At 44.0% G+C, this 71,650-nt stretch overlaps 1 long non-coding RNA gene across 2 annotated transcripts; it reads left to right on the top strand.

Moving 5' to 3' along the window:
* Positions 1-29,226: 29,226 nt before the first annotated feature.
* On the top strand, positions 29,227-62,042 carry LOC120755925 (uncharacterized). 2 transcript variants are annotated; one of them, XR_009208084.1, is made up of 4 exons: positions 29,227-29,497; positions 52,525-52,574; positions 57,268-57,294; positions 59,473-62,042. It is a non-coding gene; the product is annotated as an uncharacterized LOC120755925 (long non-coding RNA). The 2 variants fall into 2 exon arrangements; XR_005701937.2 differs by lacking the exon at positions 57,268-57,294.
* The last annotated feature ends 9,608 nt before the right edge of the window (positions 62,043-71,650 follow it).

The following is a 71,650-nucleotide window of genomic DNA, read 5'->3' as shown; positions in this document are numbered from 1 at the left end:
GTAGCTTGAGCCTTGCCAGAAAAAGTGTTTTTTATGATTGCTGATGCTGGTGAGGACATTTTATTTAATCAATTGTGTGGGATTTTTTTTTTTTTTTTTTTCTTCATAGGATGAGTAGGATTGGCTCGTGCCTCTCCAATATTTTCATAATGTCAGTGCATTATTTTCTTGCTGCATTCAGAAGCGTGCTAGGTACATGTCACAATCAAATATTATTTATTTGGAGACTCGGTGGGATGCCCGGGCATCTGAATGCCTCTGAAAGAAACACCGCTGCTCTGAGTGATTATGCAGTGGCACTTCTCCTCCCAGCTGTGCCTCACAATCTCGGGCTGCCAGCAGACCTGTGGTGAGCAGAGACCTTGCCCTGCTCTGCTGCTTCTCCTCTGACATCTCTTCTTCCCTCAGGCTGGATCTTTTTTTTTCCCCCACTGACTGCTCACAGCCAAAAGCTTTTCACTTGGGTGAAAGTTTTGAAATCAGGTGAGGGGAGGGAGAGGAACCTGCCAGAAAAGTGCCCTCGATGATCTGGTGTTGTAACTCGTGTGCAGAGGGTTCTCAAGAGCTGGCGGGGGCTCCGAGCTCCCCTGCAGCACTAAGAAGGCACTAAAGACGTGGGCAGGAGTAAAGGCTTGGGAAAAACTTTTTAATGAAGCGTCTCTTTGGAGCTGTGCCAGCCTCTGAACATCAAGCTGTGCCTGGCCTGTGAGAAGCAGGCTGCTGTGTGTCAGCAGGGAGGCCCCCAGCAGAAAGCCCCTCCAGTCCCTGGGCGATGAGACCAAAATCTGTGTGTGTTTGTGTGCTTGTTTAGACACGCAGGGCTGGTCCAGCTCCCCAGTGTCTCTGCTAGCAGGGTGCCTCCTGAGCCCCAGGGAGCAGAGAAATCCATTGGCACGGCTGCAGCACGGCTCCAGCCTCACGCACCCTCGGCTCAGTGTGCTGCAGATGGAAATGATTTAAAGAGCATTATTTGCCAGCTTCCCCCTTTAATAGGGATTAGTGTATCTTCTAGCTATTCCTTCTGCTGAGGTCATTGCTTCGTAGCTGCAAGGCTACAACCTCATGACTCCATCTCTTAATTGTTTTAAGACTGCTTCCCTTATCCATAATGGATTTGCAGTGCAGATGGAAATGAAAAGCGACGTTCATAGAAATATTAGGTTGAGGGTAGCACAAAATCCCCCTCTCACCAGTCTCACAGCTCCATTGACAAAAGAGATAAAGGCACGTGTCAAAAATGTCAGTATGGTTTTGTAATGGAAAGGATGTCCAACCATTGATCTTCCTTTAGAAGTTTTACCTTTTATAATTCGTTCTCAAAAGCCTCACCGTGTTTTTCCCAAAGGCAAAGAGACATTTTTAAAGCAGGTCATTGTGTGCTGGGGTCTTGCCTGTCCTGTATATTCAGGTTCTTCAAACAGCAGCAGATATTTCAAAGGGCCTTTTAGAGAAGAGGGTGGTTAGGTGCTGTGATCAGTCTCGAGCTTCTGCTCTGCCCCAGGCAGCCTCTATAAACCGAAAAAAATGCTGATAATCCTCAGTGAGAGACACTGGAGGAGTGTTTGGTGCTTTTCACAGGTATGGGCTGGGGGAATTTAGTACCAAAAACATCTAAGAAAAAGCCTGGTGTGGGTACAAAGCCCATCCAAGTCTTGCAAGACTTTGGACAAGACTCGGTCCTTCCCCTGCATTGTGTGCCTGGGACTCTCTCCAGCAGAGCCTGGCACCTGCCTGGCTCATGGCATCTGGGGCTTTCCTGACTCCATTATTAACTGCTGGTTACCAGGGAGGGCACACAAGGGCCCTTGTTTTACAGCCCTGGTCACTGCCCCAAAGTGGACAAGTTTTTATGCAGTCACATGCAGGAAACTGCTGTAAATCTGCATAAATGTGTATTTCTTACCTCTCCTTGGGGGCTGCCTCTTCCTGTTTATGCATTACATCCTGGAGCAGGTATGAAGGAACTTGTTCTCCTCGATGGAGACGAGCACCTACAGGTGAAAACCATCTCCTGATGGAAGCCAAGGAACCATATTCAGGGTTTCTGACTTGCCTTCCCTTTGACTATTCAGTACCTTGTTTTAAAAATTATTATTTTAATTCTCCTGCTGCAAAGTGGTTGCAGTGCCTGAGCTAGAGCAGGGCAGCAACTCCTGGTGCTTCGCAGAGGCATGCTCAGGTAACACACACCAAGGTACCTGATGTGACTGTTTGTGAGTGTGAGGAGTCCTGAGCTGAATCACCGAGCATTTGCCAACGTGAATCTGTTAAATCTGGGAAGTGTTTAGCGTGCATGCTCCAGCTCTCAAACTTCCAACTTTGTGCTGAAGAAAGGCTTGATTGGACTCATTGCTCATCTGCAAGAGGTGCTTGCTTGCCTTGTCCAGCTGGCAGCTTTCCCAGGTGCTGCATCCCAGTCCCAGGCAGCAGTCTCACACCACATCACCCCGGGAGAAGGAGCTGCGCCCATGACAGCAAGGGTGGAGATTGGAAAGAAGCTTTCGAGGAAGAGGAAGGAGGTAAGCGACCTTGAATTGAAAGAGTCTTTATCCTTTTTCTTATCTGAACCTCGCTGGATCAAGACTGGCTGAAAATGATTCTCCTCTGCCGCTTGCTCAATGGGCTGTGCGAAACGTCACTGGCAGATTTGGCTGCGATGTTGCCAAGCCTCAGGCTCCCTGTGAGTAACTCAGCTCTGGCCCCTGCTGTGTAGAGCCTCTCGTGCCGTAACGTGAGGCACTGCTTGCTTTCCATGATACTTTGGGGGAGGAAGGCAGTTTCCTACCCCACACAATGACTCACAGCTGAGAGAAACACAAAGGCAGGAGCCCACGCACTAAGCTTAGTCTGTTGTTGTGCGTCTCACGAGACCACTTCCATACAAGCTGCGTTCAGCCCCATCCTTCCTTAGGATGGCACTGGGGGTTGGCAGAGTGGAAGGGTATTTCAGATGGCGTTAGGAGTGGGCTGCAGGAGCTAGGATCATCACACCTAGCTGTAGGTGTTCAGAAGAGGTGTGTCTCAGCTTCTCGTCATCAGAGGAAAGAGGCATTTGTGCTTTGAATTCCTGGAACTGTTCAAGGACAGGTTGGATGAGTATCTGAGCAACACAGTGAGGTGGTAGCAGTCCCTGTGCATGGCAGGGGGTTTGGAATAGATGACATTTGAGGTCCCTTCCAACCCAAATAATTCTGAATTCTGTGATTTGAGAGGGTGACTCTGTTGGTACTTCCAAGTGGGTTTGGGCAAGATGTTGGCTTCCTCCTGTTGCTGGCCCAGTGTTTGGGGATTGGCTCTTCATGCTCTGCTGGAATCTCTCAGAGTGAGAACCCAAGCTCAGTTCCTGCAGGTGATTCATGTGATCTTGTTGCTGCATCTCACTGGTGCTTAAGTCCCAGTCAGCTCCAGCTTTTGTGAGTAGGGGGTTCTTTGGGGTGGTTCCTGCAAATGGCTGACTCACTCCGGAAAGATTTCTCCAGAACTGACTTTAATATATAAAGTTGGGTGTTTGTGTACTTCAGACTTTCAATTTATTGGTGACTTTTCAAGGTCTTTCACAAAGAGAACACAAAGGACTGTGGCACCATTGGTGGGATGCACATCCAGCATCCCATCAGGGCAGCATGGAATGGGAAGCCCTGATCCAGCCCCTGGAACTCATCAGGATCCAGCTGCAGGGAAGCTGGGATATTGAGATAGGAAGCTGGATATTGTGCCAGCGCTCTTTTAGTGCAGTGCTTTCCATATTTAATGTGGCTAAATGAGGCTGACTCTCTAGGAGTGTCTCTGCAGGAAAGATGCTTCCTGTGTGCCTAGAAACTGCCTTGCTCTGCTTGGGGAAGGTCTGAACAGGTAATTCCAAAAAAGGAACTGTTTTTTGAGGCAGGAGGTGCTTTCTACAAGGTGTGAAGGTTTCACTTGGAAATGGGGCACATCTTGGACATTGCCAGGGAGCTCGGTAGTATTTAAGGCTGGTTCTCCAGTTTGAGCCTTGCCTGGTTCAGTTATGTCTAGAAATTCCCATTCAGTGGGTGTTTAATAAAAAGTGAATTTGCATCTCATTTTCAATTCTTTTTCTGGTGCTTCTGTCTGTCATATTCCCCTGAGACATCCACCTCACCTCTAAATTGATCCAGAGCCTTTTTTCAGAGGTGAAACCTTGCTGCTTTTCACCAGGCATCAAGCAGGTCAGCACTCTTCCAACATTTATTGCAGCTGAGATTTGATGTGATTTGATCAAAGGTTTGTCCCATGATGTGAAAATCCTGCTTTTGTGCTCCTGCCCCAGGACAACACCCTGGGCTCTGCTTTCTCCCTGCACTCCGGGTTTTGAACTGGCACAGGAGGTGAAACGTGTGCAGGTGGCAAAACCCACCAAAGCAGCAGAGAGAGCAACAGGTACTAAGAGGGGGAAAAACATTCACTTTGCCAAGCCTTGAAAAATTTTGGGGTGCCAGAACATGTGAGTGAGGTCCTGAAAGGCCCTGAAGATCAGGCACTGAAGTCAAGCCCTGTGGAGCATCTCAGTGAAACCCTTCATTACCACCTCCTCATTGTCATCCTCTTCTCCCTCTGCCCAAGGCAGCTTGACACAAGGAAAGTTGAAGGGGCAGCGTTTTTCCACAGATGCTGCTGCTCTGACTGCTTAATTTAGCAGCCACTCTGGCAATTCCTCAGCCCCAAGCTGCTGAAAGAGTCCTCGGTGTGGTGAGGGGAGAAAAATAAACAAGTCAAAGGCTTCATTAGGGAGCGAGTGCGTCAGTGGTGGCTGGGGGTGAGGGATGAAGCCCTTTGCTTTGCTGGGGCTCTGTCACAAGTTTTCCTGTCTCGTATTCTCTGCATTGGCCTCACCTTGGAGTTGTTGCTGGTGACCCTGGTGTAGCTGCCACACAAGCATAAATTGGATGAGAGCTAATTAACTGTCAAAACCCAGGGCAAAAGACAATAAACCCCTGCTTCACCTCCTGGTGGGTTTCAGTCTTTTCTCTTTGATGTGACAGCTTGTCCTCCATTCCTTTTGCAAACAACTCACCATTGCAGGGGAAAATGCAATACAGCAAGGCAATCACTTATCGCCAGTGACAGCAAATAAACATGAAAAATGGGCTTTGAAATACTAAAGGACAATGATCAGAAAGGTTTCTTCTTTCATCCTAAATCATGATGTTTAGCACTCGGCTGTGGTATTGTAAGTTATTTACAAACGTCTTGGCGTGTTAGGAAATATGTGTTTTTATATAAAGATAAATAACGTTTTTAATCAGATGATATGTGTGCATGCTGTGCATGGGGAGGGGGGAATGTGGAGAAACCAAGGCAGACTCGGTGTAATATCCTCATCCTAATGAGGAGGCACCTAAGCAAGCAAAATATTGCCCGGTGACATTTTTCTCGTAGGCATGAGTAACACAGACGTGTTTGTATTGAAGGGAAGCTCATTAAAATTTCTGATGGAACAATATTCTGTCAGAAAATGAAATTTCATCTAAATCAGAATGTCTTCCTGAGAGGTGTCAATCGCACAGATATTTGCAGCCGAGGAACATTTTTGTTTTGCTTTGGAAAGGTAAAATCCTTGTTTCTGTGTTTGTTTGGATTCTTCACACAAAATGTTGATATACGTTGGCAGGATTTAATTTGTTACGTTGCTTTGATGTTCTCAAAACAAAACTTTATAAAATGTATCAATATGGATAGGTTCAAAACTGGATTTTTTTGGATTGGCACTTCATGAGAAATTTTAATTTATTTTTGGTTTGCATTCAATGGAAAAACATGCCAGAATGTCAGTTTCTCATATGACACAAGTTCTGTTTTTCACTCAACTCCAAATATAGCATTTGAATTTTGAAATTCAAAGAAGCAGAGAAAAACAGGAGGCAGGAACAAGATGTGTCAAAACCACCTTTTGTTGCCCCCCTCCCTCAGACACATGAATCAGCTTTGGCAGCCTCAGCATTTTTCAGTGTTGTTATTGGAATTAGAACATCGGTGTATTATTATTTCCATGCTATTGTAGGCACATTCCTAGCTGGGCTTTGTGGGGATATACTTTTTTATGGAAAAGCTCAGCCCCTACACCTGAATATGAGATACAACCTCCTCTTCCCACTGAAGGCGAGGTTTTGGGCATTCTTTGCCTGTTTTTTTTTTTGTTTGTTTGTTTTTTCATTCTAATTTCTGCTGCTTGTGAGGGATTTGGGTCATTTTGCCCATTGAGTGTTCAGAAGTAATGGAAGCTGCTGCTCTCTGCAGGCTCTGGGGCATCCTGCTGGCTTGGGGGACTGAGCTATGGACTTTCAGGGTCCTCTGTGCAGTGAGAGCTGTTAACAACAGCTCAGGAGCTGTGGAGGCAGCAGAAGGCAGCTGTACCCAAAATGAACAACCCCACCCCCCTCAACAGCAGCTGCTGTGCTAGCAGCTTTTATTTAAAAACAACTCCCAAATCTTCCCTGGACTGTTTCACAGTGTGAGCATGCCTCTGAGTGATTTGTTCTCTTTGCAAAGAAGTTGTGACCCACTTTGGAGCGGCCGGTGAGCAGCTACAGGTGCAACCGTTTAAGGGTTGTTTTATCTTGCTCCAAGGTGTAACACCTTTGGAAGAGCACTCACCTTTTGTGGACACACAGGCAGAACAGGAATGCAGAAAGAGCCAGGCTGGAAGCAAGAGTGCAGTCTTGCCCCAGCAACCCCTTACTGCTGCCAACACTTTGGGATTATTTCGGTCGTTTCAAGGTTAAGGCAGCCCAGCTCAGGAAGTCTTCCAAGGGGGACGGTAAATCGTGCTGGAAATGAGACTTTTGGAAAACAAGAAGAACACAGAATTGCTTCATATAGGATGTTTTTGGTGTTTGAAAATAAATTCTGTTCAGCAAAGGCATTCTCTGCTTAATTACATGATTTTGACAGGTTTTATTCCGAGAAGAAAATGTCACCATTTGTCACAAGCCAGCCTGAATAGGACCTTGTTCGTACATTCCTTTCCCACACTACTTTGAATTATACTGTAGTAAATTTGGAGCAGCTCTACTGAGTTCACTGGAAAGTGACTTTGGTTTTATACAGGTGGAATTAAAAGCAGTTTTGGCCTGCTGCACTTGGATTAGTGGCTAATCTAAGATTTACTATAGAAAGTCTTTGGCCATCTTGGCATCATTCAACTCATTGTCCTCACCTTCCCCACCTCATAAAAGGTTCTGATTAGCTTTTGGTTCCAGGGTTTGCTTTGCTTTTGAGGGAGGGAAGGAAGGAAGGAAGGAAGGAAGGAAGGAAGGAAGACTTTCACTGTGGTGAAAGAAGAAGGGGGAAACTGTGACCTTCACATGTGATTTTGTTTGGCTTCTGTGCGGTTCTCAGATGGATGGGGAAAACGAACTTGGATTGCAAATGGTTCTTAGTGTGATAAACTGCCTTACTGGGAACCCCTCCTGAAATAAACCCTCCAACCTGAAACAGTTTCTGGTGGAAGAGAGGAGAAAACAATCCTGCATCAGCAAAAGCTCTGCAAGCTTTGCGCTGTCCTGTAAGGAGCAGGAGCTGTGAGAACCTTGGGCAGTGATGGACAGAGGTGTGAATCTCCATGGGGTGTGCAGCTGCCTGATGAGATTTGCAGGCTGCAGTCCCGCTCCAGAGAGTGAAGTCGCTAGAAATCAGCCCTGTCCAGGTTTTAGTGGCTCTGTTGGCTCCTTCAGGGTGACTTTTGGTAGAGCACAGCTGTTAAATGCAGAGCAGCTGTGACTCCCAAGGAGCAGAGTGAGGAGAAGGCACAGTAAGTGAGGGCAAAGACGTGCCCTGGTGAAAGATTCCTTTAGCTGAATTGGAGTTGTGTTAAGCTCTTCCCTCAGGGCAAATACTTGATTTTATTTACGGCTCCCGAGTTAGGAGAAAGCTTTCATTTTCGAAAGGTTTCGGAATTATTTCCCCTCTCTCTCCCACTTGTTATATTTGACTAGCTGTGGCACTCACTGCCGTTTCACATGATAAAAACACTCTGCTCTAGAAATCAGAAAAGAAATGAGCCTCATAATAAACTAATCTTCCTATTTCTTGGTTTCCAAATCAGGTTGCCGTGTAAATGCTTATACCTCGGGCCTTTTAAAATTCCCATCACTCCAATATTTCTCTTCACTCAGACTCTATATTACATTTTTAAACCACATTTGTTTTCTGAAGATAACAGTGGACTTTTTTGTGCCCAAAACTTTTACGCTCCAACGCTGCTTACACCTTCAATAATGGTATAACCTATCAAGGTGGGGTGACCCATTTAACTGTTTCCAGCCTTGCTGAAATGCAGAAAATCTAAATCTGCTCTTTCCTTCTCCTGGCAGCTCCCATTTCCCAACTGACCCTGCTGTTGTTCCCTGTTTAGAAATAAGCAGGATAACCGTGTCCTCGGTTGGAATCTATGCCCACATTGCGCACTGAGAGCCACGTCTGTACTTAGAAATATGCGGAGAAATCTTAAAAGGGGCATAACAGAGATTAGGGCAGCTAGAGAAATCTTGTTTTGCATTCTTCCCTCACCAGCATCAGAAAGATGGGAAGCCCAGGGGAGCCAGCAGCCGGGCAGGTTTTGCATCCTCAGGACACCGATTTGAGCTCAGCTTTGCCAGGCTCCTGCAAGGGGCTGCGCCAGCCTCAGCCCGCTGTGTCCATCCGCCTTGGGCACGGCCAGAACCCGGGAGTGCTGGGTGCCGGTGTCTGGTAATGCTCAGCCTGCTGAGGACTGCTGGCGTTCCCGGAGCTGATGGAATCGCTGCAGGGCAGGGCTGGAGGGGGCTGATGGTCCAGCACGGTGTGTGCAGTCAGTGAGCTGATGGACACAGCAGGCAGCAGAGCTTTGGGGTCTGCCCTGCACACTGACGCACCTGCGATAGAGGAACAGACCCCTCTGATGATCCCTCTGTGTAAAACTCCTGGGAAATGGTTCTTTTTGTCTTTTCAAGACCAGCTCTGAACCAGCTCTTGTGGCTCTCTGAGGTTTAGATTTCTGCGCCATTCGTTTGTTGTCTGTTCTTGCTTAAATTGCCAGTCTTGATGCCATATGGCTCACTTAATAGACAAATAAGCCAGTGTGTGTGGTGTAAATATTTTCTTACAAGTTAGATTGCAAATAAGAAAGTTTTTTCATGAGAATAAATTGAGTTTTCAAAGTGAGATTAACAACAAAAACAAAAAAGTCTATTTCAATACTGCTCCAGAGGGTTTCACCCTGAAGGTCTTGAATGCCTGATACATCCTTCCTTCTTTTTTTTTAAATAATCTGACTAGATTTTAATTACTCTTTAACCTCCCCTTTGGTAAAACTCACTAAGATCTATTGGCATGTTATAAATAGCAACAAAAGACCCTTTTTTTTTTTTTTTTTTCCCCCCCAAGCAGTGGATAAAGTGTAAGAACAAGAAATGTCAGGTGTAAGATTACATGATATAAACGTTGTAATGGAAAATATTAAGCAACTCACAGTGCATTTACTGCTGTTCAACCCAATACCCTCAGTTCAAAGCTTAGCAAAGCTGCAAAGGTTAAAACAACAACAACTCCTCTCTCCCATGAACGTGCTCTGGGAGCAGCTTATTAAATTATTGCAGATACTATAAAAGGCTGTATCTCAAAGCTCATCTCTCAGATGTGCTCTCCCGTTGTGTACATTGAGCTGCATATGGGAGGGAGAGGAGAGCCCTGATATTTACTGCCCTAAAAACACTTCGAGGATAACACAGCCCCATCCATCTCTTGAACTCTGCCTTTTTTTCACACGCTGCTTTAACCTGATCTTGTAAACAGGGCTGAGGTGTTGAGAACAGAGATGCCAAGGAGTCAGTGGGGAATGAAGGGGTGGATGGGCTTCAAACCCATCCTCTCTGCAGAGCTCTGGAGTGAGGCTGCTTGTTCAGGATGCAAGTCAGAGATATGAACATATTTGAACGCTGTTTTAAAAGCAAGGGTTTAATGCTATGCCACCACCCAGAGCTCAGCATTACACGAGTCTTTTGGAGGGTTTTTTGGGGGGGTTGTTTTGTTTGGGCAATTTTTTCAGCTATTCTTGTCTAAGCAGGGCTCCAGCCTGATCTCAGCACCACTGGGTGGGCAGAGATGGTGAGCAGCGGGGACTGTGGCAGGTCCTCCAAGGAGACTGCAACCCCAGGGCTTCCCCCTGCACCACAGCACCGCCCTGCAGAGAGGGAAAATGCGGCAAGTGCTATTCAGAGCAACCCAAGAGGAGATCAAAGTTGAAACATGATGTAGCCTTAGGTGACTTGTTAACATCTCAGTGCATGTAGGTGGTGCTTGGAAAAGTTCTAGCCCTTATCTAACGGAATAAATTATTCCGGGCAATAAGTGTTAATGGCCTTGGGAGTGAGACGCTACTGAAGCCCAGCGATATGAGGAGCATCCGTTGAGTGTCTTGCGAAGTTTGGAATTTAGGCTTCTAGCTCATCCATTGTCTTCTGAAGATAAACCGTCAGGTTGAGGCAGCCAGAAAATATTTCAAGGGAGAAGGGGCTGAAACAGCAGAGCTGCGAGTGATTTTATCTAACCTGCCTTTGAGGAGCCGGGTTATGGCTGCCAGGTCTGCTACGAAAGCGCGCTTGGAGCTCGCTCCTGGCAGAAGCGGAGCGTTTGAGGGAGCTGCAGCCATGTGCCGCCGGAGCGGATCGCTGAGGAGCAGGTTCGTTCTCTTTGAACGGGATATGCAGCTGTTCTCGGCTTCTTGCGTTCAGCCAGGCAGGGTTTTGCCGTGGAGCGTGAGCAGAGCGTGCTGTGGAAGGAGCGTTTTGGCGGGTGGCCGGGGCTGTGCTCGCAGCTGAGCTCCTCACCCGGCGCCGCCTTGGCCCCGTCTGCCGTGGGGCAGGCTGAAATCGCGGCGGGCTCCGCCGCCTCCCGTCCCTCCTCCTGGGCACGCAGGCTCCAAGCAGCGCCGAGAGAAGGGCTTTGAAGGCAGATGGTGGGTGGCAGGGATCGCTGTGTGCTGGGGGTCGCGGCTGCCCGGCACAGCTCTGACCCTGCAGCACGCCCACCCTGAGCCCCCGGCCCTGGCCCAGCCGTGGTGGGGAGCAAGGATCCGCTTCTCATCCGGCTGCGGGTCACCAGGGAGAGGCAGCAGGATGCCTGGCACCTGGCGGGATGTGTCCCGACAGAAATCCCGACACGGTGCTCCTCCCAGACTGCCTGCCGGCTCTCTTCCCAAAGCCCGAGGATGTTCCGGTAACACCCTGCCATGCCCTGTGGACTGCAGTATTTTCTCCTGTCCCTGGTGTTGTGACATGCAAGTGTGGTAGAATAGCTTCTCCCTAAACTTCTGCCTCTGAAATTTTCTCTGTCTCTGATTTACTTTGTCACCAAGGGTTTCCTCGTACCGTTTTATGATGATTTTTGACACTAAAAGCGATGTTTTCAAAACGTTTGGCCAACCCCTACAGGTCTCAGGGGTTATTCCACAGCATCTCATGTAGCCTGGAGTGTAACTGGAGCTCCCAGTGTGGTTTTTGCAACTGAAAGGGTCTCCAGGTTAGATAAAAAGTGTAAAGAAATGAACACTTTTTTGCTCTGTGTCATATGTGCTCGGAATGATCTGCTGGCAGAAATTTAATTTTGTTTCCAGTAATTTGAGGTTATGGATAGGATTACATGTCCCAGTCAGAGAGAGACATTAATCAAGAAATAGGCCTCTTAATCCTCCTTTCAATTTTAATGAAACACTGTAAAAATTCCTTTCACCAGGGGATGTCAAGTATCAGTTGTGCTTTGATTAACGTGCTTTTGTGACAGGTTTACTGTTGTACCATGTACTAAGTTATTCAGCAACCTAATTTAAGCTGTATGTCAAGGGAAAACAAGTACAAAGAGAGCATTATTTTCTCATTGGACTTGCAATAACAGACTTCTGTATCTACAAACTTTTTTTTTTTTTTTTTTTTTTTTTTTTTTTTTTTTTTTTTTTTTTTTTTTTTTTTTTGAATGCTGGTTACTCCACACCCGTTGTGACATTTTTAACCTTCAGAATAAATGGGTAAGGGCTGGACACATCACACTGTCCCTTGAATGGCAATTAGGAAAGAGATAAGAAATCGGAAATGTTTTTGCAGCTGATGTAAGTTAAGCACTTGCCTTTCTCACAGCAAAGTGGAATTTGGATCAACTCTTCTGGAGTATAATGGGTGTAAATCTGGGGCAATTGAGAGGAGTGCTGGGCCCTGGATCTCTAATCCTCTCTTTTCCTGTTCCCCTTCTGAAGTCAAAACACATTTTCAATGGATGCTTTGTGGTTTGATTTGGGTTTGGCTTCTTATCTGCTCGGTTTTTTTCCTAGTGTGGCTTGATTATATTAGATATGAACTTCCTCGTGGCTGGAAGCCAGACAGACTGTTCTCCCTCCCAGTCGCTGAAACCTGACGGGGGAACGCCAAGCCTTTTCACAGGAACTGCATTATTTTTAGAGGGGGATGTTTTTGTTCCCGCCTCTTTAAAAATTGACCTCTGGAAGCAGAACGGCTCCGGATCATCTCGAAGTAGAACCCAGCTGGAGACTGGAGTCTCCCATGCAAACGCAGCCTCTCCCAGCTGACAGGGCACACAAGCTGACACCCACCGAGCTTTAGCAGCGCAGTTAGCAGAAGTTTTCTGTGTCACTTGGGTGCTCTTGCACTCTCTGAGTCATTGAAAACCGATACAGTCACGGACGAAGACCCTCTAACCCTTTAAAGTTAGAAAGTGGTATGTTTATTCACCGGCGGGCGGCACAGGAGTCATCTCCGAAAGGCGTGGCTGCCCCGAACAAGGCTCTTTGCTCTCTATTTATTCTCCAAGACCTTACATACAATACATATGCATAACCCCAGCACCTCCCATCCCCGCTCTCTATTAAAATGAGGCTATCAGTCCTTCACGCGTGTGCAATTCTTCTCTTGAATTGGGTCGGTGGTCTCGAATTGGGTCAGTGGTTTCAAAGGATGAAGTCAGGAGAGTCTTCATCAGGTCTCTGTGACCCTCTGGCACTGTCCAAGGTCCCCTGCTTCGTGATTGATTGATACCAAGTCCAGGTGCTGGCCATTGTTCTTACTGGTTTCAATCTGTTCTTATGACAGTTCACTTACTCCACTTTTTCTATAAACAAGTTCATAATACAACAGTTAGCTCTAGCTTGGGCATCTAATAATCATTAACCTACCATTTACTAATCTAACTTCCATTTTGATCAATATAGATTGCTTCTAACCCTTAGCTAAAATCTTAACTCTTTAAAGTTATGTCTCACTCCGGCCGTGCAATGCCAACCAAAAGCTTCACAGTCCCCTCTCCTGCGCGTCCGCCGGAACTAATCACAAGGCGGTTTTTCCATTTGAAAAGATTCTAAGTGAAGCCTCAGCCTAATTCCGATGATCGATTGCTGCCGGGGGGCCGGGACACCGCCTGCCTTGCTTGGCATCTCGGAGGGAAGGGCTGGAGGAGCGGCAGCCTCTGGAAGCCGGGAGTCCATGGGCTGGCGGAGGTGCGGGTCCCCTCCGAAGCGAGCCGCTTTTCCCTGCCGGGCAGCCAGCCAGGCTTTTCCAAGGAGGAGAGCTGCGGCATGTCCTTGCCTTGTCGGGTTTCTCGTGGCACCCAGACCTGCCGAGGTCCCCGACCTCTGATCTCCTCTGCTGCTCTGCTAGGGCGCTCTGTACCTGGGGACCCGGGAGGGTGTTCAGGAGCCATCTGTAATACCTTGATGGCCATAGCGACACCTCTAATCGTGAGTGGCAGGGAAATTAGTCTCAGCACAGCAGTTTGAACAATTGTGTTTGGCCTGAGAAAGTGACAGGATGTTCATTAATGCAATAAGGAAAAAAAAAAAAAAGAAAAAGGTCTCCTCAGGATTTGCTCCTCTGAGGAGAGTAGCCTGGTTGTTTGTCTGCTTTAAGCCTCTTCAAAAAAACAAGCAAAAAAAAAAGAGCAATTTTGTTTGCGGCTCTTGCCAAAAATTCTCAGCTGTCAAACCAGTTTATTCCATGAAACACACTGAGGGCAAGGTTGTGTCTGCTCTGCCTCTGACTCGATTCACAGGGAAGAAGTTTAAGAGAGAGAGAAGTGCCTCAATCCCTATTTTCCACGAGGCCAAAGAGTCTTGGGGCCTCTTAGCTGGATCCCAAACCATGCTGATGGATTCCACTGATAGAAGCATGGGCAGATATTTAGGGTCAGAAACTGTGGTGGAGGTTGTGCCAGGTCTGGAAGTTTCTCGGTGTTTGTGCTGCTTTGCACTCGAGGTCCCATCCAAAACCAGAGCTGTTTTCCTGCTGTGCTTCAGCAGAGCCAACCCCAGCTCTGAAAGCCTTGCTGCCCTCAACAAGACAGCCAAAACCTGAGGCTGCAGGGGATATGAGGGCACCTGGACTGATGATGTGTTACATTTCTGACTCTCTCCATTAGATTTCGCTGCTGTTAGGCAAGCAAAGGCACATGTGGTTTGATTTTGTCCATGAGACTCTTTTTCCCTGCAATGGAAGCTGCAAAATAGTGGATCAGTCTTTAGTCACTTGCAGGAATTCTGTTTGAAACCCTGGAAATGGTTTCTTTAACACATTGGTTTGGTTACCTGCTCACTTTCTGTCTCTTTCCTTTCTGACGTGCAGCAAGTGCACACTAGAATTTTCCAGGGGTGTTTCCTATGGGATCTCCTTGGGCTGGGAATTTTTTTCAAGATGTTGCTGAGGGATTTTGGGTGAAGGGCAGCCCTAAAGGCAGGCTCATTTTCCCAAGAAACTTTGAGTGGTGTTGCTCTCAAACAACATGTGTGATGGAGCTGGGAATTCTTTAAATAAACTTTGCTTAATGTCTTAACCAATGAGCATTCAAGTACCTCGGATGAGGTGGCCCTTTTTGGGGTTTTATTTTGGTTTTTATTTTTGAGAAATACATCTGAATTCTGAGTAGTGAAGTTGTCATTTTTTTAAAAAACATCTTCACTCCTAAGTGAAAACTGTCATTGCAGATGTGTTTTAGTTCAGTGGAAACACCAGGACTGTGTTTGGGGCTGCAGGATCATGACATCTTTTTAAGCACAGTGGGAGACTGATGGGTGAGCAGCCAGCTTGATGCAAGAACAATAAGAACAAATGAGCTTTTTAAAAATAGAACAATTGTGTTTGGAAAGAGGATTGGGGCGGGGGGGGGGGGGTGGTGAAGCTGAGAGAGAAATAATTCTCCCATGATTCTATCCTGGTTTTTATATTAAACAAAACATGTTGCAACATTGTCTTCGTTAGCAATGAAGTGACAAACTGGAGCACTTCCAAATTGGCTGGCTCCAAACTGCTTTCATATTGACCTGAAATGTCAGCTGCTATTATGTTCTGCTGACCACTGATTGCTTCCAGAGTAGCTTTTTCTCCTGTGAAATGAAAGAAGTTCCATCTCAGTGACCTCAGTGTCTCCTGGTGTTTGTGGAGAACGATAGCCATGGGAAACGGCAGTGTCTTTATTTCAAGCCGCTTCTCAGCTTGAGCGAAAGGAATTGCTAATATTGAAGTTACTTATGCCGTGAGAGTGAGTTTTGTGCAAGAATGATCTAGAAGATCTTCCACTTCACCTTCTTAGTCAGAAAGCCAAGGTGATAAGTGCCTCTAATTTGTTTCTCTGCCTTCACACATAGGTACACAGAGCTGGGCTTGGGTATAGCAATGCTGATGTCCTGCTCTGAGGTAAGCTTTTAAATTTTGCCTGTGGAACTATGTAAAAAACCCATAAATATGGAGAAATGGTACTTCTGGTAGCAGTAGCTGAAGTTCTGTGATCAGGTATCAAATGATATGATGGAAAATATTTTGCTCAATTTTTTTTTAATCCTCTTTAGAAGACAGGAGAATGTTCTGATAAGTTTTATTTCACATAATGCTGGCTTAAAATTATGTTAAAATGCTGTAAAAGCCTCTCGGTCTTTAATCCTCAGGGAAATAAACTATGAGATCTGCAAGTTTTTTTCAATATTTCTCTTTTGAAAACCTGTGTAATATCACTTATTCACATTCCTACACTCTATTTTTCTGTAGTTATCACTTGAAAAAGTGGTATCTCCCAAGCAAAAGTGCAGGAAGTAGACATGTATATATATGTATATGTATATGTATATGTATATGTATATGTATATGTATATGTATATGTATATGTGTGTGTGTGTATATATATATATATATAAAGATAAAGATAAAATCTGTTATCTGCTTAAGTCCAGAATGAAAGACACTGGACTTTAAAGCAACCTTTAAGCTGTGAAGCAACAGCAACTAAAAACCTTGTAAAATGTGGGCAAACTACCTGCATCCATGTCAGCTTGTGGGCTTCCCCAGGTATCTCAGTGGCAGTGTGGATGGACTCCACAGAGATGGGCTTCAGCTGCGTCCAGTATCCATTCCTGGATCATTTTCCTCCTTCTTGTCAAGGTCCTACTCTGTACTTGTGTTTACCTCGTTTGTGAAAGAACTGGAAACAATGAAATCCCTAAAAGGGAGAAGAGAAACATAAAGGAGGATGGTCATGATTTCATAAGAGGCATTGGCTGTCCTCTATTTTGTGTGTCAAGAATATGTGATTCTTGTTACTATTTTCATGGTGAAATCTCTGACAGTTTTGTCCATTTAGACCCATTCTCTCTTTCTCTATTAAATTAAAATTAAACTAAAATTAAGCTCAGCTTGTGGAAGAACTAACTACTTTTATGAGAATATTGTTTTGTGGTTTATTTTTTTATAGAGCAATCTCTATTCTGTCTGGTCAATTGCTAAGAAGAAAATAAAATCTGCAGCATTTATATCCACTCCTAGTGGAATGCTGAAGTATCTCAAAGTAAAAACAACTCCTTGATGAAGCAGTGGACGAAGAGTTGAGTATTGGCAGGACAAGAAAAAAAAACATAGTTTCATAGTGCTGTGTTTGATATTTCTGAATGCTGAGTGGAGTTCAGGTAATTAAAAGAGGAAATCCATAATATGAAACACAAAAGCAAAGAGTTGTCTGTGTGGAGAACAACAATAATAACTCCTACCATAAGGAGTTTTCATCAGAAGGACGGACATTCAAAGGATCTCGTGATGGGGACCCTCAAACAACAGCTCAGGAAGTTTTACTTGCAAAACAGGAGTTCTGTGACTTGATTAATGGCAGGTTCAAATTCCCTTCTTCAGGGCTGGGGGTCAACCTGTACAACATCCCACAAGGAAGTTCTTCCTAATGAAAACAAACTGTCCCTACTACAAGCCAGGAGACCTCCCTGGCCTTGTGGGGAGCCTGGGATCTTGCTCTGTGCTTGCAAAGTGAAAGGTTTGGATTGGGGATTTTTGCGGTGCTCCCTTGAGGGTCTGCTGCAACACCAGATACAGCTTGCAGCTTCAAGCTGGTCGGGATTGTCGGGGAAAAGACAGAATTCTTTCTTCATTTGTTACCTTAATTTTTCCCTGACAGTGGGATGAAGGTGCACCTATGTTTGTGCTGATACTGCTCTGGGGTTAGAAGCAGTGTTTGAGAGTTTGTGTCGTTTTTTTTAAAAAAATTCAAATCGCTTTAAAGGAGGAAAACGGGTGTAGATCTTCTTGTCACTTGCCAAGCTATGAATGCAGAGAGGGCTTGGATATTTTTCACCCCTCTGCTGAGAAGAAATCTGTTTCAGGCAGCTGCTGTTTTTATTATTGCAATAATCCATGGAGAGAGCAAACAGGATGGCACTGGAGACTGGATCTGGGAGATGCTGTGCTCCTCCTGCATGAGAAGGGAATGCAGAGGAGTAGCTGCAGCACAGCTGAGAACAATGGTGAGGTGAGAGCTTCCCAGAGTAAAGGGGCTTCCGATGAATGAGGCCATGACTAACTGCTGGCCTTTGGAGAAGGAGATTGGTGCTCCCAAAGCATCCCAGAATAGCTTTGTTTACAAAACTTGCAAATAATCGAAATATTAGCAGCGCGATTGAGTCATAGGGAGATGAAACGGTTTTACAGCTGCTGTGATGATTCTCGTGAATCTGCAGGGGTTTGTCCATTGGGAATTTAATCCCTAGCAGTAGAAATAGCAGCTCTTCCTATGAGTCAGGGCTCCTGCTTAGCAGAAGGCAATTATGGCATCAGTAAATTCAGTAAATGTGAGTCAGTGCAGCAGCAGGAGTAGACCACAGGGCTCCTGAGCTGGAGCCCATCCCATTTTTCTCCAGTCTGGTCCCTTACAAACTCTCCCTTTCAAGCAGACTGAAGTCCTCCAGAGAGCTCCAAAGCAAACATCTCTGCTGAAGCTCCTTTCAATGGGTGATTGCCCAGCTGTCTTTACAGATGCTCTCTGAAATGTCCAACAAACCAGGCATGAAGGGCACCAGAGGAACGATCCTCATCCTCTGGGAACAACAGAGCTCTCTACAGCAAGGCAAGGCTTTAGGGATGGATTTCTGCTCCCTCCTTGGTTCAGGATGCTGGCCCTTGGGAATACAGGTGAATAGATTCCCCAGGGTGGGTCTGTCCCATCCTGGGTTTTGTCACAGCCTACAGAGCCAACAGGAATTTTGTTGGATCCCCCTGTTAAAATATTATCTGCAGTTCACTGAAAAGCCTAATGCTTTAAATTCTGCTGCAATGGCCTCCCAACCCCTCTGACTGCAGGGGGGAATATTCTGGCCAAATAAGGCATCTGTGAAAAGAAACATCTCTTTTTATATGACACCCTGTTAGCCTTAATAACAGTTTTCTCTCTGTAAGTGCAGTAAAGTATGGAAATATTGCTGTGCTACATGGTGCAATTTTCTGACTGTGATTTTCTCTGATAAAAGCCTTCAGAGAGTGCATTTTCCTTCCCACTTATCTGCCATCAAAAGGCAGCAAATACATGAAAAATTCAGCTGTCACTCTAAACAAAATATACAATTACTCCGGTCTGATGTTTTAAGCAGAAATAATTTCCATAGCAAAAAACCCCTGCAGCTATTTTCTAAATCCTGTGGTGTTTGCTTCTAGCTTTTTGCATTACACATGTGTCACCTGTTTTGGACATTTGAATGCAAAGATGAGATATCACAAGTTCAAACTTAGCACTTGCCAAATTAAATATTTGCTGGGCTGAGCCCAGTTCATTACTTGACTGCTGTTTTGCACCAGAGAATGAAAAATCTTTTCTAACATGCCAAAGGTGGTTATTTTAGGAAGCTGACGAAGAGGGCAGATGTTATTCAAGTGGTTGGATAAGAAAAGGAAATAGTGCATGTTAAGCCTTCTGGAATAACCAGGTAGATGAAAATAAGTGGAAATATTCCTGAAATATGCTGATTTGTTTGGACAAATCTAAGCAGAAAATATGAGATGGAAATTTGATACTTCATCTTTCACAACTTGAAATGTTAAATTAAGGCTGCTTATATCTCATGTTGCTCGGAATAATTTGCTTTTGGGGCATCTCTGAGCTTTGAAAGCACCCAAAACCCAGAACAATATTCCTGTAGTGTGGTTTCACTTGCTTAGTTTTCTTTGGCATACAACTTATACTAAAGATCAAGAAGTTTCATGAAACTGTATTTAAAAGCTGAGATGGAAATTTTTCTTATCTTGTTTCTAGGGCAGAACCTAAAAATAATAGTAAAAATCAACTTATCTTGGCAAAACAAACAAAAATTTCTCAAATGGAAATATCATTGGAACAGGCTATCTAGGGAAGTGGTGGAATCACCATCCCTGCAAGTGTTCAAAAAATATGTGTATGTGCCACTTGAAGACATGGGTTAGTGGTGGTGGTGGTTCTGGGTAAGCAGCTGGATTCAATGATTTCAGAGGTCATTTCCAACCTCAATGATCTCTTTTCTTTTGGAAGTCACTTAGGCTTTACTTGTCCCTCTGTCACTTCAGCTTAAAAAAATTATGTTTCGTCTGTGTCGTTCTGAAATGCCAGCTCAAAACCGTTGAAAGCTTCTAGAAGTATTTTAGCACTTCTAAACTAGAACTGTTGGGCTTGGAAATCTCTCCTCCTGTTTAAGGCAGAAACACCAATCCCCTTCGAAAACATCAAGAAAAAAACCCATTCTGATTCTTTTAGTGTGACAGAATCACAAATTCATTTAGGTTGGAAGGGACCTCTGGAGATGATATATTCCATCCTCCCTGCTCTAGCAGCGTCAGCTGGAGCAGGCTGCCCATGTCCAGTTGGGTTTTGATGTTTCCATAAATGGAGGTGTCGTCTTGTTTTTTCCTTAAACTTTAATGTTAATGCACTGATAGTTTTTTGATAGTTTTTATCTCCTCTGAGATTCTGAAAATTTAACATTATTCAAATAAAATACAAAAAACGCCTCCTACCTCACTTTTTTTTTTTTTTTTTTTTTTTTTTTTCCTTCTTCTTCTAGGATACATTCCCCAGAAAATACTGCCATTTGCTCCAGTTTGGGTTTTGTTACTCTTGGTTATGCATGTAACATTCCCTGCGGAGCACTGCAGCATCTTCTGCTTTCATACAAGGAAGTCTGATTCACTCTCCTTGCGGAAATTTTCATATCATAGTTAAACCTGGCTTTTGTTCAGAGGGTTTCTGCAGTGGGCATTCAAATGTGCTGGTGAGGTCACGTCACCAGTTAGAGCTCCTGCAATGAAACACAGTCCAGAATGCAGATACACAGCCCTTAGTGAAATTATGTTAATTCGGTTTGAGAAAATGGGTATTTAGCACTTCGTGCCGTGTGAAGATATCATTCCATAGTGGCAGAAGAAGTCATTGACCTTGCCATGCAAGCAGCTTTGCTGGTTATTGTGACCTGAGCCAGCCCTGCTCTCCAGGCGGCCCTGGGTCTGTTGTGCCAGACTCTCACTGGATTTTGGTTCATCTCAGTGGATTTTGGTTCATCTCACACTCAGGTTCAAGCTGTAGAACCTCATCAGTGTTTTCTGGTCGAGTCACCAATGCCTGTTCCTAGGGACAGGTCATTAACCTGCTCCTCTCCTGAGGATGTTGGAGCGAATTCCAGGCTTAGAGGAGTCCAGTGCATGGCAGGACTCAGCCCACAGAAGCAGGATTTTAAACAGAAAAGTAGGACAAGTCTTTCGGTGAGACTCTGTCAAGTCAGCTGCTCTGCTGTTCATATTTATCCAGCAGGAGTGGTGCTCAGCTTTACAATTAAAATTATCTAGCACACTTGCATAAAGGTCAGGCAGGAGATGCTGCTGTTAGGCTTGAGAGATTCAGGGATAAGCTTTACCTCGAGGCAAAGCATTTAAGAAGAAAATGAAGTATCAACTCCTAGTATTTCCAACCACATGTGCACATTCACAAATAAGTGTCTTAGCAGAGAGCTTATTCTTCATCTTCAAGTAGAAATAGGCACTACTGAGGCTCAAACTTTTGAAAAGCATGCCGCACACAATAAGTAAAATGGGTATTTCAAATAAGATACGTGACACCTCTGATTAACAATTCTTTAACTACAGTCAAGTGTTTGTGTAGTTAATGGCAAATGTGTTCTGAAGAATGAATGGATATTTCACTAATATGCAGAATATCTTTGCACAGTAATAATGGGAGAAAAATCAAATTATTCCAGAGGCTGACTAGGCATTGAGTGGAGTTTTATGAGAATGTAAATTGGAAAGAGAAAGGGCCATATCTCTATTCTCACCAATCTTTTATAGGTAATGAATTGTTTAGAAAATTTAGCTAAGGAAAAGCTTTTGAGTTGGAGCCTGACAGTCCTTCAGGGTACTCTTAGAGGTTATCTCTGCAAGGCAGGTGGATGAGAAAAGAGACAAGCTTAACCCTATAAAAATAATTATGATATATTATTAGCAACTAATGGCAATCTAATGGAGTCTTTTCAGCAAAGACACCCCTGGTTGCAATTTCTCTTTGTCATCTGCATAAAAAAGCAACTCTTAATGAAGCCTATATTCTGGTAATTTCTCAAACTCAGTGAAATTAACAGGAAACTTTCTGCACTGGAGACTTCTCATGGCTCAGCAAACTTTCACACTACCATTAATGGGAGCACCCCACCAGGGCAGCAAGGTCCAACACTGAAATCAGCATTAGAAATCTGTTCAGACCACATGATCTACTAGAACAAGAGTGTACATGGGCTTTTTAATTTCTTACCTAAATTTTTACTTTCTGACTTTTTTTGTTACTTTAAACAAGCTGACATGACCTTAGGATGGTTTACATATCAGAAGCTGTTGGATCATTTTACTTCAAAAGGCATACAAAGTGCCTGCAATAATTGTGTTTCTACAGGCTTTGTGAAAAGAGACAGCTGGGTGGAGGCTGGGGGCCCTACACATAGCCCCATAAATCAACAAGGGGAGAAAAAAAATTAAAATCACTGTAAGAATGGAATTTGAGAGACTGTAATCAGCAAACAAAACACTGGATTCATGAAGTCTCATTCCATTGCCTAAAAAGACTTGGGTAATGTTTGGAGAAAGGATAAAGGAGAAGAAGACACGGATGACATTAGCAAAAAGCAGGGCACATTACACAGTCAATAAGTAATTGCTGCAATTGGAGCTCATCATCTGCTTAGCACTTAATGTCTTGGCCTTTTCAGAGTGAATTTTATTAATACTAATGTCTGAAGAGAACAGTGCTGTCATTATTTCTGTTGATTCTTGTGATGTTCAAAAGTGAAGCTCCTCCTCTTGCTTTTTGATTACTTGACTCTACCAAATTCTTCATGTTGCCAAAGGCTCTCAGACACTTAGAACTTGCCCCCAGGGTCTCTGAGGAGAAGGAGTGCCAGCACTGCTCCCCTACAAACACATACCAACTCCTCCCAGTCACATTCTTTTCCTTCAGATGTTTGGAAAGGGAGCAAAAATCACCAGAAGTCATCCCCTTCCCAGGGCTCAAGGTGGGACCAACCAGGCTGTGGTTTTCTCCAGAAGATCTCTCAGAGGTGTTGCTGAAATGCCTCCCTGGACTAGGATGGCTTTTGTTCATATCCTGTTCTTTAGAAACCACAGCATGAATTTCTTGTATGATCTTTTATGTCTCTTCTGTTGCCTTCCATCAGTTTCCCCAATTAAGAGCAACGATTTGAGGTGCTCAAGGCCCTTGCAGCAAGAGCAGAATCATTTGCAGTCCTGCAGAAAGATGTTTTCTGTGAATTTTCTCTGGAATTGCTAGTGGAAAATTTGTGTGCTCTAAAAGTGAGGAAAAAGCAGCGTCCTCGGAATGAAAGTGATGCAAAGACCTTACTCTGTGTCTTTTACAGACATTGATTTCTCGAGGAAGGGAGGTCATCAACAAGAGAACAAAACAAACCCTCACATGCTGGGGTGGGCCCGTTAGAGGAATGCAGGCTCATTAGTCCTGCTAAATATGATACTGCGTGTAAAGCCAAAAAAGCAGAGTGAGGTCTGGAAAACTTGGCAGGAAATCAGCCAAGATCCGTTATATTCTCTTTCACATGGCTGAGTAGTGGTGGCACTAATTGAAGGCTGGGCCCTCTTTTTGCTGACTAACACGGGGCCATTTTAATTTCACCTGAATATGTTGCCCTGTTGTAAGAAGTCTGACAACAACAAGGTTTATGGAGACTCCTACCAACGAGTCCTTGGCTGCACAAACGTTCTCTTGGAAGCTAAGAGGCTTCTTTTAATAAGTGGACTGACCTATTCTTCATTTCTAAATATCCCAGATAAATTTGCTACTGTACTGCTGCCTGTCGGTTAAAGCTGGCCAGGTGTCTGTAGCTTATCAATCTGTATTTACTATGGGTGTGAAAATATAAAAAAATGCTGCAATTCCTGCCCACCCCCATAAGAAAATGGCTTGAGCAAGACAGGACACTTGAGAGTTACCAAAGAGTGGGAGTAGATGGAATAAGTGCTGTTGTAGGAAAAGACAATAGTGGGAGAACTTTTGTCACACACTTGGATAAGACTGTGACTCTTTGCTGCTTCTATCAACATTATTTGTAATTTCCTCTTGTATTTCCCCTGCTCTTTCTTTGCAGTTCCCTGAGCAGACCCACTCAGCTTTAAATAAGGAGATGAGTTTTACCACCTTTTTATCACTGCAAATCTAAAGTGACTCTGCAGAAGTCAAACTGATGTTGGCTAGGGGATGAATGGTCCCACTAAAAAGCTTTCTAAAGAGAAAAAACCCCTCTCCATTTATGGAACAAATTAACTACTAGAGGCATTCAGTTGGGTGCACCTCTTTGGGGCCGATGACCAGAGAGATTTAAAAGTCCATTATGCTAATACCTAATTCCTTCTCTGCACAGAGGAAGCATCCTCTCGAGCTGGGCTGTGGCAAGGTCCCGAGTTTCCATCGGGGAAGGGATTTACATCAGCCAGGAAACATTTGGTGAGTACGACTACCAAGGGCCTTAATCATTGGCCTGAATTAAAAGTCACTGGCGGGTTGCTTTGGGAGCCGTGTGGCTGTGCAAGGGAAAAAAGCCAGAGCGAGCATTTCTGAGCAAACTCAGCGTGCCAGTGCGGGATCATCCTTCCCCTCAGCCGGCTGCTGACACATTGCACAGAAACGGGGCTCTCTCAGGACAGGATGGGCCATTTCACAAGGCAAAATCTGCCCTTTTGTTTCTTTTAGGGCACGGCAGCGTGGAGGCGGCTTTGTTTGAGTAGGGGTGTCAGTGTGCGATGTCACAGGGATCTTTGGCTGCTCCAAACAGGGCAAAGCCGAGTCCTGCCTTGTGTTGCCCAAGTGGCTTCTTCATGGCCAGAAGAAGCTGGGTTTGGAGGCCCAACCTTCTGGGGGTCAGCACCCAGAGCCCTGCCTAGGGATTTCTGGGAATCAGGAGCAGCCAACTAGTCCCTTGGGCCATCTGGTGGTGCCTTCCTTGACTCTTGAGCCAAACAACTTGCTGAAAAAACCATAAACAGCATCTCATTAATGTGAAAACAACGATTAGTGCCAGAAGCAGGCCAACCACAACGAAAGCATCAGTGCTTTTTAGTGGGGTTACCAAAGCAACAGAAGTTCTGGCCTGGAAATGGCCGACAAGATAAAGAGGTGGATGCCAACATTGGATGCTCAAGGCTAAGAAGATTGGTCTGTCGTGATCTGTTGAGTGCTTTTGTCTTGGTGTTTGCAGCCCTTTATGGATCCTCGCTGAACGAGGCTGGGATTTAAAAAGCAAAGCTGAACTTTCCGACCCGAAGCCTCAAATCCTTTTCTGATGGTTTTTGTAACTGGAAAGCGGAAATAGAGCCTTCAGTAATTCAAAAGAGATTGAATGATCAAAGCTGCAATTAAAAGCGTGGTGAGTCATCTCACAGTCGCCCATGTGCTAACACATCCAGGCTGTGCGGGAGATCATGTTGTCATGGCTGGTTTTACTCAAAACGAGGACACAGAGCTGCTATTACTGCCAGCCTCAGAAACCATCTGAGCTCTGCAGACCTGTGCTTACAGAGCAGAAGAGAAGGCAGCAGTCCTGACTCCCCCATTTCTGTATTTATTTTAGTAGTTCTGTCTGCAACATCTGAATTCATTACGGTACTTTATTACTTTTCGCCTTCCTTCAGAGTGTTTGCTCTCGGGAGGAATGTGGATTTTTTTGTTTTCTTTTTTTTTTTTTTTTTTTTTTTTTTCATTTACACAGACAAATTACCCACCAAAACAAATACAGAAGAGCTGATCTTTAGAGTATTATGGTTTGTGGGTTTTGTTTTTTTACTTTCTGCAGCATCCACTAACAATGAAATATTTATCTGAACTTTTCACAGTATGTGCATTTTCTCAAATTAAAATTGCAAAAGACAAGGAAATGAAGATAAAAATACCCAACCATGCTGTTTCTCAGAAACCCTCACAAGTAATCTCTCTCTTTAAATCCTGTTGTTTTATTCTGCTCAATACAAAAAATACTGCTAAATAGAATTTGGTTTTAGTAAAGGAGAAACTTCTTCCTAAAAACGTTTAACCCGCCACACATAAAAGCAACTAAAAGGAAGCAGGAGAATTGGTAACTCTCTGCTGGAAGAATGTAATAAAAATCTTGATAACCTGCTACTAGTCTTGCTTTCCCTGTTCTTCAGTTCCTTTCCTAGTGGCAGTCGGGTATTTCATGTTTTATTTTCAATTTCTTATAATGGTTGCAATATTCAAACTCTAACCCACTAGAATGTGATTGCCTACTTTACAAAAATCATTGCTATAGCTTTGCTCCTACAGGTTTATTTGTAAAACAAGCTTTTTCATCTCGCCATTTTTGACATCAAGTGCCTCCAGTCAGTGACAGATAGATATAAATAAAATGCCAGCTTTTAGAAATATCCCAAAAGGAACATCTAATGTAAAATATAATGCAATCTTATAAATTGGTGCTTTCTTTCCCAGCTTTATCTGAAAAGAGACCTGCTCTGTATGCTGAGAAAAAACAGGTTATCAGATGTAGCAAGTCTTGCAAACAAGAAAATTCAAATATCTTATCATGTATCAAATCCATTGTGGTCACTTCATTCATTTGACATAACACACCTATAGAAAATGCTCTTAAATCCTTATATTACTTTACAAATTAAATTCTTTAGCAAATGAGAAGTAGAATTGCTCTCTCTGTGTTTTCAGTGCATGAGAATGGCCTTCATCTACTGCAGTCAAAGAGTTGGCGCAGTTTAATGGGGAAATAGAAGAAAGCCCTCTTAAGAAAAAGTGGATCTTAAACTAAAGGATTTTATGGACTTTTTCTACTGCTGACCCAGGATGAGACAAATATTTGACGTCTAAATTTGGAGGGAGAAGCAGTCCATCTAATAACTGGGCAATGCTTTTACCATAGCTCAGCCTTGCCTTGCAATGGAGGGAATATTAGCAGAAGTGGTGAGAACTTCTCCAGAACTTGGATATGGATTTCCAGTGAGTTTGACAAAAATCTGAAAGTCCTGGTGCAGTCTGAGATGGTTTGTACCTGCCCATGGGTTCAAAGAGCTGCAATTGCTCTACTGTGTTAGAGCAATATCTTGGTCTTGATTAAGAGGCAGAGCAAAACCCTTTCAAGGGAAGGGCTGGACTGCACAATTAGGAAATTCCTACAGGAATTCCCACCTGTCAGTCACTGATTGGCTAGCACTGCTTTTATACCTTACAGGTCATTTGGTCTCACTGCTGACATGGTGAAGTCCTTATTATCCAGGTCAGCAGGGAATCTGGTGGAGTGGAATGACAGAAAACCTCCATAACAGGTAGAAATGAGTCTCAGAAGCTCATCATGTAGTTGGTTAAAAAAAAAAAAAAAAAAAAAAAAAAGTTGCATGAATTTTAAACTTTCCTCTTTTGCCCTTTTAAATTTCATTGTGTGTCCCCTACTTTTCTACAACAGAAGAGAAAGTTACAGCAATTAACCTGTTCCTAAAGAATTTGACTAGGGAATATGAGAATCCACCCTGTGTGCCTTTATCTTTTCATGAATCTCTGTCCTGTTCCACCATTCTGCTTCCTTCTCTAAATTTATCCTCCTCAGACATTCCAAAATCTTGTCATATATACTGTGATAACTGTCTTGGCCACTCCCACATCCCAGCAAGTGGGTTCTGCTACCAGATGTAATCATGAGTGGATAACTTTAATCTTGATGAGAACTAAAACTTGACATTGAGGAGGAGGATTTTTCAAGGCTCAGGCACTGAAACAGTGACCAAATTTGGCTCCATTGTACTTACTTTTTATGTGTGCTCAAAAGCGGAAAAATACTTGCATTTTAATATCAACCCAGCAATCTAAACTGAGAAGGAAGTAATTATACATGAAAGAAATACAGCCTTTTGTAATAACACTTTTAAAGTATCAGTTTCATTCTATCATAATATTTTCATGATTAGATTTACCTTCTAATATTTTAATAACTTTGGTATGAAGTAAGGAAGTCCTTTGTAGCTTATCTCAGAAGCCTGTCTAGGACGTCGCACTTAATGAGGTTTATAATTCAATATGTCCACGTCTGCATCTTTAATAACGCCTAACATTTAATCTTCATTGCACCACTTGAATCAAAAGATCTAAAATTAAACCTACTGCAGCTTAATCTAATAATAAACATGCATGACATTTTGTGCAAAATGTGTGCCTGATCGGCACCGTGCACTCTTACAATTGTATCAGATGGAGAAAAAACACAGTTTAATCAGCCAAAGGTAGATGGTGACATTTAACTCCCGCCGATGCATCTACTTTGGGAGGCTTTAAGACCCTGCCCCTGGAAGAAAGGGCTGATTGTTAGATCATTACCAAATTTAGGTCAAAATCCCACTAGAGAGAACAGCATTTACACATACCCTTAACTAGTGGTGGGATTTTAAGACCCTCTAACTCCGGACAGGTAATTTGGGTACCTTCAACAGGAGCTGTGACTCTGTATGGAGTCTGTGGTAAGGTGCCCCTATTTTCCCTCGTGATTAACTGGAGGATGGGAGATCCAGAATGTTCTCTGGCCTTTCACTCCTGCAGTGCAAGTGCTCTCCCCACCTCAGCTCCCCCTCACCCTTGTAAGATGTTCTAATCCTGCTGGGACCATGTTATCCAGTTCTCGGGTGGGAATGGGAATCTCTCTGGATCATGGGAATAGACTTTCAGCCACAGCCATGAGATTTGGTGGGGTTTGGTAGCCACAGCAGTAGGGTTGTGCTCCTCCACTAAAGAATGAGGGACTGCATATGAGATGTAGATTTCTTTTTTCGTGCCCAGAAGGGATTTTGGATGAGAAGGTCCCTCCCAGTTATTGGGGCTTTGCACAGGGAGCCAGAGCAGAGGACAATTTCTGCAGAGCCTTTTGTGGGCTCTGCGGGGACCTGTGGGTTGCTGTTGTTTCTTCTCAAGTGAATATTGCTCTTTAATCAGGTGTTGTGCTTTGAGGGATGCAACCGGTCTGCCTTGTGACACGGACATTTATCTCTTCTGAAAGTGAGACAAACAAGCTGGAAACATAACACGTAGAGACAACATGTTGGAGAGCAGGCAGTGTTAGAATTGTCTAGACCGTGTTCAGGTGAAATGATGATTCTATGAAAGCTGAGCCCAGGTATTTAATGAGAAGCTAAAACTTCTCATTTATCCTCTCATTTATTCTTAGGTCAGCTGCACTCATAATCACTGTTTAAATTCATTACAGGTGCAAAAATTAGCAGTGTCTTTAAAAGATTGGAACTCGTATTAGACATTAATTAATGTCCCTGTATTTATGGGGCTCTGACTGTGGAACTGTAGAGCAGTTAAAGTCTTTTTTAAAATGTATTTGAGGCTAGAATAGTGAGCAACAGTGTAGCTCCTTCACCTGAGACACCTGTGTGATAACCACAGGAAGTCCCTGTGACAAATAAAAAGGCAGTTCTTCGCCAAGATCTTATCAGGAGAGTTTGAACTCAGCTGGGTCAGGATAAGGTGCTTTGGAGGAGAAGAAAGACTGGGGGAAACTCTGCTGGGTTATAGAGTCTCCTGCTGAAGCTGAGCCCTCACAACTCCACTGGGCTCCATCTGACTCGAATTAAACAAGGGATGATCAAAGTCTACAAATCTCCCTGATCTCTATCAGCATGGAGAGCTAAAGGTAAAAATTCTCAGTATCTTTCTGTTCCTTTGAAGTCAATGGTGAGCTCTGTGTGTGAGGACACAAGTGCCATTCGGGCAGCTGCAGCTTTACGATCATTTTGACGTAATGTTTATGCAAGGGGAGGGAGAAAAGCTGCATCTTGAAATTATAACTTTGCAGCTGTGGGTCCCCTCTCCTCCCCCAGACTGGTTTTATCTTTGGGATTTTCTTTGTCTTATGGTGATGCTTGAGGCACAATTGCATCTAGTGAACTGGGGGAAACCATTGCCTTAGTTTTTCTTCAGCTATAAATCACAAACTGTTCCATTTTTGTACAGCTCCTGCCTTCCTTGCACACCAGTGAGGTGAGCAGGAGACCCACTTGATAAAAACATCCTGAACTAAAACAGCTGGAACTAGAGAGTACAATAAGCTAGCCTGCTGTCAGCCCTCATCTGTTTTTGTTTGATCGCTATCTGATGGATACTGAAAGGTTGAATCTCAGAGTTAAGCACCTTGAGGCCAACCTTGAAATCCTGTCACGTTTGGCTACTCGATAGCATCTGAAGCATAATGTTTGAGCTAGAGCACACACAGTGCAAAAAAACTAAAAAAAAAAAAAATAGAAAGCTGGCATCTTGCTACACTGCACAGCAAAGGAGAAGCAACATGGAAAGGATCTGACAGACGTGCAAGGAAATGGAAATGCTGCAGGGCAGAAGAGGAGCAGGTCCATGTGCATTAGCAGCTTGGGGCAGGACGAAGCAGTGACTTTCCCCAGGGTCCAGGCTGGCCTCATGTCTAACTGCTGCTGCAAAATAGTGTCCCTCCTCGGCAGGGAGGGCTGTGTGAGGGCAGCCTTGCCTGTGCACACATCAGGAGGGCTGAAATCAGAGCAGCTCCTGGAGGTAACAGGCTCTCGTTTGCTGGGGATTGGATTAGGGTCAGGGAGGAGATGGAGAGTGTGTTGGTTAGTGTGTGTAGGATGTTTATTTGGACACATGAGCAGGGAAAACAAAATAAATTTTGATTATGTCAAGTGAAGTCAGGAAAAAGTGACAGTGACGGGTCTGCTACAGAGGAGAGAGCATTGGTTGTTTCCATTTCAGTTTCTGTTTTCTGACTGACAGCCACAAATAATAGCTGTGAGGCCAAAAGATACAGATCTTCAAACCATACCTCCCTGAAAAGGAGGGAGAGGCGCTTTCAGGGGTTGTGAAACTGAGGCTAACACCATCAAGCCATGACTATGAGCTCCAGAAGGGAGAGTTAGCAAAGTCAATGCACCTGCTGAAAAGACTGATGGTTCAGCACAGACACCAGGAATAGCAAGAGAAGAGCTGTGTGTGAACAACTCCCACTTTATCTGCACTGGAAATGCAAATAGGAGTGCTCTTGTGTTGCCACAGGTGTAAGAGATGTCATGGGGATTACATAATTGACTCTGGGTTAATGTGCTCTGTTTGGTGCAGGGCTGCATTTGAGATGCTCTCAGAATAGCATGATAAAAAAAATAGTGTGCTGCTGTCTCAGTAAGATGTATCAAAGAGGTCTAAGCACAGGCCCTGCTAGGAAATAAAGGACTTCGTAAAACAGAAGTTGCAGCTGATATAGAAGTTGTTTGCTTTTTCAAAACGTTTTAACACCATTCCTATATCGGCTTCTCCCGTGGATTTCTCACGAGGTGCTGAGGCCAGGTTCCTCTGGTATGTAATCCATAACATACCGGTGGTGCTTTTTAATGCCCTTCTGAAGGGGAGGGATTTTCCCCTTAAATGGAAAATCCATAGAAAACCACTGTGATCAATGATGAATATTTCCTATATGGGCAGCCTTTTCTCTCTTGGTGTCTGTTTGAGATTCTCTTTTATTTTCTCAGGAAGCAAAGCTCCTTTCAGCTTCCTGACTGAGAGAGTGGTTGTGTTTTCACCTGCACAGCTCATCCAACAGAGCTCCCCTTTGGATGGGGGGGGGTGAGAGGCTGCCCACAGCTGGGCAGGGCTTTCTGCCTGACCGTGCACAGGGGGTGAGCTGTGCCCCAGGAGATCAGTATTTACCATTGGACACGCTGGGGCAGCCACACGGCTGCTGGGGAGCAGGTGGGGCTGGAGGGAGAGGAGCTTTAATAAGCAATTGGACAAGGAGATAGCTTTAGAGGGCGAGGAGGACTTGCCCTTCACCCTGTTTGTCCCTGGAGTTCGGGGTTAGGCTGGAACAGGCTGAGCCTCAAACGTGACCTTCAACTCCTCGCTGCCAGGGGAGCGATGGGCAAGGAATTCCCATTCCTTTGGGCAGGAATTCTGCTGCATTAATGTCAATACAGAGCCCTGACAGCTTCAGGGCTGTCAGAAGCACTCGTGTTGCTTCAGTGGCAGGGTTGGGTGGCTCCCCAAGCCTCACCTCTGTGCCAGGAGAGAGTGACAACCCAGCACATCTGCACATAACAAACCTCCCACCCCACAGCTCGCTGGCTGTGCCCACCAACACTGCTTCGTGCTTTTAGCTAATAGGTGCAGAGAAAGGGACGAGGAACCAAGGTTTCCCAGTGGCTGTCAGTAAATTTATTTTGCAGTTAACCGCCTTTGTAATGTGCAGCCTAACTTTATCTCATTTCACTGTGGGTATGCTGGAATAATTGCTCGAGTACTTTGTTAAAAAGAAAAGCTCTCCACATTTCCATTAACTCCCAGCATGGTGTCTGTCTCACTTGGCTGCACTAGGTACCATTTACAGTTCAATTTCACAGTCATGATGGACTGAAACACATAAACCTGCCTTCTCTCCACTCCACTACTCACATGCCTTAATAAACAGAGAGATTCATAAGGTCTGTTACTTTTATTTTTCCTTTGCAAGCCTATTTTTTATGAATTAAATCTTGAGCTTTTTTTTTTTCCCTTGTGAAAAACCAAACTGCCAGAGGAATAAATAGTGTTATCTTATTCAGTAGGGTGTAATAAGCTACTATTTTAGGGTAGCAAGCCAGGCATACTGAAGTTGTTGCAAACTAAAAAGACAAAAAAAAAAACCAACAAAAAACCCAACCCAGCAACAAAGAATAGCATTGTATGATGTCAATCTACAGTATGCATGTGTTTATATAATCACATTGGAATTCACTTTGAACTTTAGCCTGGAAAATTTACTTAGTGGGGGGAGAAGGGGGAAAGGATTTGAGTATCTAAGCACCAAAATAGCTAAGACAAAGTAGTAAAACTGTGTGGTTGGTGGTGGAGCAGAACCACGTGAAAATGCAAAGAATCCCTTTTGTAATGGGTAGAGACAAGTAAGCCACTCGATCGTTGTGGTATGAGATAAGTATACAAGCCACGGGAAATGCTGTGTTATTCACATTCCTCCCTTATTGTTTTTTCCAAGGGTGGTTAATTTTTGCCTTTTTAAGGAACTTTTTTTTTTTGTACATGACTGGTTCTTGCTCTGGTTTCATAATCTGAGTTCTCTACGGCAAAAAGAAAGCACAGTTGTAAGCACCATCACACGAGAGAAAACGGGGGTGAGGGATCAGAACACCACACTGTCCTTTCTCCTGTGGCTTTTTTTTGGTGAAGCAAGAAGTAAAAAAGCAAATCCAAACCCATATTTAACCTACCACATCTTTTATTAGCTCTCATTCACACTGATTGAGGGGCAGTTGACTAGTCCTAGGTTCAGTACAGCTGTCACAAAAATCCTTCCCTCTACAGGGTCTGTCCCACCTGACCCTTTGAAAAACTGGATGTAGCAGCCTTTCTCTGTTGAGAGCATGTGAGAGAAGCATTCTGATGTCTTCACCATGTTTTTAGAAGTGTCCAATACTCAGCAACTCTCTTTCTTTGGGGTTACTTTGGCCGGAATGACAAAAGACCTCAACATGCTGATTGCGAAGCCATTTAGAAAATTCTCTTGCTTTTGCTGATGACACGGAAGCAGAGCCTGCCTCAGAACTTCCCCCAGAAATGCTTGATAAAATGGAATGCACAGTTTTGCATGTTACCCTTATTTTTTTTTCTGTATTATGGCATATCCTGTGACTGTGGTATGGCTGCATCTTGCATCACACATGGGCCACTCAGCCTGCAGAAGGTATTGGTTATTGGCTGCTGGGTTTTTCATCTCTTTGTGCAGAGCAATACAGACTTAAATTCTTAGGATTTAATCACCAGTGTCAGAGCAGCTTTGCAGCCTGCCTCTCCCCTTTGAAAGTTGCCTTTTCAATGTATTTTTTTTTTGAGAAAGGGCAATATTTGGGATTGCATTTTCTGCTTAGACATTTAAAAGCATGGCTTTTTTTTCTCTTAGTAAATGCCACCTGTCCTAAGAGGCAATTGGATGACTTTTGTGACAAACCACCTGTGCTGTGTAACGGCGCCATGATTCATTTGCAGACCCAGCTATTGCAATAATAAAGCTTTTTCTAGCCAGTAGTTGAGATAATTTAATTTATTTGAGCTGGAAGACACAAGCAGGTAGAAACTTCCTCTAAGTGACTCACAGAGTGTTTGGAAATTCACCATGACAGCCAGCATTTGCTGTTAAGTCTACTCTCCCCCTGTTTTATTTGGCTTTAGCAAGAGCTGTTAGTGTGCGTGGGCCCAGGGCAGCCCTTTGCATCCTTCCTGAGATGGGGATTGAGGGGAGAGACAAAGCAGGGTGACATTAGGTGCTGTGTCCCAAACCACACAGCCTGCAAATGCCTGATGGGGTGGAGAGGATGAGGAAATCACGCAGCCCTTTCCTGCTGCCTGCTTCCCTCTGAGCCTTCAAAGCAAAGACACGTGAAGAAGAGGATGCTGATCCTAGAAAAACTGGATTGACACTTCCAGGGGTCTGTTCTCAACACCTCAGACTTGTGCTGTGGTAGGAACCCTGTGAAATCCTCCCGACCCACTGCATCAGGTGATCACACACCCGGTGGGAAATGATGGGAGGATGTGTAAACGCACAGTGGCCTGAACCCAGGGATGACTCGTGGTGGTCAGTTGTCTTGGAGGAGCAGATTCCCTGTGCTCCTCCTGGGGCTGGGCTTTGCAGAGACCTGCAGGAGTGTTGAACATTTCTGGCCCCCGTGGGCTTTGGCTCAAATCCAGATTTCTATGACCCTGCACTTGATTTCATACACTGGGAAGCTCAAAGCAGAGGTTGCTTGGCTGGTTGCTTACCTCTGTGCTCCACAAATTCAGAAGTGAAGCATGTCTGTTAGGTCAATGCAACAACAGAAATTAAATAAGACATCACTCTGTGCCATTAAACCTTGTTATTCCATGTAATTCACGATTTTATGATCCTACCACTCTGTGTCATTAGACTTTGTTATTCCATGTATTTCATTACCATTTACCTGAAGCACTTTCTGCAGCCAATGAGTTTTCTTCATTTGCTTCCCTCCAGGCTGCTGACATGCTTCAGTTATGAATTTTGTAAAAAAAAACCCCAGCTTTAACCTCATGGATCTTGTAATATTCTTGATTTGTTTGCACTCAGCAGCAACGTCATCCTTCTCTTTTAAATGTCTTTGTGATTCTTGTTCTCCACTTGGAGCCCTAAGAGCCTGCAGGGTTTTGAGATACCTGAACCTAGAGCCATATATTTTGTTGTCTTCTAATAACTCCTGGGCTGAGTTTTATGGTCTTTCATCCACTTTTGATCAGATTTTACAAAACTGATTTATCAGGTTCTGTTGGGTCCTGAAGTCTTTTTCAAGACCTCTGGTAAAATAATATGTTGGTGTGTTTTTTCTGAGCCCTGCCCTAAACCCAGCCTGTTTATCTGTAGCTATGTTTTTTCACCTTCTCCTCAATTCCTCTTCTTTTTATTCATTGTTTACTATGTTTTTGTTTACATCCTTGAGGAATTGGTTTGTACAGTTCTTTAGCTGTGGATTCCCTACCTGCTTGTAGCATGTGCTTCCAATGCCATTTTTTAATTGTTTTTCTCTTTTAAACTTTTTAAAACCGTGAGACTTTTGACTCAGTCTAACAAACCAACCAAACCCCACAACCAATAAACACAAGAAAGACAACAACAAACCCTGCACCTGCTCTCTTTGGTTTGAGCCAGGAAGATTTTTCTGGGGCTCTTTCATCTGCTGTGCTCTGGGTTCTTCAGAGCAATCTTTCTATTCTTATTTTTCCTCCTCAACTCGAGCTGTTTTTTGCAATCAGCCTCTTCACCTCATCCTCCCCACCCTTCTGCTCATGTGCACAAACTGATGTTCATAGGGAGTCCCCCGAATGCTGACCTAGTGATTGATCAAAAACCACGTCAGAACAAATAAGAGTTGATACGAGAAAGGATTAGTAATGGACACAAAGTAAAGTTTTACTGCGCCCTTCTGCTAAGACTGGCTCTGAAAGCATCCTTAGGAAAATGAATTTTTTTTTTTCCCCTCTGCCTCTTTTAGCAGACTGACTGGGTTTTTCTGGCTTCTGCCTTTATGCTGACAAGGATGACAGGAAACAATAGGACCTGTGTGTAACACGCTGTGTTTCTGGTCTGTATTCCTTGCCAAAACAGCTGCACTTAGCACTTGCACAGCTCTTTTCATCTTCAAAGCCTTCCACAGATCCGATGTAAACAGCCAGAGTTCCACTGATTTTGGTGGCAAAGAGCTTAGTAGCCTTCAGAAAAGGATTATGCATTTGCATGGAAAGTAGGAATATCAACTGCTGCTCTGCTAGCTCAAATTCTATAATGGTATCAAGCTTCAAGCTAGAAAGCATTATTAGCTGAATGAGGTTTAGTAACTTTCCTTGTGATCAACATGCATATCCCTGGCTGTAGTTTCATTGGATGAATCCAGGATTGATTATTGAATCCAGCCTTTAATGTGTTTACAAGAAATGCAATTGCTGAGACCAACAGTATTTTTGAGTGCAGTTGATTTTGATGCTTTATCAAGCCATGTTACATGTATGTCCTAATGCTTATGCCACGTGTGTGCACTTATTGCCTCGGCAGGTTTCTTCAGTTTATTAACAGCTTTGAGATTTATTTTGTGATGTTTCACAGTGTTTAACAAATAAAACACTTTATTTCACTAGGACATCCTATACTATAAATAGCATATCCTAAGTATATTTTTATATACATATGTATATAAAAATACATTAACTAGAAATATATACAAATATTATAAATATAAATATAATGATTAAAACATGAATATAAATAAACCCAAATATATATATGTTGCCATATTTAACTTGGACTGCACTGAAGAGGTCAAGCCCCGTTCCTTTCCCCTGATCCTTTGCAGAACCAGGTCTATCTAGCCTGGGGTGATGTTTATCTAGTATTTTTGTCAATTATGTTCTGCTTTTACCTGTTTAGAGGTAAATACCCAAACTGATACCTAGTTTGGCTTATAGTCAGGTAACTCTGTTTCTACAGTGAAAATTAAACCAGATGTTTCCAACTTTCATTGTAAATTGTGTTTGTCTATACTCATGATTCTTGTTGATTTTTTTTCTGAACCATCTCTAAGTTTCCTGCACTTTTCTTCGTGGGATGCTCCAATCCAGTTGCAATATTCCAGCTGAGATCTCTCAGAGCAGAATATCCATCTCCCGTGCCTTGCACGACGCACCTGCCAGTGCATCCCACAGCAGGACATCCTTGTGTGTCCAGTGTGATGGTGGCTGTTGGGATGGTCTGGAATAAACTCCATTTCTGCAGTGGTTTTGCTGAACCCGTGACCCCTGACTCATGTTTTTGTGTTTGATTTCTATTTGTGTCTTTACTGAACTTTATCGTGCTGATGTCAGACCATTACTTATGAACTGGTGCCCATTTGTAATCTGAATTTATTAGCAGCAGGAGCAAGGTCTCCCTGTTGTGGAAATAAGAGTTTCTCCTTAAAACCTGTTTGGGAAGGGATGAATGAGGTAGGATGAAACTATTTCAAAGGTTGCAGTTGCTTTTCCAACTGTCCTGTCAGAACTGCTCTTCCAACTTTGTCAGATACTGCAAAAGATTGGTCTTGGTCAGGAAGTTTTTTATAGCATGGACAGGTTGAGATGAAAAATATTAGCACTGACTCTGAGAAGAGGGCTGCTGCTACTCCTCTCCTTTACCTGGCTTTCTGTCCATCTGGACATCAGATTCTTGAACCCAACCCTCCTGTGGATGTCCAGTCTCCCCCCAGAGTCCTGGCTGGCAAATGTAGATGTGTGAGTGTTTTATTTTTACACGTGGAAAAATAAGTCTGGGTTAAGCTGAATTATGTCCTCTGCCTTGGGAACACCATGCAGCAAAGCCAGGATTTTAAACCACTCTCAAAGTTATGAGCTGGTGCTTCAGCACAAGCCTGATCCTCCCGCCTGAAGAGAAATTACCTCTGTAACTTCTGGAATATGAAAGATGGTGAATTGAATTAAATCAAACACTCCTCTCCTCCAGTGACTCATCTGCTTTTTAGTGTCAGTGGGTGGACAATGTTGTCCTTTCTCTCTGAAGAACCAGTTTAGAGTAATTCCCTTTTAATTTGTCACCAGTGGATTCTGCAGGTCTCTAACCAAAGTTTTCTTCAGGGTCCAATTCAGCCACCCTGCCCTGGCTCCAGTGCCCCCAGAGCAAGTCCTGCTCCTGGGGGAGCACTGTCATTTCCGCTGCTATACTTCATCTGCAGCAGACCAGGGAGAAAGAGCAGCAAAAATGTCTTTAGCTGTCAGCACAGGCATCATTCCTGCTGCTGGGAAGAGGAGGTAGCAAGCCTGCATCAAAGGGAGATGTCCTGATAAACATCACTGTAAGCACAAGCCTGTTAGTGCCTTTTTTGTGAACATATTGTTTGCAGCCAGGTATTTCACTGCTGCCTTAAAAATGCAGAGTGCAGAAGGATTCAGAATTAATCCATCCTCTCCTCTGGAATGGACATCCACCTGTTTTCAGCTGTACGTTTCCCTTCTCAAGTAGCATCTGAGGACTTTATTCCTTTTGCATCCATCAGGATTCCTCTTCAGTCTGTCATTCTCTGCTCTTAAATATCTGACACTGACATTTTGCTGGCTGGTTCTTGTATCCCTCATGACATCTTTCATAAAATCAGACTCCTGTCTCCCAATCCTTTTTGATTATTTCTTGCTGCCCGTCCAGTGTTTCCTCATAATTTCTTTACTGCTTTCAGCTATCTGTTCTCTACACAGGCCAGTAGCATTTACCTGAATCCTCAGGTAGCTTTGAATATTGCTTTTCCTCCCTTTCACTTTCATTTGAATGCATTGTATTCCCAAAAAACCCCAAACCTGCCGCAACAATGGTGAGACCAATGGAAATACTTGTAAATACTTTCAAACTGCTGCACTCCTCATTCCTAGCACCCCATGTTCCCTCCCTTCTGGTTATCATGGGCAGCCAGAAAGACAAATAATAACTTTCCTTTGTGCCCTGGACACCTCTCTGAAGTAAAAGCATGTCTCCACTCAGCTTTGACTTACACATTCTGCATTTGCTGCCACGTTTCCCTCCAGGACGCTGCCAGAGGGAGTCCCAGCTCTGATTTAGGATCTGTTGTGATGGGTGCGTTGTTTTCCTGTTTCTGCCAGCACAGGTGTCACTGCTGTCCTCGGGGCTGTCCCCAGCAGCTGGAGCCCTGCTGCTGGCCCTGCCACGCTGTGTCCCTGGGGCAGCAGCTCCTGGTGGCTCTCACAGCCTGTGTCACCCAGCCCAGCACCTCCACGCCCATCCTCTGGGGCTGCTTTTGCAAAATTTACCGGTGGATCTGTCCTGGCACCAGGGAAAGTTGCAGCTGTGCAAAGGCTAATCAGGGAGACAGGGATGAAAATATGTTGATGATCTTTAAACTTGCAGTACTTTCAGCTAGAACAGCCCAGCTTTGCTGGGTCTGCAGAGCTCTGCCTTTGAACAGTGGGGAACCATTGGTATGAACCAGTGCTGTAATCTGCATTTAATGCTTATCTGTAAAAATACAAACCTGATAAAAATAGCAGCCCTTCAGACTCTGCTGGGTGTATAAAGAAATGCACTGTGGTGTGTTTGTGATTAAATCCTTTAATAGCAGTAATTCTTCCATTACAGCACAGAGCATTTTACTTTATATTGGAATATGTCCAGAATGACTGTTTAGTGGAAGAGATTACCAACTTGAATGCTACTTTAAATATTTAGATTTTTCACCCAGTATCCCAGATCCAGGCTCATAAGGGAACAAAGAACTTCTATCCAGATCCAGAGGACTAGGATATTGATTGCAGGACTCCAGCTGCATGGAAATAATGCAATATACCACAAATAGATATTGTATCAGCCAGATAATTTTTTATCGCTTTTGCGAAAATGCATCTGTTTTGATGCAGATGTCGCTGTCCAATGCAATACCAAAGTGAGTAATATCTTCTTGCCTCCTGGTAGTAATATCAAAGAACTGTAGATTAATTTATTTTTCCTCTTTTGAGCCTGTTATCTTTCATTCTGTCTGGAGCAGTATTATTTTGTGCATCTGTCACTGATAGGGATGTGCTGGGAGGAAGGGTGAGCATAATCATTTAGTTATGAGACACTGAATAAAACAAATGATCTTTTCATAGATTCATAGTATTTAAGTCAAGAAGGGATTGTTGCATTTAGCCTGACCTTCTCTACATCACATCTTTATAAAGCCAGAGCTGTCTAATAATTTTTGAGGCCCATGTTGCATACAATTATCAGTCTCCTGGATAAATACCAGCTGTTGGGATCCTTCCAGCTATGCTTTTTCCTGAAAAGCCTTGTGTATAATAAAAGGGGACTGATGATGCTCTTTTTGAAAGAATAGTGTGCTACAGGGGCCAGGAATGCAAGAAGAAGCTTCAGGTCCAAGAGGAATGAAGGTTTCTGGCACAGCTCTGAAAGTAGTAAGGATGGGTGTTGAAATGAAAGGATTCCCCAATCTGGCAGCCAGCTTCTTCCATTTCAGAGTGGGAGAACCATGGGGAGATCAGATATGGGAGACTTTTCCCTCAGTTTGCAGCAGCTGTTGACAGTGTCCAAGAGGAAGGATGCTGTGTGTAAAGGAGCAGGAACCTTTGTCCCCATGACAGTAAAAGAAGCCTACTATTTTCCTTTTTCTTTTTTTTTTGTTCTTGTGCACGTCGTTTCAACGATGAGCAGCTTGCCCACAACCAGAGCAATCAGCAGTGGGTTCTAATGGGTTTTCTAATCACCAAGGATTATAAACATCCTGCAGTGAGGCTGGATTGGAAGGTTTCTACACATTTGTGCCAATGGTGGTCAGTCCTGTCAGTGCACACGCTGCAGCTGGGGCTGCCTGCAGTGAGGAGCTGTGTTTTTGTTATGTTGTGTTTTACTGAGAGCCTTGTGAGCTCTGCAGAAGGACACTGGAGCTCCCCAAATGCTCATGTCAGCGCTTTCCTGACCCCTGCCTGTGTGGATACAAGTACAGCAGCACAGCCCTGTCAGGCCATGAGGCACCATCCATCAATGCTGGCCATGGCTGCACTTCCCAAAGTGGGATGGCAACAGGATGCCTGCCAGAGGAACCTCCCTTTTCACTCTGTACAGAGCATGAACTGTGTCAAAAACTACGCTGTGGTACCTCTCCTTTCTGAATGCTATTTCCCTAGAAAAATGAGCACAAAGTAGCTTTTATCCTGGGTTTTTGTATGTGCCTGCAAGGCTGTAACAAGATTTCTTGGGAAGATTGCCTCTCTTCCTTTCTTTTGTGGGTGACTCAACACAAACCAGATGGGACCCCAGGTGTGGAGCCCGAGCGTGGCAGCAACCCTCTGCAGGACAGCAACTGAGAGTTCTCATGGCTCCTCACCTCCAGTCTGGGTTTTTTCCTTTTATTTTTTTTTTTTTTTTTAAAGTTAATTCTGTATTTGGTTGGGGATCTTGTCACTTCTGAGTGAAAAGCTTTCAACCCGATCTTGAATCTCTCTCTGGGAAAAAGGTACTCAGGAGAAATATAGCTTCTTTCTCATTTTGACACAGCCTTCCATACAGCCTGAATATCAGGAAAGCCATTTATAGAGCATGTGCAGTAATTGCATGCTTAATATTTCATCAGCTGCATTAAGAGTAATGCCACTAAAACCAGGTATAGATTTAAAAGGATCTCTTCTGATTAAAAGTGACTTTAGAGGTTCTCGTGTATAATAATAGCAGCAGGATGTATTATCATGGGTGTTGCCAGGGCGTTCTGAATTTAATAATTCAACACACATGGACACACAGAGGTTTGCATTGAGATTTTTTGGACAAAGCATGTGCTCCTATTTGACAGTGATCCTCTAATTACACCAAGATTAAGCTGGTGTGAGGTAGATTGCTGCAGCTTGAGCCACACTCCTCTTTCACAGCCAAGAGATTGCAATATTTTTGGGTAGTGCAAACACCATGCTTTCATTGCCATGCCCTGGTTGACAGCTGGAAACAGAGGTTAGAATCCAGAGTGGATTTCTACCAGACTTCCTTTAGCCTCTTGTGCTAGGATGTCATACAATGTTTGGATTTGAGGTAGAAAAGTTTTCTTTGAAACAATGCTTCAGGTCACTGGAATTCTACTGCCCCATCTCAGCTACTGAGAATAAAGATCTGCTGTCAGTGAGGCTGAAGCCCTTCAAAGATGGAAAATAAAAGAAGGACTTTATTAGATGTGTCTTAATAATAAATCTCTCAAACTTCACTCCTGTCTTAGGAATGAGAAATAATCTTTGCAAGAAGATCTTGTGTTAAATTGTGAAGGGGAATCCCTCAATAACAAGTGTCAGTGGTCTTCAGAAACACCCTTGTTATTTGTAATTTCTTTTTATTATTAAGCTAATAATTTTGCTAAATATTAACAATGGATCCACTGGGGTTTTTTTGGCCAGCGATGAGGAAAAAAAAATTGAATGCTTGTGCTTCACTGATGATAAATTTCACCTTTTTTCTAAGTTACCATCAGAAAAAGTTTCACAGTCATCCTCCTTCAGCTTGACCATGTGTGCATTTTGAGTTGTGCAGCTGAATTTCCACCATCAACCAGAACTCATTTCTGCAGGCACAACTTGGGGCAGGCCAAAATGCTGGATTTTATACGTTCCAGGCACAGCTGTACTAGATGGTGAAGACCTCTCAAGAAATTTGGGAGGTGTTACCAAACTGTGATGAACACCTGTCAGAGGAAAACTTTATTGTACACCATTGGAACTTAGGTCCAACAGTGCCTTAAATTAAATATGTACATGTATAGATACACACTCATATACATATATATATATATAAATATATGGTTCTTTAAAGGTTAGGAATGGAGAAATTATTGCATGGAGAATATTCTGCCTTCAAAATGTGCACAGCAAGTGTGGCAGACCATGGCTCATTTTCTGTCTGGATAATCGACCACATTGAATGGTAACGTCAGGCATGCACAGCCACTGTGCTTTTATAGGTGGGGAAGATTTATGCATCTGACCAAAATGAAACTCAGCTTCAGCTCTTATTTATGATTTGAACTGTGATTAGCTGTTTTATAAATGCTGTCCTCCACGTACAGGTAGCGGAATGAGAATTACACCACTCTGATACTTCTGGCCCTACTAATTCCCTTGGGGTGAGAGCAAATCCACTGCAGATTCCTTTGAAGATGGTTTTTTTTCCCCCACCTTGCTTGTGGGGCAGTGATTTCATGGGCAGCACTCACACAGCAAAGCCAGCAGGGTACTGCAGAAGTGAATTCCCAGGTGGCAGTAAGGTGAATGGTACATTTCTGAGTGTAGAATTAACTTAAACCAGCCTTATGCTTTCCTGCAGGGGTGAACCCTCCTCCCTTTCCCCTGCACGTGTCAGGAAGCTGTTCCTTTTCTGCTGACTGGAACTGCCCTTTCCGTTTTTGTTTTTTTTTTTTTTTGGTACTGGCCTAAACTTCTTCATCATCTTGACTATGGTGGCTCTTTCTACTGGGCATTACACACAAATAATTGGAAATTTTTGGGTTTTGTGTCAGGTAATTCCAGATGTATTTTTTAATACCTGCTTTCATTATATTTCAATATGATGGATATAAATGGAGGTACACCTTATACATTGAAGTAGAGTTGGGTTTGAAGTGTTTGCTTTGTTAGTGTGGGGGTTTCTCATTTGAAGTTGGCAGAAAACTTTCACTGAAAGACTAATTAAAAAGAGACAAAGAGTCATGGCTAATTCCATCCATGGAGAAGGTTTATTTAATGAAGCCCTCACAGGAATTCCAGTTTTTGATTCAATACAAGGCGTACTTACATGGAAACCAAATCATCATAATGATATTAACTGATGAAGTTGCTTAACTCAGCCTAATACTATCTTTACGTTGTAGAACATCAGTGTTCATTCTTGGTTCTACAACAAGGTTTAAATGAACACAAATCAGTTTTTGTTATTGCTGATCTGGAGATTGCAATTAAAAAAATGGTCACTAAAAGGTCAGGAATTCTTACTGTTGGAGAAAGCAATCTCCATCTCGTCAGCTGCCTTTTAGCGCTGATTTTAGTACCCGTGTTTGAAAGAGAAATAAATCATAAGACTCCTCAATAATTAATAGCATTTCTTTTTTTTTTTTCCTATGTGGCATTAGTATGGTAGCTTCATCCTAGACTTTCCTGGAATTTCAGCAAATGCTCCATTTAATGAGGGGATGAGTTTCTGTTTAAATGCTCCAAAGGATTTGGCTTCCAGCTCTGGGAGTTTTCCAAGCTGTAAACTGTTGATCACTCTTTCAGGCTGTGCTTGAGGTATTGGCTCCTCAAATCTAATTACATCTCTTTGTGATAGGACTGCCTGATGTGCTAATTTAAATAGTTTGCATCTGCTCTGTAGGACTAATGTATTTCTCTATGGCTAATTTGGTCAAGAAGTGAAAAGTGGATTTAGTGGATCTAGGATCACAACAGTCTTCTTTCTTTTAAATAAACCATTTTCTGGTAATCCTTGTAAAGAGTGTGTCAGTACTTCTTGTGGCATAAAAGTTTGTTTCAACTAATTTTCTTGATGTTGCTGTCTGTCCTCCAGTAGTATATTTGTTTCTCCGCTAATACTCCCTAAATTCTCCCCACCTTCCTGAATCCATGAGAGGATCCCATCTTTGTACTATAGAGCAGAGATCTGGGGGGGGGGGGGGGTTTCTCTCTTTTTTTTTTTTTTTTTCCCTTCTCCTATTTCTCTCTAGCCATACCATGCAACTTTGCAATTTTCCTTACCAGCTACACCTTCCACTCCTCATGGGTTGACTTGCATCTTCTGCCTTGTTTTGCTTCAACCTTCAATCACCCCTTTGAGTTTTAATTTTTTTTTTTTTTTTTTTTCCTGAGGGGATCCTGGAGCCCTGTGAACTGGCTCAGCAAAACTCAGCAAAGCTGACTTTGGATGCTGTTGGGATGTGTGGGATTGTGTGTGCATTGCCAGGCAGGACTGGGCTCACTCACATCCGCAGCGTTTATGTGAATGCGGCAAAAGAGATATTTTGGGGATTCTCATGAGAGTACTCAGGGCATGGGGGAAAAAGAATGGTTTAAATCCTGCCCACACAATTCCAGACCCGGAATTGGCACTGAGGAGTTAGGACAGGGACATTGCTGATGGCTCTTAGAGATCATGAGATTCATGTGCATCAGCAGCCACAGGATCCAGCGTGTCCTCAGGGATGATGCTGAGAGCAAAGCTTTGGGACTTGTTTGTCTGCTGAGAAAATATATAACCAGAGTTAGTAAAGGCATTGAGTACGTGGACTTGGAAGTGTTTCTCACCAAATTCTGCACTGCTTCTGGGTGGAGGAACTCTCTGAAACTGGTAGGAAGTAAGTGTCAGGTGAAAGAAATTGCTGTTTCTCAGCAGGCAGTGAACCTCTGGGGTGTGGTGTCCCACAGATTCAAAATGGAACTGAACACATTAATTTCATCCAGCAGGTCTGAAGTGGATCTGAATAGTGCAGGTAGAGCAGTGTTTTCTGTGTCCCTGCTACAGTCATTACAGATCCTGGAGGAGCAGGGGCACAATAGGCTGCAGAGAGTGGCCAGGCTCGGATATTGTCCCTAATCAGAGAGCCCTGGTCCAAGGCAGTGGGATTTCTGGGCTAGACAGAGCAGAGCTGCAGTCTCTGGGGGTATTTCTTGCACATCCAGGCTACACTGCTCCCACTAGCCTGGCTTGCTGTGCCACAGAATCTTACATTACTCAACTGCTGCTTGTTTGTTGAAGTTAAACCTCTGGGAAGCGGGGATCCCTCCTTCCCCCTCGCATATTTTTCCCCATGCCTTGTAGGATACAGCCCATATTTCGGCTTGGGTCCTTAGGTGCTACTGTGACTTGTACTGCTGAAAAGGTTTATGTGCAATACAAATACATTTATGTCCATAATGCACATTAGTTCATTGCTGTCATTGAAATATCTGGACACAGGTGACTAATTTGAGACAAGCAATGAAATTTGTGTGATTCAATCATTATAAGGGAAAAAAGAACCGAGCCTGCCTATGCTGTAAATGCCTTTTTGCTTACTTATGTCAGCTCACTTCCCTTTTGGCATTTCCCTGTCATGGTGTCATTAATATTTTCACCCCCCCCTGCATCCTTAATGATTTACTTGGTTGACCTGCATCATTTAAAATATTTTTTCATCATAGTGGTTTTCTCATTTAGGTCCCTAGGAGTTCTCGATATGTAATCAGTTTTCTCTAACAAATGACCTCCTTTAACTTCATCAGTTCAGAATTAATTTACTAGCATCCAAGATATTGAATCACTCTGATTAGTAAAATATAGCAAAAAAAAATTTAAAGCTCCCTTTCATTCATGGTGAAGGCAAACATTAATTAAACCCCGTATTTCTGTGCTGATTTTGTTCGCACTTGAATTTAATAAAGAGGAGACGTTTGTTGGGCTGTCTCTAGACATCAGATGGGGGTGGGATTACAGGATTTCTCTGTGTGTTACACGTGGGGTAGGATGTGCCTTTGGCCGGTCACTCCTGCTGCTCCTGTGTGTCAGCCCCAGCTCTCTGCTGCTCTGCCTCATCTCTCATTGATCTCGGCATCTCTCCTTCGGAACTATTTACAGGATCAGCCAGCTGCCAGCCCCTCACCCTTCAAGGCTTTGCAGGTTTCCATTCTGCAGGTCTGCTGCAGCAGGGGATGACACTTTTATGTTCCTGTCCCTCGGCAGCGAGCACCGCGCGTGGGACGGCCGGTGAGCACGAGTGGCATCCCTGGCACGAATGGCAGCAAGGCTTTGCTCAGGGAACGATCCTTATTCCTGGAAAAATCCAACCATTTGGGGAAGGTACCCACCGTGGGAGGATTTGCCCCACTCCCCATCCCGCTGCTGTACTGGAGCTCAAGAGGGGGATTGGATGGAGCCTTGTAAATTATTCTCCCCTATTCATAAGAAGAGAGTTTGTAGAGGGATTCAGGCAAGCAATTTGCATCTCTTGAAGGAAAAGAAATTGAAAACAGTAAAGCAATGTATTGCCTTTTAAATTTGGGGATGAGGGGGAATGTAAGTAGCCCTAAAACTTAACTACCTGCAAAAGCAAATAAAAAAACCCTACAATAATTCACAAAACCATAATCCACTATACTTATAGATCTATGTTCATTTCCAATTTAATTGTGGAAAATGTAAGTTTCTACTGCTTTCTGCTGAAGAACTTTCCTGTAAAACGTGTAATTGGTAGATTCTGTAGTGTTTCTGGAATTGTTCTTTTTCCTTCTTATACTCTTACAATTTGCATAAAACACTTAGAGAGGATTTTTTTCCCCCAGACCTCATATTGCAGTATTCCAAATTTTCAGTCTGATAAGTGTTTTGCCTGCAAGGCCTACACCTAATATTGGCTCATTTAGAATGTCTTTTTTCCATTTAAATATTAGTCCAGGAAACCACAGTAATTGTAATCAAATGAGTATGCTCGGTATACTCTAGCTTATATGACTACAGAGTGGCTTTCTTGGTCTAATTCAAATGATCTTAGAAAACAGGAGAGATGAATTCAGGAGCTCTTCTAAGAAGAGTCTTGCTGCTGGCAATATTTACTCTTAGGTAGATTAGAAAAATAAGAGGTGGCATCTGAGAAAACAACAAAACTCCAAATTTCTGCTGATTATCTCTGCCATCTCTGTAATCTCCACTGCCACCAGTGCAGCAGAGAACTAAATTTGCCCCCTCTGAGTGGCACAGCATTTCTGGAGGACCCTGGAGAAGTTCATTGTATGAAGAGAGCATAGGAAATACAACCTGAGCTTCATGCAGGCTACAAATCCTTCCTGTTTATATTTCCCCTGCAGGAAAAGTCACTCTCAGCCCTAAGGTTGTGCTGTCAAGCGCTGGAACAGGCTGCCCAGGGAAGTGGTGGAGTCACCATCCTGGAGGGGTTTCAAAGATGTGCAGGTGTGGCACTTGGGGACACGGTTTAGTGGTGGGCTCTACAATCTTGGAAGTCTTTTTCAACCTAAGCAACTCCATGATTCAATGATTCAAAATGGCTCAGGGTGAATTGGTGGCTTGTTTGTGACTGATTGCCTGAGCTGTTCTGGGGCAGCTACTGCTCTACAGGCATTTTACAGCATTTTTGTGTGCAGATAAATCCAGCTGCTGAGATAGAGAGAACTTCTTGCTGGCATCATTACTTGGAGAATGGCTTTTTTTTCCTATGCTAGAGCAGGTTCCCTGAAGCAGCTCCTGGGGATGGCAACCTCCTTGCCTGGAGAGCTGAGAGCTTGTCCATGTGAAAAAATTGCTGCCAGCTACATCTCGGCCAGCCAGCAATCCCCATGTGGCTCTGTGAACCACAAGATTCCTAACCAACAGCAAAATATTTGTACTTTTCCCCGAGAACCTGCACTGGCTTTCCACCCTGCCAGGCTGCCCTGGATGGGATCTCAATGCCTCTGCTTAAATTCACCCTCCTGTGGGAACACAACGGGCTGAATCTGGCCGTGCCTCAACCACAGATAAGTGAGAAAACTTTGTAGCAGCTCACATTTCCTTAACCATAACAACATCTTTTTGTTCTTATTTCGCACACAAGTTTCTCCATTTTATTAGCTATTTATAAATACCTGAGGAACTTATGCAAATGAGTTTGGTTATTACGGCTCTTGAGGCACTGCTGGTGCTGTAGATGCTTTATGCTGGACCCACTGAGTCTTAGCAGAGAGGGGAATCAGATGTATTTTTCCTTTTAGGAACGCTCCAGCTGCTCTCTGTAGCTGTCAATCTAAATTTGAGCAGAGGTATTGCACTGACCCAATCCCATCTGCAGAGATCTTGGATGCATGTTCACCATGCAGTTCTGTGCATCAGGGAGTTTTAGCTCCGGGGCTGGGTAATTTAGAGAGGATGGAGTTTTCCCCTCGTATAAATTCATCCATATTCACTTCAAAAGGCCGAAGGGAGCTTCCAGCCCAGGTGTGCTCCGTGCAGGATGTGTTCACAGGGTGAGTTTTACCCACCGTGACAGAGCCCTGCTCAGATGATAACAGAAAGTGACTGTGCAGAGCACTGCCTTTCTCCAGAGATGTACTAAATGCCTGCTGCTCCAAGGACATGCGAATCCTTTTAGCCCACTGCAGGATAAAAACCTTCAATATTTAAGCCCCACTCTGGTGCTGCACACTCTTGGCTGTAATGTGCTGTGCTGCTGTAAAATGATGCAGCTCCTGCGACACCAACCCTTCCCTGGGGCTGGAGCCCAGGGCTCCAGGGGGTTGGAGCAGGGCTGTGCTGGTTTACATGAGAATCTGGCTGCATAAACTCACAAACCAGAGCTCTGTGATCTCTTATAAACATGCCTGCTTAGGGTACAGCTCGACCTGAAATCAAACCGGTGTTGATGAATGCCGAGATCACTGCTCGTCATCACTGTAATTAGGATTTCTGCTGCTTTGCTTTGCTTTGCTGCAAGGCCTTTGGAGCTAACTGGTGACACAAACCCCAGATTTACTGTCATTCACTGCAAACATTGGAGCACAACAGAAATAAAACCCCAAATATTAATCTGTGTTGTAGCATAAAACATCTAAATGAACACAAGTCAGGACAATTAGTGATAATTTTTCATTCTGTGCTCTATTTAAAGTGGCCAAACTATTGGACAAAATACTAACCAGTGCACATACTGTGGATTTTTGCTGCAATAACTGACTTCTGCTCTGGGGACCAGCAACTCCTCCTCTCCCAAAGCAGCCTAGGATGCTTGACATGGGCAGACCTCATGCCTATACAAGAATTTGGGGAAGAAAAGGTCTACCTGAAATAAATTCTTGTACTGGTGGAAAATTTTTAGATCTGGCCTGATGATTTAGCCAGCTCCCTCCCACCCACAGGGGGCTTTCTGAAGATCTCAGCAGCATCTTTCTTGCATGCAGGATCAGGTCCTGGAATAGAAGTGAGCATTGTGCTCTTTCTGGGCTGGCAGTTCTTCCCTAGAGCTGAGGTGGAAGGAATCAGGGCTGGCATTGTTGTCTTCAGATGCATCACTTGAGCTGAACCTTGCTGTCTTCAGACAATATTCTCTTGAGATAAATCACTTTAAGCAATATTGGTTTGCAAATTTTGGCTTTTCAGTCATAACATATACTTTTTTTTAGCACTGCATCTTAATCTTATTGAAACATTTTCGCCTTTCAAAAACCTACCCTACCCGCTCCTTTTTCTTTCCTAACCTGAAAATATCAGTGCTTTGAGAAATGTTATATAAAAACATGAACATTTGGAAAATAGCCCTTTTTTAAGCCTATCTGCTTATTGCAACTTTCCTTAGAATCAACTTCAATAGTTTCCTAGCTCTGATGAGCTGGAGGAGCGTAGTGATACCTCATGTGGTGTGGTTATGCACTGTCTGGAGCGTGATTGAAGATGTGATTCCTGGATTACAGACCCTGTTGCAGCTTTCAAAGAGGGTCCAGCCTGAGCAGTGGTTTCCTCTGGCTTTTGAGAGCAGCATTACCTGGGGTTGGAGTCAGTGTGGATTTCTGGCACTGAGGAAGGGCTCTGCAGTTTGAAAGATTTCCTGTAAACCAGAAGACTGTCTAGCCTGTGGGCTTGGCTGGGATGCAGCCTTACCCCAATAACTATTTATTGGATATAAGATTTAGATCAGCTGAGGAAGGTCTGCTCCAGTTCAGAAATACTCTTTTAGCCCAGACAAAATGTAGAATAATTCAGAAGGAGGAAGATTTATTTTAATTGTCTTTTTCCTTTTCTATACGAGAATCTTATTAACATCAAATTATTTGTGATTTTTTATTAAGTTATCCTGATTTCTATGGATCTGGGAATCCCATCAAGCTCATTTTCCCTGTGTTTTTCCCATGCCCAACGTGTCTTCTCCCTCTACCCAACATTATTTTTGTCTGCAGCAGTGCTGTGCTTTTGTTCCAGGCCCTCGCACAAGGAATGAAGCGGGGTCTGATGTCCAGCCAGCTGCTTTCCCTCATTATATGAGTCTGGCACTTGGGAACTCGCAGCCATCTTCTGAGCCTGGCCTAAAACCCCAGCCCTGGCTGATGTGAGAATAGTGCCTGAGAAGGTTTGAGGGAGACTTTAAAAACTTCGGGGTCTCTCTTGGGAAGGGGACTGGCACAGGGACAAACCAGGACTCCTGGTGAGATCAGGTGAGGACAGAGAGCCAAAAGGGTTAACAGGAGACTGCTGCTTCTCTTCCTCTGCCTTTACCAGGATCATGATTTATATATTTGAAAGAAGGGGTGATTAATAATCCACAACCCCTCCGCCTGCCAGGAGAGCTCAGGCACTTAGCATACCACAGTGAGCCACGATGCAAACAGTAAGAAATGATTAACAACGTGAACATTTACCCTCTTCCCCAAATACCTCAAGAGCAGCATCAATGGTCCCTCGCACTTCCTGGCTCCCAGCACGGGGGTGAGAGCCACCAAAAGCCTTCTGCAGCAAAAGGATGTAGCTGAAAGAGAGTGTGCTGCAGGTACCATGGTGATGAGTCTGGCACAATCACCTGGAAAGATAAATATAGTTATCCTGCCATTCCTGGAGCTGGGTATAAATGTCTCCATTCCATGTGCACTGTTAGTCTGGAGATAAGGGAAAACCTGGCCTATGGAGTCCTCACTGACCTCAGAAGTCAATTAAAGCACAGAAAGGATTCACTTGCTCTTTATCAGCTTGGGCCTCAGTGCTGTCTCTCCTCAGCACTGGGATAAAACAGAGGGAGGACAATGTAGCCAAAGAAGAGAGGAACAAATGCAGGAAGGTAAATTGGAGGGAATTTGTCTCTGGGGTAATGGCACATTGAACACGGTTTTATCAGTTCCTGATATCCCTTGACTTCACACAGACAGTCACTGCCAGCTTTGTTCTGGGGGTCCTGGCAAAAAAGAAAGGATCTACTTAATTCACAGAGTCCTTTGGAGGTCAGAAAGTGCTTTTCTTTCCTCTGTGTTTCTCAGTGCTGGCAAGGGGCAGATTAGGTTTCTTAAATTCAAAGAGGCAACCTAACAAGGTCCTGTCTCTGTGCTGATGCAAAAGGGATGAATGAGAAGTCCTGGTAACCAAGCAAAACACACACAGAAGAAAACTCAAATGGAGATGTGGGCAGCTCAGCTGTCCTTTTTTTCCTGTGATGGAATTAAACATGAGGAGGTAATTTGCAGCCTCACGTGAGAAAAGGGCAACATTACATTTTTGGTAATGTACCACACCAGCAGCAAAGTGAATAGAGTGGAACACTGGTGAGGGTTGTCCGCGACCTTCTCATTTCATAATGGTGCAAACAGCCCTTTTTAACGAGACACAGTGGCAAAGCAGGACCTCAGAGGGGATTCTGCATCCCCTCCCTTCCCACCAGGACCAAAAGGAGCTGCAAGCCTTCGGTCTCTTGCCAGCTCCCACTGCAGCGTTCATGGAGACAGAAAGTTCCACACCCCGTGTGCTGCAGGCACTGGAGGCAGGGGACAGCAGAGTGCAGGTGCAGGATGCAGTTCCTGCAGCAGCACCCCTGTGCAGTGATGAGGTTACTGCACTGAAAGTGGGAGCAGGGCCCAAAGCAGCACTCTCTCTTATTTTAATCTAATGTGCACCTTCCCCACTTACAGGTTTGGTCCAGGCATATTCTTTCACGATCCTTCAGTGGGAGTGGTTTAAGGTAAGATTTTTCTTAGCAAAAAAGAAAAATTCCTGTTGGTCTTATTTCAGCAGACTGCAGAGCTGCTTCACGTTCTTGGCAGCAGCTCCCCAGACCCTGCCCCTGCTGCACTCCCCCAAAACGCTCACACTCTGCTGTGAGCCTTGAGAAACCTGTTAGATTTGCCTGAAAACATCCTCTGGCACTGCCTTTAGCAACAACAAACTGGACTTCCTGCGAAGTGAAACTTTTCTCAAAAAGTCCCCACTTCGCCCTTTACTCGCCTCTTTTGAGTCAGATAACTGGAAATAACATTTTATTTAGAAATACTGAAAGGATGTCACAGGAGTTTTATTTCCCAGATGGACTGGCTGTTCCCTCATGCACCACAAACAGCTGTCTCCTCACCCTGGAGAATATTTTGCAGTGTGTGATGGGGATAGAAGATGACAGGCAGGGTGTACATGGCTTCTGGAGAAATTTGGAGCACAGGAATTTTACTAGAAGGAGGTTCCGTGGTACTGCTTCAGTAGCGATATTTAACTTTTTACTTTTTCTTTCCCACCATAAGTTTCAAGTTTGAGGGTTTTTTTCCCCACTGTAAAGCAGCTTAGGTCTGATGTCACATGTGCTGCACACATTATTTGTTCTGGCACCCAGCAAAGCTGAACAGGGAAGGTGATTATCAGGCATTGAGCTGCACAGTCCTGGGAGAGGGAACTACAGGGGAGGTGCAGCCAGATGGGTTATAAACGAGGGAGGTGTGCATCACTCCAATTTTGTTCCTTAGCATGGTTTCACTCAGCCCCTGCCTCTGAACAAAGTCCTTCCCACAGCTCTTTTAGCTGCATTTTTGCTCTCTTTTTTTTTTTTTTTTTCCTTTTTTTTGGAACACCAGAGAAACACCCTTTCTGCAAGGTTATATGGGTTGTATTGCAAACAGAGTTACTGAGACTAATCCTGGAGGCCATCAGGACGATTTCTTTGGCCACACAATTACATTTCACTGAGCACCATATGGTGGTCTAGTCCTTCCATCACTCTGTTAATGGAAAGGCTGAACCAAGCCCTGGCCAACACTGGCATAAATGTCCCTTAGGATGACAACTGGCAGAGGACAGAATGGGCTGCTCTCTCTCAATACCCTCCTCCTCCTCCCAGAAATCACTTGAAAGTCTTGTTGAGATAATCAGCACAGTGCAAAGAGCTGAAGACGTTCTGCTGCAGAGCAACAGTGCTCAAGGACAGGGCCAGGTCCTCCAAAGAGTCTCTGGAGGATTGTGGTATATGGATCTGTGTTTTCTGCAAAATGAAGGACAAAGCAACGTGGCTGACCCTCTGCAGGACAGAGGGAACAGCACAAATAAAAAGCAGCAGCATGTCAGGATAGCTTCATCTTCCAAGAGGTCTCATGGATGTGCAGGCCCTGCCTGGAAAACTGCATCCAGCTCTGGGCTGCAGGCTCTGATAGGGCACGACAGCGAAGGGCACAGAGGTGGCTCAGGTCACTGGGGTGAATCTCAACTAACTCCAGTGTTATGTGGTGAAAAGGAGACTGCATGTGGCCAGTAATTCCACCGAAAGGAAATATTTCAATCAATCTGTTCTGTTTGCTTATTCCTCTTCCCTGTTTCACTTCCACTTCTCCTGTCCCTCTTTATTCTCTGCCACCTCCTCTCAGAACCTGGCTGCTTTCATTACAAGGTTGAAGGGCAGTGCCAAGCGAGCACATTAATCTCATACATTTTCATGAATATCAATTACAAGCCGGGTGCCAGAAGATATTTCTTATTTTCAGCAGAGTCGAGTCCCAATTCTACGTCCAAACCCCATCTCAGGTAAAATCTGGGGGTGTTTCTTCCAAAGTCAAACCTGCCATTTCTTTTCCCCATTCCCTCCCACCATGCTGACAGCTCTTTGCTTTTTTTCCTGTAGTATCTATATATACAATGGTTATCAGGAAAAGCCATTCCCCTTTCTGCCCTTGAAAGGCAATATCCACACAGGCTCTCGGGCAGAATTTGGAGTGCAGAATCTCTGCCGTTCAATTACCATGGAGCTTATCTCTTTCATGTGTGACTAGATATTGTATTTTTTTTTTTTTTTTCCAACAAGACTGAAATTTAAAAGGACAGAAGAAAGCCTAGTGCTTGAGATGGAAGAATATGTCTGGTGTTGAAATGAGGGGAGTTGATGGGAAATAGGACTACTTCTGAGGGAATAATTGTGTCTCTTATTCTGTAGTTGCACTGTTGGTTACCTGATTCAGATCATCATGACAACAAAAGGTCAGAATCATACAGCAAACTTTATAGCTATGCTCTTCTACACATGAAACCATCTTTTTCTCTCACACTTTACCGGTGGTACAGTAAGTTCTGCCTGCAAGGCAGTAAAGTAAGGCCAGGGAAAGCTGGCTGCAAGTCCAATGTATTCTTTATCTGAAGTGCAAAAATGCCAGGGAGCTTCACTTTTGGGTTAGCATTCCACTTTGCTGGCTGCTCTGCAGGAATCGAGCAGATCTACCCAAAGGGGAGGTTGGCTGAGGGCAGTGGATCCCACAGTGGTTTGTAGGGTGCCACTGCTGGAGCAGGACCCTGATGACCAAGGGCAGCAGCTCTCCCTGTGCCACCCCCAGCACTGCAGCTGCTCCCTGTGGAGGAGAACAAGGGCTCAAGGCTCCCCTGGTGACCAAGACAGCAAACCAGCAGGGCTGGCACGTTCCCTGCTGTGCCTGCTGAGCCCTGTTCGAGTGATTGATCCCACTGATGGGGAGAGCTGTGTCCCCAGAGACTGTGATCTCACCCCTGCACAGCATCTTCCAGATAACTCCTAAAATGGCTGAGAGCTGGAGAGTCTCTGTGACACACACACACGGGCCAGGCAGCTGGAGGAAGGGGGAAATGTATCATCTAAAACACATCTATTAATTTTGGGTCAAGATATGGCAGCCTACCAGGAAGTTTTATAGCTATAGATAGTAACAGGAGCAGTGACCTTTCATTAGAGTGAGATAATGGGCGCTGCTCTAACACAGAAACGGCTAAAAATAAAAGCCAGTATAAAAATATAAAGTATCTCAGAATGTGATTACATTTTCCACTAATGGAAAACATAGCTCAGCTCTCTGTATCACTGAAAAAATGTTTGCTTTTACAGACACTAAGGTTGCATTTAGATTCTGAGTTGGTGTGGTTTAGTACCATATTAGACTGGTAAATTTAGAGTAGCCAGAAAACTGAGTGGATATTCCCACTTTGTTTTAAGCCAGACTTATTAAATTTTGGTTTAGTTTGATTTGATTTAGTTCGAGTTTAAAGTAAATGAAAACCCCCGATGTAAAATTAAATTTACCACCTGTAAATTAAAACAAGAGAGATTTTTCAATGCTTTTGCTTTTGCAGGCTGTCCAGTGCTGGGAATGTGGAGAGAGAAATGGTGCTGAGCCCTGATAGCCAAACTGTGTGTGTGTTCCTGGGGGGATTAATTCAGATTCAGATTAATTCAGATTAATTTGCTCCTGAGAGCTGAGTGCCTGTCAAGTGGTGGGGCATCTCTTCAGGTGGTTTAGTTCCATCTAAGAGGAGTCCAGAGCATCCCATTCTGGACATCAAAAAACAGGAATGGTCAGGATGGCTGTTTTGAAAGCACATTTCTGACCTGGACTAAGATGTAGGTGTGGTGGTCTCCTGGCTCCCTAAACAGCTTCGGATGACTTTGGTGCATGTTTGTGTGTCAGAAGAGAGCTCCAAAACTACAGTGGGACCTCAGCCTATGAAATGCCTGGTGCTGGGACTCCATGTGAACAGGTGTAGGAATACCTGTGAGCTCACAAAACAGCCCATTCAATTTCTTGAAGTTCCAAGAGGAGGAAATTTCCAGTTTCTAATATTTCTTCTGTGAGTTGAAAATAATTTGATTTGCTTTTCACATTTGCCCATCTGTAGCTAAAACTGCTACTAACACACAGAACGTGGCTTCCTTTTCTCTCAAAGTTAAGCTGGCCTATTGGAATTAAACCAGTCACTCAAGATAGGAAAGAACTATTTACAACCCCAAATGCCTCAAAATAATACAGCCTGGGGCTCTCAGCTTAGAAGAGCACTTTTCACTATTATGACAATTTGGGCATCTATCTTTTTATGAGCCAGAGATGAGGAAAATTTCCCACTTCCCAGGTTTTGCTGACAAACTTCCTGCACCTTCTCAGATAAAGTGATTTGTGAACTGCCTCGAAATGCCCCAACAATTGCAAGCTGTGAATAGCAGCTCTATTAATATGCAAGTCAGAACTGCCATAATGACACAAATTATAGAGAGAGCTGAAAAACATTTCAGGAGTTGACTTGTGAGCATTGAGAAGCAATCACAGCCCACCCCTGCCCCAGCACACATCCTTCCACTATAGGATCTTCCCTATATCTGTTGACAAACTTTGGCTAATGTTTCTGCTAGCTGAAAGGTTTTCTGCCAATACAGCAACATATTGCAGATAAAACCTAATGAGCTGAGTTTAACAAAAAAATGCCATGTGGCTTCCTTACAGTGATGCCCATCTGTCGACTTAGCGAAGCAGCAGCGTGCTGCAGCTGCACTCCTTTGCTTTTTATCAAATCAAAATAAAGCTGTGCACCCCAGAGTCAGGTATGATAAACAGGCCAGCAAATTGCCTTACATGGGTATCATACAGCTCCTTATCTGTCTCACTTTTCAGAGCAGCAGAACCAGATGGCTCCTAACGGTGGGTGAAATTTTCTCTGTTATGTTTTTGGCATTGAGCTGGAGGGATGTGGTCCAGAAGTCCACCACCAAAACAACAGATATTTAAATTGGACTGGGACTGAGATTACAGCCGGCAAACAGAACTTTTGAAATTGAAGCAGATTTCATTAATGGCAAACAAAACGCCTGTTTAGAGTGGGTCTGGTGGAACAAAACGGACACAAAGCAATTAAAAAAAAAAAAAGGAGCCTTTGTGAGCAGCCTCACAGAACAATGAAGGGGTTGGCCTTCCTCCAACCTCCCTCCCGGCTGGTGCAAAGCCTGGTGCAAGGCAAGTGCCCTTTCCACACCCCCTTATCTGTCACAGGGGCAATGGGAACAGGGAAGAGTTCCCTGGCTGGTGGCTGGAGGCATTGTCTCCCACCACTCCTCTCTGTGGCCGAGGGTGCAGAGAAATCATTCCTGCTGCGGTTGGAACTTGGGTCGTTAAGAGGGCTTGGGGATATGGAGCATCTGTCTGTGACAGAAATCCCTGCTGGGAGCAGGATGTCGTAGGCTAAAGGCTTCAGTTTCCCCTGTCTCATCTTTTCCCAACATTTTTCAGACCAATCTGAAATTGGAAAGGAGTTCGCTCTTCCTTTAACTGGCCACTAAACAAATATTGGTGTTTTTGTCTCACGTGTGGTTTTGGCATCAGTTCCAGATTTGGGGGACAATCAAAAAGGGTCTAGATTCAGTGTAGAGGCAGCTCTTGGTTGGGAAATTCGGAATGGAGTGTCTTTCAGTGTCGTGTTTCTGTAGGTGAGTTTTAAGTCAAGTTGGTTTTAAGACTCAAAGCTGAATGTGAAATTCATTTTTTGCTGCCAACATGCATGTGAGCCTCTTCTATTGCTGGGAACATGCAGCAGATTTGCATGAGGTTTTGCTGTGACCAAGAGAAACACGTGAAATAGAGCAGATTGAAAGTGTTTAAAAATGTGACTGCTGATGAACTCCTCCAGCACATTAGGCTTTTGAGAATTTAGACTTCTCTGAACATTTGTGGTGTGTGTGTGTGTGTGCCAGTGTCTCTCTGTGAGCTGTCACCCTGCAGCTGTACCAACATTTCAAAGGCTAAACCTGGAGCCTCTCAGTTGTCTGCACTCCAGTGAAACAGAAAATAAAAATGTCATATGTAGAAAACCAACTGAATAGAAACAGAACTGGCACATTTTTCCCCTGGGCCATTAAAAATTATTTGAATCTACCATACTTCTGAAGAGCAGATTGTTTGTATTCACGGGTATTTGCATGTTGGTAGATGGTTCATTTTAGGCACAGATATCTGGAAAATCTGTCCTCTTTTCCCCCAGTGCACTCTCTACGTGCCGCAGGAAAAGGTGCTCCTGCTAAAAATGAATGAAGCAGTATTAAATAAAATGCAAAGATGTTGAAGATTGGTACTGGGACAAAACCCAATTTTTTAAAAAAATTTTGTGCATAAGACATTTCAGGATTGTGATTGCTGTGAATTGTGGTAATTTGTTTCTCTGTGCGTGAGGAGGTGAAGGGTCTATCCACATCAAAAAAGCAGGTGCAGGATGAGCAATGTCAGAGCCAGGCACCCCTAATTGACGTTCTTCCCCTTCATTGTGTCGTGTCTGCATCCTGCAGATATAACAAAATGGGAAGGTGTTTGTCTTGGGAAAGGTGTCAGAACCAGAATGGAAATGGATGAGTTATGTACACTGCTGTGACATCTAAATGCAGACAAATGGAATTTCCTTGTTTTGGAAGCGGTGACAAATGCCACGTTAAGCTAGCTTTGCTTGGACAGGGCTGTACCATGGTACAACTCAGCATGGCAGAGTTGCTGGGAAGTATTCTGGGAAATCTATACCCTGGAAGTAAAGCCTATGCGTGGGCCATTGCATCTGCTGTCACCTGAGTTGCAGGAGCACGCCCTCAGCTTAGGGCAAGAGGCTGAGGCAACTCCTTGTGACCAGAGAAATTTTACTGCTCTCATCACTGCTTCAAATTCTGTCCTGTTCCCTAAATTCCTAACTCTCACATCCCAGTTCCAAACATTAAGCTGTAGGCAAATTCCTCCTAACCAGAATGGGGAGTACTGCAGGTTCTGGAACGATGCTGAACGTGCGTTGTACAATTTGACGTTCTCCCTGGTATTTTACTCATGGCTGCAATTTCTTGCTTTTAGCCAAGCTGTAGATGAGAGGAAGCATGAAGATGGTTGAGTTAAATATAGCACCGGGGTTGAAGCATAACAGACTGTCCAGGGCGCCAGTCACAAAAGAAGAAAGAATTTACTTCAGAGAGGATTAAGCACTCTCCTGCTACAGAGGTTGTACATGATGTCAAAGAGTGGAGAGTACTGAACAGCATGCTAGGAAAAGGAAAATCCCGGGAAATGAACATGCTGCTCTGTGGTTAGCTCAAAATGGAAGAGGAGTTTCGCCACTCTTTTCCCTGAACTGGTGACAGCTGTGACAAAGCCATACCACAGAGTTACAGCTCCAGCTTCATCCTCAGTGTGTGTCTGTGTGTGCCTGTGGGTAAGGAAAAGTCATGTCTTTGTACGGCTGCAGTGGTGTCCTAGAGTGAGTGAGCGACAGGCTGAACACACTGTGGGTGGCACTAAAGTGAGAAATTTGGCCATGTCCCCTCCCAGCTTGTGACTCTCTGCTCACACTTCCAGGATTGATTTTCTCATGCCAGCTCTGTAACTCGGTGTTGGAATCCTAGAAACTTATAATTTGGGTTTTGGGTGTATAGTGGTACATGTGAGTCAAGATGGAGGATTTTGGGTGTTGTCCAAGTCCTTCTTCTTCACTTTCTTCTTCCTTCTTCTTCATGGATTTGGATGGTTTTCTGTAAATAGGTGAAAAACAACCATATTGCAGGTGTTTGGTCATTATTGGGTCAAAAGTATAAATAATATAGGTGTCATCTCTTTATTGGGGGATTATCACTTAAATAACCTTGGAATGTGATAGAAGCTCTCCATTTTATCTTCATTTTCTATGAGCTCACAGTGTGTGAGCTTGTAAATACTGTAAATAGATAAGAGATAATGAACATTCCAAGGCCGAACTCGAGCTTGGCGTTTCCCGAGTATTATCCATCCTGACCTTGGCAGAGAAGAAAAGAAGCCCAAACCTTTACAACCCCTAATATTAGGAGGCATGAGAAAATGGTTCCTGGAAGCATAAATGTGACCCTGAAATGGAGGGAATGTGTCTGGGTGCTGTCCCCGAGCCTCAGTGGAGGCAGAAGTCTGCAGGCTGGCTATGGACAATCTCTGCAGCCACCTCAGCTTGTCCTTAAAAACCTGGCTCACCACTCCCTAGCCAGGATGGCAATATTGAACCTTCCAAATACAAAAATAAGAGCTGGACTGCACCAGGGCTTCTTCCAGGGTGAAGGGAGAGACAGGCAAAGGAGGCAGAGCTGGGTTTAGAGCTGGCAGTGGGAGATGTAGTGGCTGTGTCTTGTTGTGCCACATCTCTGCTCCCTGAGCATCTCCTCACTTGCCACTCGTGCAGCAGGCACACTGCCTGCAGGACCCTGGCACAGGACCCCTGTAGCTCTGCAAAAACCTGTTGTTGTGCAGGTGCTTTGTCTCCTGAAACTGTGTGTAGAAAAGATACAAAACAGGGGTTGTATTTCTTGTGCTGGGAGCTGTGCAGCCATGAGGGATGTGATGTGGTGGAGGCAGGAGGTGCTCAGGATTTCTGGGTTTGTGCTGGAAGAGATCTTCCTCAGTGGCCAACTGTGAGAAAATAGTGGAAACCGTTTCCAAACCCTTGCAAACGAAAGAGCTCTGGGTTTTGGAGAGGTGGCAGGAACTCAGTCACCTTGTTTGGTCAAACGAAGGGTGTGGGCAGAAGGAGAGGAGTGAGTTCTCTTTTCCCACGTGGTGAAAAGCTTTGCTTTGTTTTCAGTATCATTGTTAAGATTGTGCTGTGATGAATGCAAGAGGGTTCCTGTGGTGAAAATCAAACTGTCCCCTTCCCACCGTGCTGATAGGTGCTGTGTGAAGGCCTGGAATTTTACATTGCAGAAAAATACTGGGAATTGGGGAGCTACAGAGAGGAATATGTTTTATCAGCAAGGAATCTGCTCACCCTGCTGCCTCCTCCTCTCCCTACATGGATATAAGGGCCCCTTCTGTGGAGAGAGGATTTAAAGAAAATTGGACATTGAAAGCAGAACCCTTCATCTGCTATCATTTGTTTATTGAACAACCTCATAACAGTGATGATTAGGAAAATATTTCATTGAAATTCATCAAATAACGTTCTCTGTAAAGAAATTGCTATAGTAAAATGCTACTTGTGCTGAACAGATAACAGAATCATCACAGGACCTATTGAACAATTTATCCCACACAGACACTAACTTCTAGAAAACAATTCCCTTTCGAGATTTGCCTTTTATAAGGAGAAAGAAATGCTGGACACTGGTTTAATTTCAGTTTGTATATCTCCAGATCTACACAAAAGGCATTTGCCCACTGAGTTTTGTGCCTTTTATTAGGAATGATTTACTGGAAAAGAATGTGTTTCACTTTTATTGACCCTGAGCACTAGAAATGGATGAAGAATTGATTTTTTGGTTTGCTGAGTGAACTAGGAATTTGTGAGGAAAATGCTTGTGGGTTGATCCCCCCAACTTTTTCATCTTCCCACAGAAGTGTAAAATAAAAAAAGCTAAAAAGGATTGCGTTGGCCCAAGGATTTCTTTGACACAGAACACAATATGTTGTTCAGAAAATGTGAAAATGAAAGGCCTGGAATGCTTTTACCAGAAAAAAAGCATGTCAGCTCCTACTGCTGGGAATGAGTAAGGTCAGAACCCCTGCTCACTTCATCCTGAGCCTCTTGTGTTGGAGCAAACCAGCAGTACTTTCAAAAACAAGAAACTACTTTACAGTGCAATAAAGAGAGCTGATTGTGCTTGTCTGTAGTGATTCACCTGAATTTTACAAAGAAGTAGTAGTGCCAGCAACAACAAAACCTCTTTGCCAGAATTTCCAGTAGCAAAAGCTTTGACAAAAATGGAAATTGCACCAATAATACAATTTTTTTGTTGTTTCAGATTGCTTCAGTTTTTATTTGAGAAAAAAAATGGAGAAAGTGTTTTGCAGCTACTAAACACTAGACTTTTGTGGTTTAAATTAAGAAAAAAAAGAACAATCTTTGAGTTTTTCAGTGCAACTTCAAAAATGCTCAAACATTTTTAAACAGAGAAAGCAAAAAGGTTTGACTTGTTCTCAGGATCTTCTCTAAACCAAGTCACATCTCTGGAGCTTCTTAAATGCACTGTGGCCGCAGACCCCAGCTTCTTGTGGGTTTGTACTCACAGAATTCATCACAAGGCTTTTATTTGCTTTCAGCTTAGAAAGGGTGATATAACTGCACATGAAGCTTTTGTACTCACTCTCAGATGAGCTGGAACATTTTATAACACTTTCTGGTCCATTTTCCAGCCCTGTAACCAAAAACCAAACTCTTTAATGTTACCACCTGAAAGCCTGATTTTTCCTGTAATGATTCTTTGTTAAGTTACCCCTTTGCTCCTTGCCTGTGAAGATGTTTTCCATTGCCTGGGTTCAAGATGTTCTCTGCAAGGCCATTATGTGGCACTTCGTAGGAGATTTTTCATGAAAGACTTTGGAAACTTTGAATCTTGGTTATTAAAAGATGAGGCATTGCAAACAAATGTCTTGAAAGCCAAGCAAGATAAACTCGGGAGTTTCACTGGAATGAAGCTGTTCTATTTTAAGAGCTCTCTCTTTAACTGTTCTTGTGCACTGTCCATTCAGGTAATTTTGGGGAGGCTGGTGCTATTAATTGGAGAGGCATTAATAGAGAATGGCTTTCTTTGCAAGAGCAAACCACTCAAAAGAAGAAGCTTTGTTTGCTGCAAGGGAGAGAGCTCTTACCTAGTCCAGGTTGTTTCTGGCTGGGTCCAGCCTGGGCTCCATACAGCTCCTGAACCTTGGTCCTTCTCCCATGAATCAGGTGACCCTAAAACCTCCTTCTTGCTCAGAGGCAAGACGTGACCTCTTGGTGTTCATTTTCCCTCTGCACGGCACAGGAATTGTGACTTCCCACCTCTCATTCACAGGGATTGCTCTGAGTTCTACCGTGTTGTTCCAACAACAGCAAATTTGCCTACTTGGCTCTTTCCAGCAATTTAATTTCTTTTTCTCGAGTCTTCCTTCTTCCCCAAAGCTGGTTCCCCAGCTGTGTTTGTTTAGCCCAATTAATACAGCTCTGACACAGAAGTGGCCATTGTATGATATTATTAATGCTGTTCCATTTGCAGGAAGAACCTTGTTTCATTTCAGACTCATAGGTCAAATTTTCTAGCCCTTCTTTATTTATTTATTATGTGGAAAATTGCAATATTCAGCTCTGGGCTACTCTCTACCTTTTGCCCCGCCCTTTCATAATTGATTAAAGCTGTATGATTCTTCCTATTTCTCCTTGATGTGTTCTCCTGTGTTTGCATTTCCTTTGTTAGTGTTAGAGCATGAAGGAACACAATGAAACACTAAATAATATGAGGTCAAGGAGTCAGTCAATGGAATTTTTCGAAGGTAAACAGAGAAATTGAGTACAAACCAGCGGCAGAAGGACCAGAGCCTGGGAACTGACAGAGCTTTTAGGCATTAGGGGAGTGTGGCCTTGCAACAGACTTAGTATAAGGGGAGAGTTTGATCAATTTATGTGCCATTTTACACAGAAGAGCAATTTGTGATGGCAGGAGTGAGTCTCAGCAAGCTAGAAGGTCTCTTCCAGCCCTAACAGCTCTTCCTTAGGGAAGAAACATCCAGTTCCCTGTCTAACCCACTCCTGCTTGCTTTCCTTGCCTCAGTGGATTAGAAAGCTCTATTTCCATGCTGGGGGAGAAGGGGGTCAGCAGCATAGGTGGACATGTCCCTTTTGTGGAGGCATTTTTGGGCCAGGGAGAGGTGACTGCTTGGCAGGATGGTCTGTGAAGTTGCTTGAAGTACCAAGAGATTCCTGTTCTGGGGGCAACTGCCAGAAAATACCAGCTGTTCTGGAGAAAAGTCTCTAAATAGGAATCAGAGTGGGCAGGTTGAGTTACAACCTTTTCAGGTTTAGGATCTGTGTTGAAAAATTGACCAGGCTGCTAATGAGAATAAGGCATTCCCTCTAGGTTAGGCTTTGCAAGCAAACACTCAGCTTGATTTGTTACCAGCTCATGGTGCCTAAGGAGTGCAGAGCAGCTCAGTTCTCTGAAGGCAAGGAAGGGCAGGATGGAGTGCAGGACATTTATCATCGAGCTTAGATGTAGAGCATCATGAGTGAAAAGGGAGTAGATGCCAAGGGGTTAGTAAATTCTGGGGAGACAATCTCCAGGCTGTTGAGCTGCCTGAGGTGCATCAAATAAAGGTCTGATTGCACTCGCTGCTCCTCCTGAATGCAGCAGCTCCTCTGGCTATTGGGAGATCTGAGTCAATTCCATAGTGTCACCAGAGGAGTTGTGCCTCTTCCCCCCTTCTGGCATCCTCACCCATGTTCTTGACCCTCAGCTTTGTTCTGGCTGTGGCACTGGAAGCTTCTCTCGGATTTGTCCCCCAGATTTGACATCTGCCTGCTTAGTGCGTGGAATCAGCTGGAAGGAGGTTGGGGGTTAATGTAAGGGCCGGCCCCAAGAAAAAGGGGCAGGAATGTACAGATCTAAACTGGGGAGGAGAGGTGGGATGAGGAGCAGGGCTGTCTGGATTTGCAGGCAGCCAATTGCTGGGTCAGCTCAGCTGGCTGTGCCCTGAGCCCATTTGCAGTAATTGCGCCTCAGTTTGTGGGGGCCATGCTGGGGAGGGAGCTGAGCTGGCTCAGGGTGCCAGATATCCCGGGCACTGCCCAGCTGTGCCTCTCGTTAGGATGCTAAAAGCATTTCAGCTGAAGGAGAAAGTGGTGAGGCAAGACAAAGATGTAATCCTTCGTGAAGGAGAGACCCTGACATCTCACAGAAAACCCGTGGCATCAGATGCTCTGGCAGAGACTTCAGGTTGGCCTAATTTAATCAAATATTCATGCTGTGGTTTTCCCAGCTCTGACTGTGAGAGCAGCTGACATCGATCACCAAAAGCCTTTGACAGAGATAATTGGCCTTGTTGAGCTTCGCTTCTATTTCAACACCCCCCTTGGTGGCATCTTTTCACACCTTCATAGATGTGCAGGTTTACTCCCATTATTTGGTTCCAGGAGCTGCTGAAGTTCAGGTGTCTCTCAAGAAGCCAGTGCAGGGACGTGTTGATTTGGACACAGAGCACATCCCCACGGAGGCAGAGTGCAGCATCCTTTGACAGTTTTGACATGACTTGCATTAACATGTCATGGCATCTTTTGCACAGCTGACAAGTGTGGCACTTTTTAAGAGCTAAAAAAGGCATTCACGAAATCCTGCACCATATTGCTGGCTCTCTGCTGTCTCGTCAGTATTGTCCTCCCTTGTTATGCAGAATCAAATTGTGTGCCTGCAGCATTTGATAAACTCTAGCACTTCACACATCTGCAACAGGCTAACTTGATTACAATAGCTTAATTCTTCTTGATATCAATGAACTCCATGCACAGTAAGATTAATTATTGCTGTCACTCTGTCAGCTCTGAAATAAGAAAACATAGATTCTGAATGACAGATGCAAATTTGTTGGGAAGAGTCTGTTCACCTCACCTGCTCCCCGGGGAGGGAGAAACCTGCAGAAGGTGAGCTGACCTGGGAAGGGATGTGCAGGCTGGAGCTGGGATTATCACCTGCTTTGAAATGTGCTATAGATGCTCTTGTTAGTATCTAAACCAATCCCTGTCAGCCCCCAGAGCATTTCACAATTGCATTTGCCCAGACAGCCTAGTTTTATTTTCAAGTATGTAATGGTGAAGATGGAAACTAGGTGCTACCAAATGTTTGTCTTCAGGAGACTGTGCTGTCTGTTTGCCTCTCCTTATAGTGCTCTTCTCTGGTCAGAGTGGGTGTAAAATGCCACTAGATCAGTGATTTCCACCTGCTCTGCGCTGCTATAAATGACATCCCAGGAAAGCTGGACTGAAAATCTGCCTGCTGCTGCAGAGGTGACAGACATAGCTGTTATTTTTGCTTTGTTATTGTGCACTGGCATTCTCCAGCAGAAGCTGTGTTGAGTTATAGACTAGTATTTAATACTCCACATTCACACTAGGACAAGGGACTTCAGTTCTCTCACTGAAAGAGTAATGCTGGATGCTGGAGCATCCAAAAGCTGCTCCAACCAGACCAGGCTGTGGGAGGCTCTGAATCAGGGAGTAGTGGCCACCTCTTTACTCCTCTGGCTTTATCCTTGGAACAGGGAATGGAGGAGAGTTTGGAGCAGGGAAGAAATGTGCTTGTTTTGGGAGGTGAGTTTGGTAAAGTGAATCTTCAGGGAGTACAGCTGGAAAAGGCACAGGCTGGTATTTCATGATATGAAGTGTGGCTTTCTGGATGGATCTGGTCTTTCTAGGTTAGTGTCTCCTCATTTGCTGGGTCTGCTGCACCTGCACAAATTTGGAGCAGATGACCATTGTTGGACCCTTCCAACTGAAATGTTCTCTTTCTTATCAATGAAACACTAAGGATCCTGTTTTATCTTGAAGCAACAGGCTGCTGCAGTCTTCCCTGCCCAATGACAGCAGCAGGAGAAATGATGCATTGTGCATAATTCCTGTTTCATTTCCTTAATACACAGGGCATACATCACTGTGCTGGCAGCTGGGCCATTAAGGACTACCCAAGAGCTGTCTCCAATATATCACACACACGAAAGGATGATATTATGAGGACTTTAATGTCGTATGATGATCCCCTGGAACAGTTTGTCAGACTCCTGTTTTGGATTGGTCTGAGATTCAAGCCTGCTGCTGACGGCTGTATCTGCCACACAATGCAATTCACGCTGTCCTTCCCTTCAGAGTTTACTACCTGAAGTGGTGCATTTAGGGAAAGTGAATGATGACAAACTGCAGGAATATATTTAACCTTAACTGTTATTAAATGATAGCTCTTCTCACTGCTTCAGCTGTCAGTGATCAAATAGATACTTGCTAATGACTTCTGCTTTTAAATTATGTGTTGAAACTTCTGAAATACATCAGAGGCAGTCATGTTAATATTTTTATAGCAGTTAAAAGGGATGGCTTGGGTTGGAGGAGGGGAGTAGGCACTTGAAAATCATGTAGCAGAACAACTCACTAAAAACCCCACGTTCCTACCCAAGAACCGTGGTTTGGGCCACGAACTCCAGAGCTCAAGGAGAGGGTTTCTGTGATTTCTGTGAGTTCTGTGCCATTAGAATGAGCAGGAAGGACTGTCCTGTCACAACATCAGTGTCAGCCAGGGTGACCTGAGGTCAGCACAAGCAGTTCCTTAGGGTTACAATGTTGGTGCCCACTCAGGGACACCTGTTGTTAGGTTTATTCCCCGGCATTCAGGTGGTTTTAGAGTCCTTTGCCCTCTGCACAGCTCTGTGCCAAACCGAAGGAAGAGATGGAGTGTTACCTGGACACGCAAAGCAATCACACGTAGATGAGAAATTTCGCAGGGCAGAGAGGTTCCTCCGTCCCAGCTCAAGGCTGAGTCAGGGCGGAGAGAGAGCCTCCTTGTTTATTTCTTACTTTTTATACATTTGTGGGTCTGGCTGAAGATTGGCTTTTAGAGTTTTCACCTCTCAAGCCAACTGGCCAGACCAGCCATCAGTTACAATTGTTTTCAGGTTAGAAATATGCAAACAAAGGACAGAGAATGAAAAACAAAGGATTTCTTTATGTTACATCTGTGAGAAAAAGGTAGAAACTGCTTTTAATATTGTACAGTAACTAAAAGGTCTGACTCCATTTTACTAAAATTCAAAAGGCTTTAAAAAACTCAGAAAAACCAGGGTGACAACGGAGTCTTCACGTTTAGATTTTTCAAGATTGCATACTTTGTTTATTGTTTCTTATCTTACAATTTTCTCAGTGTCCAACAAGATGTTTGCCACGGCTTGGACTTCTGACGACTCCCCGACCCCAGGGCTGTCCCTTATCTTTTATACTAATTGCTACGTATTCTTTATTTACTATTAATTGCCAATGCCTATCACTATTACTAGAAAGGTCATCTCTGCTCTGACCCAGTCCTCACAAACTACCTTGTGCCAGCGTCACCGCCAAAGTGGAGTGAGGGAAGAAGAAAAAAGAAGAAGGAGACAACGCCCCAAATTCTCCATCTTGCCCTCATTCACTTCAATGCTAGAAATCTAAACCTACTGGTTTTTCACCCTTTGATAAGCTAAACTACTATTTTTCACACTCTTGTGGCCTGTAAACCTTCTCGCAGTGAAGGAAGTTTTTCCCATGGACTGAGATCAAAGCCAGTGTCTCTCTGAGCTCTGGGCTGGGGTCCCAGACCCCCCTGCCCAGGTTTCTGACCCTCCAGGGCAACCAAAGGAATGCCCTGGACTCCAACATTACAAGAGGTTTTTTTTCTCTTCCTGTACCTATGCAGACTTTGAGGAGTGCACTCAGGGCACAGGGTTTGTGTCAACAACATCTCTCTGCTGCCTCCACTTTGAAGACAAATTTTCTTGTGTGTGGGACAGGCAAGACTTGAACTGGCAGCATTGCTCTGCTCGAGATACCAGGGCGTTTGGTGTGCTGAGCAACAAGGGTTAAAGCTTTCTCAGGATTCCTCAAATGTTTCATTTTATTTTGGCATTGATCACTCTCTCACAATCCTGTTTGTCTGCAAGCCCCGAAGCAAGTTGTCCTTCCCTGGGGCTGGTATAGGAGGGCAGGAGATGGCACTTCTGCTGGTAGCTGACAATCCTGGGCAGTTGCGACTGTTACCATGGGTTTTTTTGAAAGCTCACAGCCCTCAGACATTGCCTGTGCTTTGGTCTAGCTCTTTTTTGTTCGTTCATAAACCAGGAGCTAACAAACACCATTTGCACTTTTTTTTTTTTCTGTACTTTTATGGTTAGGTGGAAAAAAATGTCCTTCTGGTGGTGAAGTTTATTAAAAAATAGCAGAATATTTTTGTGTCAAATAATTTGAATTACCCAAACCTACAAGCTTGCCATGTCCTTTGCTAAAACTGACAGCAGCTGATTTTGCAATGGGGTTGTCTATCAAATGTGAATAAACCCAGTAGAGAGACCCCTTGTCTCATTTCTCCAAAGCTACAGAAGACTCATTTTCACTTTTGATTCAGGCTGGACTTGAATAGGTGACCTGTCTGAATGGGAAGGACTTTTCCACTTGCTTCAATTGCTCGCTTCACAGTAATTTTTGATCTTGTTTCCTTTGATGTATTTCTACTGCTAACCTTTTCTTTAATGACACATAATTTAGTGTTTTTCTCAAATGCCTTGCCTTCACTGAGAAGCACCTTGATACAAATCAGCCATTGTTGTATTAGGGGGAGGTTCAAAGCTGTGCTTGATACTGCAGGGCAAGCTAATGGCTCAAAACCAGAATCACTACAAAGTGTAGGTGTCCTTTTTTTTTTTTTTATCCTTTTTTTTCCCCCTCTCTGCTAAAAAAAAAAAAAGAATCACACAAAACGTATTCTCAGTAGTCAAGCGTGCAGGAGGGGGAGGAGGTATTTATCACAGCAGCTTGAGTGCTGGAAAGGGACCATTTCAAAAGGACAGAGGATAAAAAGCCATGAATCAATATTGCTATGCGCCTTCTGCTGCTGTTTATTTGAATCCATTTGTTTTGCTGACATATTTCCCATGTGGCTGGAAATGCTATTTCCTTTGATAGCATCAGCAATTGGTGCGTTGCATTCGCCGTGCAGCGAGGTGCATCGCAGGCAAAGCCGTGTCACCGGCTCCACCTCTGCTTTCAGAATAAAGGGCAGGTTTCACCTTTATCTCCCAGCCCTGCAGCCTGATGGGCACTGGGTTCTTGCAGGGACTGAGCTGACAGACAGAGAACAAATTGCTGTTGACCAAGGGCACAGCGTTATTTTTGTTGTGTGAGAGCTCTGGGATTCCGTGTGATACAAGTTTCTCTTGGATTGAAGGCCGCCGAGGTCTGGCGGGTCTGCTGCTGATACTGGGCACCAGGCAGCGGTGGGAGATGATCGCTGGAGGGAACTTCTACGAGGTTTTAAAGCTGGCAAGGACAGCTGCATCATTAGCCAGGCTGCTTCACCCTTACAGAGTTCACTGCTTCCTTCTCTGGCCACGTCTCCTGGTTACCTCCCCTCCTACTGAAACATACCCCTTAAACTTGACGAAGCTTTCCATTTGCTGACTGCAGTGGTGTAACAAATGGTGTATGTTTGTACAAAAGTTGTCTAAATCTATAAACTTAGAATGCAAAGAGCTATAAAAGATGAAGTGTTTCGCTAGGAAAGGATTTGGTCACACATTGAATAATGGGGAATTAATTTCTTAATATCGGCTTTGGGCTGGTGTTTTAACAAACCTGCAGCTCCTATGCGAGCATGCAGACAGGCTTTGTTAAGCTGCAAGCTAGTTTGATGTGTTGTGCAAAAGTAAGAGGAGAAAACTTCTATTTATCCGACTTCCTTTCAGTGCAGGTTCTGAGAAGATGACACTTCTGCTGAAAACTTCCCACTCAGGCAGTAGTAATTTTAATGAATGACATACAATTTTATGTCAAAAAGGCATCTTGGTCCCTGTCATCATTACTGGTGTATGGAAAAAGCAATTATGTTCTCTTTCAAATTCAGCAAGGGAAGAGCAGCTTTGCAATGAATCACAGAACTATTTATGTTTGCAGGGGGCACAGGGGAGAGTGGAGTGGCAATAGAAAACACTTTCTGTGTTTTGCCTGCTTTCACTGACCTAGAAAAAGGGGTTTTTTTTTGCCTCTCCATAGTTACCAGAATATCCATTTTTCTTTTTGTCTTGTTTTGTTTTGTTCTCAAAGCCTGGCACCTGCAGGAGGTGATTTCTGAGCTCTTTGAGCATCGGATCAGTAAATGGGGAAGAGCACATCCTGTCTTTGTAAAAATGTGCAGTCTCCTCTAGTTTTTTCCTATTCAGGAGCTGCTCAAAGGGACATACCTTTCAAACATAATTCTTGCTATTCAGGAGGTGGTGCTGAACAAAGCTGAGGTTGGATACTGACCTCTTAAAGGGAATTCTTCCCTTTTCAACACAAAGCTGGTTGCATTCCAGTTCAGACCAGCTGCTGCTTCTGCTTTTTGAAAGATGAAGAAGCAGACACCAGCATAAAGGGACTTGAACTGCCATGTGCTATTTGCCATTTACTTGAGTCTTACTGTGCACATTCATATAGGAATTGTGAATCTCTGTTTTCAGAGCAGTGAGGGTGTGGAAACACATAAATAATCTGGCATGGCAAGGT

This window comes from Hirundo rustica, chromosome 8 (genome assembly GCF_015227805.2).
Source record: "Hirundo rustica isolate bHirRus1 chromosome 8, bHirRus1.pri.v3, whole genome shotgun sequence".
Taxonomy (NCBI): Eukaryota; Metazoa; Chordata; class Aves; order Passeriformes; family Hirundinidae; genus Hirundo; species Hirundo rustica.
Note: the sequence above shows the minus strand (reverse complement) of the source record. Positions and strands in the feature narration are given on the sequence as shown.